Source organism: Rhineura floridana, chromosome 14 (genome assembly GCF_030035675.1).
Source record: "Rhineura floridana isolate rRhiFlo1 chromosome 14, rRhiFlo1.hap2, whole genome shotgun sequence".
Lineage (NCBI taxonomy): Eukaryota > Metazoa > Chordata > Lepidosauria > Squamata > Rhineuridae > Rhineura > Rhineura floridana.
This window is the reverse complement of record NC_084493.1, coordinates 7540998-7613086: the sequence shown is the minus strand read 5'-3', so window position 1 is coordinate 7613086 and position 72089 is coordinate 7540998. Positions and strand designations below refer to the sequence as shown.

The 72089-nt window shown below is 42.5% G+C and overlaps 2 protein-coding genes across 2 annotated transcripts in view; both read right to left on the bottom strand.

Annotated features, from left to right (window-relative positions):
* Positions 1 to 9774, bottom strand: part of LRRC28 (leucine rich repeat containing 28) — a 60088-nt gene extending 50314 nt beyond the window's left edge. The window contains exons 1-3 of the mRNA XM_061594938.1: positions 9624 to 9774; positions 9163 to 9313; positions 7282 to 7507 (exon numbers count right to left, since the gene is read on the bottom strand). Coding sequence (XP_061450922.1) covers positions 7282 to 7449 — 168 coding nt within the window. The 5' untranslated portion in view covers positions 7450 to 7507; positions 9163 to 9313; positions 9624 to 9774. The remainder of the gene's footprint in view (positions 1 to 7281; positions 7508 to 9162; positions 9314 to 9623) is intronic.
* A 22694-nt stretch (positions 9775 to 32468) lies between these two features.
* SYNM (synemin) lies at positions 32469 to 58429 on the bottom strand. The gene is made up of 4 exons (XM_061594770.1): positions 57117 to 58429; positions 47066 to 47190; positions 41073 to 41146; positions 32469 to 40467 (listed from the first exon to the last, which is right to left on the bottom strand). The coding sequence occupies exons 1-4, from the start codon at positions 57894 to 57896 to the stop codon at positions 36581 to 36583; spliced, it is 4866 nt and encodes a 1621-aa protein (XP_061450754.1). The 5' UTR covers positions 57897 to 58429; the 3' UTR covers positions 32469 to 36580.
* Positions 58430 to 72089: the final 13660 nt, after the last annotated feature.

Here is a 72089-nt window from a genome sequence, read left to right as displayed (position 1 = left end):
GAAGACCTGAAGATATCAACTCACAGAGGGCACAGCTAGCTTCCAAATTGGAGCTGGGGGCTCTAGAAAAACAGTGCACCCCAAGGTGCCAAAATATTAACAGGTGTAATTAGCACCTTCCAAATTCAATATGCATGGATAGTGCACAGAAACCAGCATAGCATGTGCTATTCTTTGGCACACAATACATTAGAAATGCCCACTGAACATTCAGGTTACCTTACAATAGCCAAAGGCAAATTAAATTCTACAAATCAATAGAACTTAAATCACATTGGCTACTCTAATGTTAATCCAGTTTGCTAATGTTTTGCAATTACTATAATGCATTCTCCACATAGCCAGAAGTCTTCAAAACAGAGATCTTTTAAAGCAACTTTTTACTAGAGATCATGTTACAGCAGCCATGTCATACAATTTCCACGTGAAATGCATGATGTTAGTTTTGTCTTACAAAACCCTGCAGAGATCCTATTTCACAAACAGATTGCCACCATATTACTGGCAGTCAGATATTTCCTGTACTGTGGTGCTGGAGCTTGATTCCAGGGTATGATTTTGAAAACCTTGAAGCTCACATTTGCTGAGGAACGAGAGCAAATCCAATTTGTGTGCCTCTCATCCCCCAATTTACACATAACAATGTGCACTTTTCCCCTACATAGCGGTCTTCATGTAGGAAAGAGGTCATACTTGAAGTGGCTGTACTTTATACCAATTTTAACTGTTATGTTTAAGTATGACTAGGGTAAGACAAATATAGGCAGATCATTCCAACACTCAAGATTTTGCTATCCTTCTTTTGAAGAACATTTTGCTGTTGTTTTCAAACAAAGCATATCCAGTACTTTTCATAGCCAGAAGCACTCTCATAACTATTCAGCTTGTTTTCCATGGTATGCTGCTGAAATCTTGAGCTTTGGTTTCCACCTACTGGGGAATTCATGCTAAAACACATTGATTTTTTTCCTCCAAAGCAGTTTTGTAGCATTAGTAGCATCTGATGTTCTTGTCTCCTTGTTTATTTGGTTCAAAATTTTAAAAATACATTCATAAATAAATACAAGTATATAAGAGTAGAAGGCAAAACAAAAACATGCTTAGTTACTTTGGCAACACTTGTATAAATTGTTAAGCAACTAGGTTGGAATAAATTCTAATGGCCTCTTTAAAGTCTTCATTGGCCTAACAGATATTCAGCAGCTATTTTAAAAAACCTAAAAAAATTCCATTATTCCTACAATGGTTTTAACTATCGTTACCATAAAAACAATTTGTAAAGTTCACATTATAAGCATTATGTGTAGCAAGCTGCAGTGCACCCAAATCTTTTTTAAAAAAAACTGTCAAAATTTTCCTCATGTAATTTTAGGAACAGAAAGTGGTACAAATCAGGATGCCTCAGGTTCAAATCTCATCAAATGTCCTAGGCATCCTTAGATGAGCCTGTGTCTACAATATGAGCATAATACTGTCATTGGGTTGAATCCAACAAGTTCCATTCCTGGGACAAAACTTCCACTCCATCTCCTGCATCCTACCAAATCTACTCCAGAGGGTTAAGGCAACTCCCAAACAGATCTGGGGGTGCATGACAGAGGAAAGGGAGGGTAAGTTCCATTCCGCAAGCACAATGACATCATTGGATTCAACCCATAATTTATTATTATTATTTATTAAATTTATATCCCACCCTTGATTCCACAAGAAGCCCAGGGCACCAAACAAAAACACTAAGAGCCCTCTTAAAACATCTTAAAAACAAAAGAGTTTTAAAAAATGTTAACACAAAACATCGTATGAACATCTTTTTAAAAGCTTTCTTAAACACCTTAAAAAGCAATTCCAACAAAGACACAGACTGGGATAAGGTCTCTAAAAAGGCTTGTTGAAAGAGGAAGGACTTCAGTAGGCACCTTATAGATAACAAAGATGGTGTCTGTCTAATATGTAAGGGGAGGGAATTCCATACGGTAGGTGCCACAACACTAAAGGTCTGCTTCCTATGTTGTGTGGAACAGACCTCCTGATAAGATGGTATCTGCAGGAGGCCGTGACTGACTGGGTACATAAGGGGTAAGACAATCTTTAAGGTATCCTGGTCAAAACTGCATAGGCTTTGTATATCAAAACTAGAACCTTGAACTTGGCCTGGTAGCTAATGGGCAGCCAGTGCAATTCTTTCAGCAGCAGGGTAAAATGTTGGTGATATCCTGCCCCACTGAACAGTAGCGTCACCGCAATTTGCATCACTGCAGCTTCCACACCAACCTCAAGAGGAGCTCCACATAAAGCACATTACAGTAATCTGACCTGGAGGTTACCAGTGTATGGACAACAGTGGTCAGGCTATCCTGTCCAAAAACGGATTCAGCTGTTTTACCAGCTGAAGCTGGCAACAGGCACTCTAGCCACTGAGGTCACCTGGGCCTCTAGAGACAAAGATGGGCCCAGCAGCATCCCCACACTGCTGTAAGAATTAAAAAATAATGTATGTGATACACTTTGAAAATTCTGAAGCCAGTGTTAAAGAACTAAAACTAAAGGCACAACCATATAGGCTCTGGATACTGCGGATCTCCCTTTTTGCCCAAGGAGAGGGAGGTCCACAGGCAGAGAAAGAGGTGCACTCTTGCAAATTTCCCCACTGTGGGCACAGAAACTTTCATTACCCTCATCATATAGGTGCTTCAATGGAAGTAAACGCAGAAAGGGATTGTTCCAGTGGCAGAACAATGAAGGCTTTAGATCCACGAGATCCAAAGCCTTGCTGTTCCCACAATATACCCCCAGAAACAGGGGGAAAGTACCCCAGCCCTGGCAATGGTGTACTTATTTTCTCTCGTGTTGGAACTAATAGGAGAGAAAATCTGTGAAGAAAAAAAGCACCACCATCACCCTTTCCAAAGCAGGGCTTTGATTTGGCAGTTCCTCTGCCTCAGTCTCCCCCAACCCCAGATTTGGGCAGTTTTGATCTGCCCAAAACTTATACATATGCTTTTAGAGACGTTTTACTACTCCAAGCCAAGTTCTGATTTATTTCAGAGTAAAATGTTCCAAATGAATCCAAGTGCATTGTATCTCAAAAACAGAATTTAAATCTACTTGGCTGGATCAGTTTTTCTTTGAACATTTCCCATGTTATATTTCTAGCTCCAATACTTTCCATGGGATAGGACAATCAAACCAAACCAAATCAAATCAATCAAACATACCAGGGCTGGCGCCAGGCATGCCGGGGCCCTTGGGAATCAGCCTGCCCTGGGCCCTGGCACACACGCACGCACACGTGCGCCCCACCTACCTGTTTCTCCTGTCTTTTGTGGCTACATGCGCTGCGCGTGCATGGCTACCATTAACCAAGATGGTGGCCCCTAAGGGGCTGAAGCCTCCACCGCAATCTTGGTTGATGGCATGCATGGTGCTACGCACATGCATCCCTGTCATCAACCAAGCAGGGGCATCAGCACCTTAGGGAAACCTCAGCTGCCATCTTGGTTAATGGCAGCCCTGTGCATGCAGCACACGCAGCCGCCAAAAACAGGAAAGGTGGAGCCAGTGAACAGGCAGGCAGCTTGCAAGCTCCCTCCCTGGGATCCGTGGCAGCTGCCCTGCTGCGGATTGCAGAAGAGGAGCGCTACTCTTCCCTCACCCCATCGAGGCGCCCCTCAGGGGCCCCTATGACCCTAGGGGCCCTTGGCCAGAGCCCAATCTGGCTGCCCTTTGGCACCAGCCCTGAAACACACATACACTTATTGATTTGGCTAAAGAAAACTCTGTGTGCTTCTCTGAATAAGTTTTTGTTGGAAAAATGTACCCTGTCATACTGGCTAGTATTGAGAAGCACCATCAACATTGGAGTGAGTTGTTATTTTGGGTTGTATCCAGTGCTAGCCCTACTAAGAGCAGACCCATTGAAGTTAATGAACATGACCAGCTTAGGTTCATTAATTTCAATGGGTCTACTCTCAGTAGGACTTAGTTGATACAATACTATGTGTCAGCTCTTCACTGAGACAGCAGTGTCAGTGGGGGTGCAGGCAGGGCTGGAGAGTCCTTGGTAATTGCCAGGCCGTAAGTCCTCAGCCGGCAGCTTGGCTATAAATCTGCCAGGCTAGCAAGGAGGAAGCAAGATAAGGGCAGAGGCCGTTCAAAGCTTACGTGCCAAGCCAGAAATCCAGAAGAGACGTCAGTGAAGGTCCGGGTCTAGTTTGCCGAGAGATCAGTCCAAGTCAAGGTTCAGGGGATAGGAAGACACACAGTGGTCACGCCTGACGTTGTAGTCAGCAACAAGCTGAACCCAAGGTTTGACTTTTAAGGAGCAGGTTTGTCAGCAGGTGTGAGCCATCAGCGTTTTGGCCTTAAGTGGACGGGCCTGCCCCTCTTCTGCCTGACCTTCTGTTGTCTACATTCTGCAGGTGAGGGGGGAGTATCCTGTTCACTGTCTGCATCTGGCTGAAGGGCTTCAGCTGTGTCTGGGGTGCTCTGCAGCTGAGGGGGAGAAGGAGCTGGGTTCTCAGGAGTTTCCTCCATTTCTCCTTCTGGGTCTGCTGCTGTTACTCCCGAGTCATCCTTGTCTGATGAGTCCTCTGACGGGGCCATGACACTATGTCCCAAGCATGCTTTATGTGTATATAGGACAAAAAGGTTGGGGATATTTACTGTTACTGCATATTGTTACTGCGTATGTGAAAATGTCCTAGAAGTACACTATAGATCTGCACTGAAAAGTGCACACAGTAGGATTTTGCCCCACTGCTGGCCAAGAAGATTAAGAGCAGATTAGTAAAAATCATGACAACGCACAAAAGTAGCTGTCCCAGATTTACTGGATCAGACTCAACTAAATCTGCTACACAATATGAAATAAATTGCTCTTTTAGCATCCCCTCATCCCACTGTAATCAGAGCTTAAACAATAACTTTAGTTTTTCACATCTGTCATGCTGTTGTCCATAAAAGCTTATGCCATAATAAATGTCTTAGGCTGCAATCCAATACATATTCACCTGAGAGTAAATCCCATTGAACCCAATGGAGCTTACTTCTGAGTAGACATGTATTGGATTGCAGCCTTAGTCTTTTAGATGCCACTTGGTGCAACAGACTAATACAGATACCTCGTTAGAAGTATTTGTGCCCACAAAAGCTCTCAAGTGAATTTGTGAAAGGGGGAAATAACACAACTACACATAAACTCTCGGCAGATTGTGCAAATAAAATTTAACTTGTTTGTCATATTCACTTGCTCGTTCAGTGGAATTTTAGTCTATCAACTGACTCAGCACTATCCACAAATTCTGAGATACAGGCTATCACAGAGGTTCTGCCCCCGACCTGGACCACTTGAAAATTGGTGATGGTCTTGACAGACCAATTAATGGTTTTTCTGCCTGTTGTAGCAATCGTGGTGCAGTGCTAGATGCTGTAGGATTTTAATTGTATTATTGCTTCTATTATTTCATATTATTTTTATTGTATTACAATCTGAATTCCAATTCCAATACAATATGAGAAATAAAAGAAGCAATAACAATTCAATTAAAAAATCAGTATGAATATTTAATGTGGACACCACCTGAATGAAGCCAGCAGACCACTAGTAGTCCATAGAACACAGTTTGGGAACCCCCAGTCTATAAGGTGAAGCCTTTGCCAGTTTCTAATGACATATCCTTTGCTCCATACATATATAAGACTCTGAATCAGGATAGAAGGAACAGACTGTGGTCAAGTGTTGCTGTCTGTTTTGTCTCCATTAGGGAAATTATTTGTGGCGGGGGAGCATCTAACCCAAATCTTATCCTGCACCCTTGGCTCTACCGAGCCCAAAGACTACAATAATCCTTCAAGGAACCTTATGAAGTCCAATAATTTAAAATGTGGTGTTGGAGAGCTTTGCGCATATCATGAACTGTGAAAGACAAATAATTGGGTGTTAGAACAAATTAAACCAGAACTATCACTAGAAGCTAAAATGATGAAACTGAAGTTATCATACTTTGGACACATAATGAGAAGACATGATCCACTAGAAAAGACAGTAATGCTGGGAAAAACAGAAGGGAGTAGAAAAAGAGGAAGACCAAACAAGAGATGGATTGATTCCATAATGGAAGCCAGAGACCTGAACTGACAAGATATGAACAGGGTGGTTTATAACAGATGCTATTGAAGGTTGCCGATTCATAAGGTTGCCATAAGTCGTAACTGACTTGAAGGCACAACACACACAAAACTACTGCTCAAGGCCTACAGTCCTGATCCTCTGAGGAAGCTTCTGTGGAGTGGTCCCAGTTTCACTATGCCCATACAAGACATACTTCAGAGAACCTTTAATTGCCAGCAGCTAAGCTTGTGGCCTGCTTCACTGCCGTTCATTTCCAAAAAGGATAACTGCTTTGCTGGGGACACTTTCCTTTACCACCTAGTATTCATTGTATAATTTATACTATCAGAGCTACATATACATCTCACTTAATGCAAAATATCCTAAATGACACTTGCCTAACTGACAGTTTGATGACATGTACAGAAGAGGTGGTGCAGATTGGGTGGCAGGGGAAAAAAAGGGAAGTGTACCTATGTCTTTAGAGACAATGACCCAGTTTAGACAATCGAACCTTGATTATTAAACAAAGTAAACAGAGGTATGCACAAGCCTTTTCCCTGCACATGCAGCCCCTTCAGTCCTGATTTATTCCAAGGCAATAACCATAGTTTCTCAATTTGGATGTTGCAGGAAACTATGGTTAATTAGAAAGTTCCTGGTTTAATTGCAACTCACATGAAGGGAGGACTGAAAGGGCTACATGTGTAAGAAAAAGGGTCACATGCATCTCAGCGTATTAAGCCAAGATCTGATCATCTTAACACAGTCACTGTAAGCTATAGAAATCCAGAAAGACAATATAGTGGAACCCTCAATAGTCTGCCAACTGGTGTCTGGATATACCACTTCTGACTGGGGCTCACACAACTGAACAATTCTCCTGTAAAACCATTACTTACACATAGGAAACTAGCATGTAACAGAAAAGAGGTTTAGCGTACTCCTCTCCCAAACAGGCTAGTTTTTTGTGTGAAGGATTTCTTTGAGAACACATTAAGTCATAACTCCTATCTACTGGCTGACATAGTACAGCCCACATGGGCTGATCACTTCAGTAAGAACAAGGCAGAGGCAGTTGCTAAAACACTTTCTTAACCTCGCTTCAGGACATAAACTCTACCCATTAAATTACAGGCATTTTGCTAGCTGTATGATACAAAAAGTCGTACCAAGGTGGTCAATGAATTCCTTTTCATGTAGAGTCTCTCCAAATACTGAAGACCTTCATCCTTCAGCAATTCTAAAGGAAAATGATGCAGATTACGGTAATTTAAGAATAAGTTCTTGTGTCTTTCTAGCTTTGCCTCCAATATAGTTTTACAGAGTTCTGATGCCATGCAGATACTGTCCCAGCCACCATGTTATAACTCTACACGTTGCGGAAGTTGATCATTTCTAAAAGGGAAAGCAAGACAAGTAGTGTTTCAACAAGGCTTGTAATTTGGTTTTTCAGAAGCACTATTTTTCTAACATACTTGTTTACTTTAAACATTTCTACATCACCTGTTTTACAAGAGGCAGGTAACAAAAGTAAAAACCAAATAGATGACATCCAGACAACTAAAAGATCTCAAAACCACAGCCATGTAAATCTGCCTGTAGATAGATATCTAACCAGTTAGCAAGTAGCACTTTCCAATTGAACAATATTTAGTACTTGATATTAAGATGGCTCTTTTGCCTAGGAAAATAATGCATGGCTGGAAAGAAAGTTTTTGAATATTTTTTAAGACTGTATTAGAGGCTTCATTCCAAAGATGTGTGTACGTAAACACACATTTATTTTGTCTCACTGTTGCCTCTGAACAAGCAAGTTGTGCAGGTTTTCAAGACAATACAATAAGCCTATTTATTAGCAGCAAAAGCAGGGTAAGTGTACACATCATGAACAGTAATCCCCTCATTCAAACTGCATTCAACTCTTTAAAGAGATATATGGGCTGTCTCCAGACTGTATTAAATTGTCCAAGCACACAAAGCTACTAGAAGCAGAATCATGGCGCAATTAAAAAAAATTGTTAAGGCTTTAGACTTACCCATGCATACATTTATGTACACAAATGCCTGTCAACCGTGGCTTACATTTCACACATCTAATGGCCATAACTCAGTAACAGAGCATCTGCCTTGCATGCAAAAAGTCCCAGGTTCAATCCCTGGCATCTCCAGGTGGGGCTGGTGGGAGAGAATCCCTGGCTGAAACCCTGCAGAGCCACTCACTACCGGTCAGCATAAACACTGAGTTAGACAGACCAATGGTCTACCTCAGTATAATGCAGCTTCCTAAGAAGCTGACTCCAGCCCACAAAAGCTGAAGCCATAATGAAATGCATTAGGCTGCAATCCAATACACATTTACCTGAGAGTAAGTCCCATTGAACCCAATGGAGCTTACTTCTGAGTAAGCACATACTGGATTGCAAAAAGGAAGTGCTCTATGCTTTTCAGAGAATATATCTCCTTTCTCAGGAGCTAAAAACACAAACATTCAAATAGACCAAATTAATGCCTTGGAAACAACACAGTGGTCATTAAAAAGAGCATAGCCTTTTACAAATCACATTAAAGGTTAAAAGTGGACCTTTAAAGAAATATATTTTATAGTAGGGTTGCCAGGTTCTTGGCCTGAGACTGATCCTATATCTTTAGGAGAAGAGAAAGTCAGCCAAGTGCAGGTGTTCTTGCAAGGCTGTAATGAGTAAAACCACAAGGTGGATTTCTTTCTTCCCCCTACACAACTTTTAAAGATACAGAAGACCTCTTGGTTGCCAGGCCCAGCCTCTAAGAGGTCTTCTGTATCTTTAAAAGTTGTACAGGGGGAAGAAAGAATTCCACCTTGTGGTTTTTCTCATTACAGCCTTGCAAGAACACCTGCACTTGGCTGACTTTCTCTTCTCCTAAAGATACAGGATCAGTCTCAGGCCAAGAACCTGGCAACCCTATTTTATAGTATTATAAGTGGATACACCCATAATTACTAACATGAAGCTCAAATATTAGTGGGTTAGGGTCAGGGTGAGGATGAGGGTTGCAATCCAACACACACTTACCTAGGAGTAAGTCCCACTAAACCTAATGGTAAACACTGGATTGCAACTTTAGTCTTTTAAGGTGCCGCGAGACCTCTTGACGTTTTTGATGTGACGGATGCGGCCCCTCCGGACATCCTAGGGTAGGTTTCCCATTTGTTTTTGCAAAAATCTGAAATGGAAACCCCAGCATGGTAAACACAATAACGACAACGACTGGGAATTAATGGAAGGGAGGAATGGGAAAAGAAGGCTTATATTCTAATTACGGTTCAACCACCAACAGGGAGGGGGTCGTTATTGGGGGGAAGAGGGAGCGAAAGCCCATAATTTCTCTCACGCGTCTCTATGGCAACAGCGCCTCTGTCCGAACAGTGGGAGGCGGAGAAGGGGCACGCCATTACCGGTCTCCTCTCCTCCGCTCCCCGCACCGAAGAATACCGCTGGGAAAGGGAAGGGCAGAAACGGGGCGTCGCACTCACCGCCACTTCCAAAGCTGAGGAAATAAGTAGAGGAGGAAGAAGATCCGCACTCCGCGCTACACAGGCATGAGAAAAAGGGGCGGGGCGAAAGCACCAGCAAACATCAACATCCGGTTAACGAGAGGGCGCTAACTGGAAGTCGCGCGAGAGTTCAGCTCACCCGCGCGCCGCTCTCGTCCTCCCATTCTAGGTTGACAATCCACGCACGCGCGGAGGGAGGAAGCGACGATATTGTGAGAGTGCGTTTGAAGAAGAGAGCGCATGCGTGTCCCCGCCACCTCCACTTTCTTTGGCCATTAATTCAGCCTACCCTGTCTTAACATCTCTCGCGAACTCCTTGTGGAACCAACGTGTCACCTCATTGCTGAAAGAATTGCACTGACTGCCCATTAGCTACCAGGCCTAGGTCAAGGTTCTAGTTTTGGTGTAGAAAGCCCTATACAGCTCAGAATCAGGATATCTGAAAGATCATCTTACCTGTTATATGCCCAGTCGATCACTACAATCTGCAGGTGAGGGCCTCCTGCAGATACCATCTTGTCAGGAGGTTCGTTCTGCACAACATAAAAAGCAGATCTTTAGTGTTTAGGCACCTACCCTTTGGAATTTCCTCTCCTTAAATATTAGACAGGCGCCATCTCTGTTTTCTTTTCAGCTCCTACTGAAGACCTTCCTCTTTCAGCAAGCCTTTTGTGTAGAGACCTTATCCCAGTATACATCTGTGTTGGAATTGCTTTTAAAATGTTTTTAAAGCTTTTTTTAAAATGATGTTTTGTTTTAATATGCTTTTAAAGATGTTTTATTTTAATGTCTGTTTTTATTATGTTTTAGAGTGGTTTTAGTGGTTTTTGTTTGCCGCCCTGGGCTTCCATGGGAAGCAGGGTGGGATATAAATTTAGTATATTAATAAAAAATAATTATTTGTTGACTTTAAAGAATACAAGATACAAGAATTAATTAAAACTGGTACACCCTTCCTTCCAATTCCTCGCCTGTCCTTGAGTGTCTAGATTTCTTGTTATCTGGGTTAAGGTCAATATAAATTCCATGTGTGTTTAGATGTTCACATAGCGTGGCATAAACATCCTATATTTATGTTAACAGGTCCACCCATAATTGTTCAGGTGTTGCTGGTAGGGATGGGGGGTGGGGAATTCAATTTAATTTGCATTTAAAGCTGAATTTATCAAATTCGCATTTTCCAAGACAACATGAAAACCAAAACAGAGCCATCCTTTGAAATTTGCACTTACTTGAATTTTGTCCTGCAGTTCTCTAACCAACCGATGTTTGCAGAAAATGCATATATTAAGGGGAAATGTGCTTAAAATGAATATATTAGTGAAAATAACATACAAAAATGCATTATAAGGATAAATTGCTTGAAAAAATGTGTTAGTCAAAACCGAATGCAAAAATATGTTTATTAGGAGATATTCGCACTAAAACTCGACTAAAAATTGCATTTTGCTGCAGAAATGTGGAGAATGAATTTGAAGATTAGAAAAATGAAACAGAGAAATGAAATTGTCAGATTTTTCTATCCCTCACTGCTGGTGGGATATTATTATTTATTAGTCTTATTAGTTTGTTACTGAAATCTGTAAGAACTTAAAATTAACAGCAAACATGAATACAATCTGCCATTAAAAATTCATATAAAACATTAACAGGGAAGGTAAGTCTTCACCTGGTGCTGAAAAGATGTCAGCAAAGGCACCAGGTGGACCTTTTACAATTTAATAATAATGTGTGTGTTATGTGCCTTCAAGTTGATTACGACTTATGGTGACCCTATGAGCCGTAATCGACTTGAAGGCACAAATACAGCAAATAAAATCAGTAAACAAGCAGCAATAGCCTGTTCAAGCAGACAGTAGAATCAAACTGCTCTAAGCGAACGAGAAAAGAAAAAAGCTTATATTAGCAGTTCTTAAAAGCCTGGGAAAATAAATGCTTTTGCCTGATGCCTAAATGGTAGTAGTGATGCCTCTAGGCAAGTCCTCCTCGGAGAGGGCATTTTAGAAGCCAGGAGCTTTGAAGGTTAAAACCAGTGCTTTGAATTGGCCTCAGTAACTTATTCTCCATGATATGCTAGTTTTCTGCATGTAAGTAGGAATGAACGTAGTAAGCTGTATGAGTGAGACTACTGGTACATGTAGCTCAGTATTGCCAATACTGACTAGCAGGGCTGTGGAGTCAACCTTCAACTCTGACTCCTTCATAAATGGCAAATGTATATTAACTAGTAATAACAAATTTACTGTAGTAAAATGGTAGCACAAGGCATTTCATCACCACCACGTGAATCATCAGGCTAGATTGATAGAACATAAAATATATTTATTTGATTAAAATTTCTGAACAAGAAAACCTTCCTAAATTCCTATGAAAGTTTTTATTTTGAAGTTGGAGTCGGTACATTTCTACAGACTCCGACTCCATCCAAAATTGCTTCCAACTCCACAGCCCTGCTGACTAGCAGCAGTTCTCCAGGGTTTCATGCAGGGGCCTCTCTCAGTCCTACCTGGAGATGCAGGGGTTGAACTTTGGACCTTCTGTGTGCAAAGTAGATGCCCTACCACTGAGCTATGGCCCTTCTCCATTGCTATTTTTATGTGGACTCTTTCCTGTACCAGATCTGAAGCAGCTCATGAACCTTTAAGGTAGGTCTCACACATGACGAATTTCCTATAAGGCTATTGCACCAGTCTTAGAAAGTACTTTGTGCCCTGTTGTGTGAGATGAACAAAATGTATTCTCACTGCAGTAAAGACATGAGTTTCTGCAGAGGTGTGTGTCTATACAACATTTTCGTTCTATTTTACAGCGTTTAGAAACTACAGTATTAAGCAGTGCACAAATTAAAATATTGATGCAAGGCTGTTTTTGTGAGTAGACTTACTGTGTCAGTGCAAGAGGGGATGTGGTCATTGGAAGGAAGATGGGTCGCTATCCAGGCCACACTGCTTCACCTAGATATCTGAAGGCTTTTGAACTGAATGGCACACATTTCTTCCAGTGCACAATATTGTCGGTATGTTGCAGTTTTGATTAATGATGTTGCCCCAGCACAAGAGCACTTACACATGATCACATCCTGACTCTGGAGAAAAATCATTCAAGCTTTTAACCTCTGTCGTTTCCTGAAGTGAAATAGTGCTTTGCTGAAGTCCGCAGTAATCACTCTCATGCATGTTGTTCCCTAACACCTTGATGAAGACTCTCTTCTGGGGAGAAAGCCAGTCCTTTCAGGAAATTATGTAGATTCCTGACCTGGGACCAGTGAATGGAAACCAAAACAAGGATTGTTGTAAGGTGACACTCGAAATTGTTTAATGGAAAGTTAAATCCTTGGTATAGTAACAAAAAATTACACATATGCATATAATTATTACAGGGAAATCTGAAAGGTAAAGAGCTTTTTAATAGTTTCTATAGAAGGAGAGGTATCCAAGTCACATCTGTCTACCATCAATTTTTTAAATTTATCATTGTTTCTTAATGCAGTCACCAGTCATGGTACTTACTGAAATGGTTGCTATGGAGTTCTGAAATACTTTCTCTTCAGTTTCTATCAGTCAAGAAAATAAGTATAGAGCAGACACAGATTTTAGATTCTCACCTCCAAATATTTTTGTTGCAAGACCACTCTACTCCATTCTGTTGGCTTCTCAATGATCTGATGAGACTGAAGTTAGGGCATAACTACATGTGGTTTATTATCAAGATCACAGTATGTGGAGGAAGGGAGGTTTAAGACTCTCCAGCTGAATTTTTGTGAAATTAGTATAAGGGTAAAATTGCCCATTTGCACCGATGGGAGATTTTTCCCCCCTAATGGTAATTGCCACACCAGGTTGGGAGATGGAATGGAATGGAAGGTTTATACCTTTCCATACGCTTGATAACAATTGATGTGCCTCCCTATGTGCCTGGTATTTAATTGTAAAAAAACATGCACCATGACTGAGAATCTTGTCAGTAACACCACATCTAAAGCTCAGATTGGTCTCCAGGCAGCAGAATTGATAACACTTACTGGGAGCAAGAAGAGAGAGGCGGTGGGAAGGTCAGCTGTGCAGGTGCATTAGCAAAGCCCACTGGCACTCCCACTGATGTGCATGCACAGCACTGGTCTCCCTGCTGTCTTGCCCCACTCCTCAGAGAGCTCCAAAGACTCTGCTGCTAGGAGGCCAGGTACACAGGTCCTATTGTGTACATAGACTGTACATTTGTTCAGTATTACATGAGAATATGTGTGTGCAGCTTGATTATTTGTGTATATAAGGGCAGGGTGTACACTAATTGAATTTAATGTGAACACCCCTGAAGTTAGGCTCTTAAGGCCACAGTCCTAACCCCACATTACCTGGGAGCAAGCCTCATTGTATTCAGTGGGACTAGACATGCTTAGGATTGCAGCCAAGTTTCCAGTAGAGTAGTGAGAAATCTAATCTTGCAAATACTAAGTGGATGAGAGGTTATTTCTGTCTAGTTACTCTAGTACATGGAATGAATGTGCAAGGAGACAAAGGTGTTAATAGCCTAGATCAAGGGGAGGGTTTTCAGACACATATCTAGTAACCACAGCCACCCTTGAGGACAGCAGGATCTAGAATCAAAAGCAAAATGTTGAGGATGAGCATGAACAATTCCAGATTGTAGAACAATTCCTGTTCTACAAGCAACATGTACTTGGTCTCAGTGAAGGTTAATGTCATCTCAGAAAGGATATTATAGAGTTGGAAAAGGTTCAGAAGAGGGCAACCAGAATGATCAAGGGGATGGAGCGACTCCCTTACGAGGAAAGGTTGCAGCATTTGGGGCTTTTTAGTTTAGAGAAGAGGTGGGTCAGAGGAGACATGATAGAAGTGTATAAAATTATGCATGGCCTTGAGAAAGTGGATAGAGAAAAGTTCTTCTCCCTCTCTCATAATACTAGAACTCGTGGACATTCAAAGAAGCTGAATGTTGGAAGATTCAGGACAGACAAAAGGAAGTACTTCTTTACTCAGCGCATAGTTAAACTATGGAATTTGCTCCCACAAGATGCAGTAATGGCCACCAGCTTGGACGGCTTTAAAAGAAGATTAGACAAATTCATGGAGGACAGGGCTATCAATGGCTACTAGCCATGATGGCTGTGCTCTGCCACCCTAGTCAGAGGCAGCATGCTTCTGAAAACCAGTTGCCGGAAGCCTCAGGAGGGGAGAGTGTTCTTGCACTCGGGTCCTGCTTGCGGCTTCCCCCGGGCACCTGGTTGGCCACTGTGAGAACAGGATGCTGGACTAGATGGGCCACTGGCCTGATCCAGCAGGCTCTTCTTATGTTCTTATGTTCTCTTCTTATGTTTCCCTGTAGCCAATCTTGTTTGTTTGTTTGTTTGTTTTATTCAATAAATAAATGTAAATTAAAGTTCATTAAAATTAAATAAATTTTGTTATTTATTAAATTTATATCCCTCCCTTTCTCCCAGAACGTGGTTCTAAAGAATGCCTTTATTTTGTGTGTGTCTTTGTTCTCTCTCTCCTTCCCCAAAATAAATTGTAATCAATACAAATAGAATGGTTCAAAACCCCAGAACAATTGCTTTCTTTCATCTAGAGATATGATATAAGCAATCTTGCTTACTCTTAACACATGGTTTAATTATGAAAATATCCGATTGCTTCTTCCATAAGTTTTATTATTCTATTTAGGAAGTATCTGTATTTTAAAAGGGCTCCTTTGAAATGGAACACATGCTTACATATGATTACTGAAACAGTCTTTATAGGATTGCTTCCAAAAAAATCTACGGCACTTTCAAAATCTGGAGTTACACTTCTATATGCTGTTATGTAAAGCGACAGGGTAAAGAGCAAATGGAGAAGAAATTAGATTCACTAGCTGCTTAATTTACATAATACTTTCATCTTTTTCCAAAATACATTGATAAAAAATAGAAATGAGCTAATACCATGTATTTTTCTGCAGTGCAATGTGGAGTTTTCCATTATCTCATCCACTATGAGCTTAAAATCAGCTCATATTAGTTTCCCTTGCTTTTTCTTTTAAGGCATTCGGCAATTCAAAACTTTCATAATAAGGAAGTTTTTACTTCACAACTCTTAATTTCTTTTCCCAAGCCTTTTAAAGTGGAGTTTACATGGTTCCAAATAATGCCTTTCTCTTTTTTTGTGAGTGTTTGTTCTCTCCCTCCTTCCACAAAATAAATTGTAGATCAATAGAATGGTTCAAAACCCCAGAACAATTTCTTCCTTTCAGCTAGATATAAAATACCCACTTCCACTATTATTCCATTTGAAACAGTCATGGCTTCCACCAAAGAATCCTGGGAAGGGTAGTTTGTGAAGGATGCTGAGAGTTGTTAGGAGATCCCCTATTCCCCTCACAAAGACAGAGTTCCTGGGGGAGAGGGATTGATTTTTAAACCACTTGTGGAATTGCAGCTATCTGAGGAGAATAAGGGTCTCCTAACATTTGTCAATACCCTTCACAAACCACCCTTCCCAGGATTCTTTGGGGGAAGCCATGACTGTTTCGATTGGTATAATAGTGGAATAAAAGTATAGTGTGAAATGTGGCCATAGAAGCCCCATATAAATGGAGCAAGTGCCTCTTTGTTTTAGCTGTGTGAAGTCTAGATTATCTTGTTAATACAATCTTGATACAGTAGTGCTTAACTGAGCATTAAGAACAGTGAACCATCATTGTTGTTTACACTGACTTCTGAGTTTTAAAGTCAATATGTGTGTTTTTGAACAGTACTCTACAATGAAGAGCAGATGGCGCTCTTGCATATCTAATGGCCAACATTCAGTCTGAAGACCCAGAACACCACAGCCCAATGAACCTTCTGCCACAAGGAGAAGTGATTAAGCTCTCCTGCACGTGTGCTCATTAATAGCAGTCAAGGAGACTCCTGAATTGAGTATCTACTCTGCTGCTTTCTTGCCCTTTTGAAGAAAACATGCATTTTGAAGAAAACATACCTGTCTATCAGTGGAGGCCTGTAGCTGGGTTAGCTAATAAGCTCCTATTCCAAGAAAGTCTAATCTTGACATTTCCATCTCCCTCACATGGGCCCCGTGACATATGCATTTTTTTTCAAAGTGTGAGAGAGGAGCTGGAACTAGGTTGTCTTATTGCAAATAATATCTGATTCTTTAATCAGGATAGTATTTTTCTCAGAGCAAGTCTCATGTTTGCTTATTTTCACCATTCCTAAACAGTGGAACATTGAGACCAAAGACGTGCAGAATGGATGCACCCACTAACAGAGGACTATTGTGGACTGCTGAATGATAATTCATAGCAATTTTCTACTCCCTACTGGAGTGACCTTTTATCTACTATACTGAGATGTCCTAGGGTTGCTGTTTTCTGCCTGGTCATAAGGTGTACAAGCATGATCTTATGAAATCTAAAAGTATTTGTCGACATAGAACACCTATTTAGAGACTATTGTTCCAAATTCACATGTAGCTAACTTGACTTTTGCAATGTGCATACCTATCAAAAGGACTAAGTAATGTAAAATGCCTTTTTTGCATTTAATTAGTGCTACACATAATGAAAATAACCTAAAATTGGGATGGCCAGCTAAATTGTATATTTTAAAATGTTTTTATATTGGGTTATAGCCCATGTTAATCTTACTCAGAGTAGACCTAATGGAATTATTGGACATGGCTAACTTGGGTACATTAATTTCAATGGGTCTACTCTGAATAGGATTTAGTTGGCTCCAACCCATTAGCTGGGGGTGGGAACTGTAAGCCATTTTGTGGAGAATGTCTCAAAAGTGGATTATAAATCCATTAAATAAAAAAATGTGGTCTATGGACTTTATTAAAGAGCCTGTCGATGACACTCAGACAACTATCTGGAGAATGCAGTGGCACCCAATAACATAAAATTGTCCAATCCTGAACATGAGGAGAAAGAACCACCTTAGAAAAGAATAGCAACCAAAGGTTTAAAAATTAGTAAGACCAAACCACAGGATCTTAACTACAAACAGAAAAGAGTATTTCTGCAAAAGTCCTTATTGCTTACAGTGCAATGGGTCCATACCCTGACTGTCCTTTACAAGCAGATCAATTGCACACACATGAAAAGTGAGTGTGATAATATTTCCAAAGAGGAATATGCTTGGCCTTTCTGTGATTTATAATATACCATAGTTGATGCACTTCGAGGTTACATACCTGGATTTGTCCAACTACATTCCTTCTGATGTTTCCACAGTTCCAAAGTTCTTAAATGACACTGGAAAACTTATTCATAAATGATTTTTTAGTCATTCCTTCACTGAAAATTTGTTACTTTCAGTTTTACAGAATAATTTTTTAAAACAATGCTAATTCCGTACAAATCCATAACAGACTCAGCTGAAAAACAGGAATTCAGAGTTCAGTTTTTCTGTATGGGTTATGCATGTGTTATGCCTGTAGTCCTATGCGTGCAGGCCTTTCCTGAGAGTAAACCCCACTAGATTCCACTTAATAATACAAATAAACTTGCATAGGGTCCACCTCCAACTGCTTCCAACTGCACTTTTGTTGCAGTATGAAAATAACCCTAGCTTGGCACGCCTCAAAGGACAACCACTGTCAAACTTTATACTAACACTTCTCCCCAGCACAGAACAAACATCCAAGACATTTCCCTTTTGTTTACAGAGTACATAAATGATATTCAGATGGAATCTGTTTGGGAGCAAAGTGTACTTCAGTATAAACCTTTAAAGGCTAAATTGTTAAACAGAGGTGGAGATGGGCAGCCTTGTTAGGAATTGTCTCACTCTCTGCAGTCCATTTCAAGGTGGTATGTTTTTAAAAGTATTCGGACGACTCTGCAAGTTACACGACAGATATTGGAAAGACTTTCATTTAGCTACCATTTCCTACCACAGTCAGCTGCAACTGCAGCAGAGCTTTGGAGGTAAGCAATGGTTTAAAAGTGTTCTTCAGAAGGTTCTCCTGTATCTACAATTATTTCCAGCCCCAGTATGTCCAGCTGTGATTCTAATCTTCAAATTTATCAGATCCAAGACGCACCATTAATCCTCCAACCCACACCATGGGTCATGCCCAGATGCAAAGAAGGACCACAGGGCTCTGCACTTTTGATGTGGTTTACAAGAAAGGCTTCCTCTAGGTGCAGCTTGACATTCAGGGGGAGCAAAGATATTTGCGAGATATCTATTACAGGCAGAGAAATCCTCATCCAACTTTGCAGGTGGCACTTTTGTGCTGTTGTTTGTTTTAAGATGTACAACAAAAAGAAAGTGATGGTGCTAACCTGCTAAGGTCAGAGATTGGCCCACTTGTGGGTCCTGACCTACTAGTTGAAGACAAGCAGTCTAAGAAAAAACTGTAAAGTGAAATACAGGTATAGATGTGAAGAGATTGGCACATATTTTTCATATGTAGTAGGAATCCAAAGTGATAGCAACATTCTGGTGAAAGTTTTTTAAGGAATGTGAACCATTAATTGGACAAACAATATGAATGGAAGAATGGACTGCCTTCAAGTCAATCCCAATTTATGGCAACCCTATGAATAGGGTTTTCATGGTAAGCGGTATTCAGAGGCGGTTTACCATTTCCTTCCTCTGAGGCTGGGAGGCAGTGACTGGCCCAAGGTCACCCAGTGAGCTTCATGGTTGTGTGGGGATTCAAACCCTGGTCTCCCAGGTTGTAGTCCAGCACTCTAACCACTACACCACACTGGCTCTCTGGACAAACAATATAGCAAGACACTAATTTAGCTCTGCTATCTATTTTTTGAGGGACACAAATTGCACAAATAACTATTAACATTTTTACTGGAGGCAGCATGTTTGCCATAGCACGAAACCTGAAAACCAGAACTGAATCGTCTATTGAGCTATGACCATCAACAAATCTGGAACATACCCTTATTGGGAAAACTGACCAAACAAATACGGCAACAAAAAGTCAAAAAGAGACAGACAATTTTTATGCAATACGGTATGAGTTTATTTGATTTTCCATGTAAACAAAAGTGACACTCAGATTGGTCCCCCCATCCATACATGGAAATCTCTGGAGGGATACTTTGAGACAATTCTTACACTGTTTTGCTTTGAATGTATGTTCTCCAATGCAGCAATGTGACAATATGCACCTAATTATACAGGGTTCTTTGCTTGTTATAGAAAAATAATAATAAAATTATTTTTAAAAACCTTTGTAAAGTTGAACTGAAGGTTTGTGGATTTCCATCCCGCCATTTCCAGTTTTCTACTTAGTTCCTGTGAAGCAAAACATTTATACAAACTGTATTCTCATATTATTTATCTACAGAATGGTAAGTCAGGTATAAAAACAGGTGGAGAAGCACTCTTAGTTGGGGCACTTGCTACATCTATATGAGGTCCCAGCTGTGATATCTAGTTTGGGAAAGAAAGACACCTGTCCAAAGCCTTGAAAAGCTAGATTTGAGATGTATTGATTGGACTGTGTTGTAGGTCTGATTCAGTCCAACATAAATCTTTATATAAAATTCTTGCATATAAGATATTGAAATGACACTTTCATTTTTAGCGGCCCCAATCCAGAAAGTCATGTGAAAGAAGATGTGAAGCATACAACTAATACTACCCTGACACACGAATAGATAGAGGAGAAAATGAGTTGTACAAGGCTACTTTGTGAGCTCCACTGCAGATTAATAATTCAAACCTAGGCATCCTTCACATATTTTCCATTATAATACCTTAGGTCTTTGGGGAGAACATCTACAGAAATAATGTGAAGGGCAGGTCCTTGGAGATATCACACATGCAACAAACATACAGGTTTGATAGGTCTCTGCTGTGCTTGGGCCATGGCAGCTAGTGAAACATGTATGACTGTGCCATGCTGTCCTATTTTGAGGACTGGATTGCCAGTTTGTTATTAAATGGGATGTTCTGTGTGCATGCACTTTGGGAAATGTGCTCATTGTCCTTGCCTGGATCTACTAGATACTAAATTAACCTGTGACCTTTAGAGAAGCTCTAGGTAGGACAACAGATGCAAGCTCCTTAAATGGAACGGCCCCAATGGCCAGGCCTAAACATAGTGCTGGTTCCACACCAATCCACAAGCTAAAGATGATAACTAAATGGACTAGTTTAATCAACTATTTATTTAAATAATATATCTCCCTCCTTTCCCCATAAAAACAATCAAGGTTACATTAAGCTGTGGGATGCAGAATGAAAGAGATCCTGGTGAACTGCAGGATCTGAAGGTACCATCTCTGCTTCTGCATACCTGGGCCACTTGCACACCATACCTTTCCCCACTATCATTCCACTTTAAACAGTCATGGATTCCCCAAAGAATCCTGGGAAGGGTAGTTTGTGAAGGGTGCTGAGAATTGTTAGAAGACTTCGATTCTCCTCACAGAGCTTGAATTTCCAGAGTGGTTTAATAGTCAGTTCCCAGAGAACTCTGGAAATGTAACTTGGTGAGAGGCATTGGGGTCTCCTAGCAACTCTCACCACTCTTCACAAACTACACTTCCCAGAATTCTTTGGGGGAAGCCAAGACTGTTTAAAGTGGAACAATAATGGAATAAATGTAGGGTGTGCATGCGGTCCTGCTGTAGGAATGGAGTACCAAGAGCCAGTATGGCATAGTGCTTAGAATGTCAGACTTAAGACTGAGGAGATCCAGTCTCTTGGCCAGTAACTCTCAGGTTAACCTACCTCACAAAGTTGTGAGGATGAAGGGGTGCCATTTATGTCATCCTGAACCCTTTGGAGAAAAGGAAGGATACAAATGTAATTAGTAATGATAGTAGGTCACAGAGTTGCATATGACAAACCAACAATTCAGTTAAAATTGGTACTGTGCCATGGCGTAGTGGTTAGAGTGTCGGACTGTCTGCGTTTCTTTTCTGGCCATTATTATTATTTGTTTCATGTCATGGTTATTACTGAAAATAATTTTGTCGTATAGAGGAGGAGGGTGCTAAAAAAAATGATCAGCTCCAAGTGTCAAATATGCTAGGTATGCCACTGTTGTATAGTTTGCTGAGTTGTGGGCCAGAATCTTGGCTCATTACAGGATAAATATTGGCTGTTCTCTAAGAAGGAACAGAGCTTGGAAAAGTTACTTTTTTGAACTACAACTCCCATCAGTCCCAGCCAGCATGGCCATTGGATTGGGCTGATGGGAATTGTAGTTTTAAAAAGTAACTTTTCCAAGCTCTGAAGGAATCACTTCCATTCCTCTGCTTAAAAACAAATTTGGACTATTGTAAATGGCTTAAGCAGCTGGCAGTTTCAGGCCTCTGTTCTGAATTTTTTGGATCCTGCTCTTTTTACAGAAAAAGTCTGTATAAATGCTGAAGGAGTCATTAGCCACAAAACCTTTGGTGTTTAGAGACTTCATCCCTGAAGAGGCAGAGAAATACTGACTCCAGGCAGTGGGAGAGAAAACTGACAGAGAGGGACATAATTAGCATTCAAGACATTTAAGAAGTTAAAATGCTCTGTACGCCTAACAACAGAGCCAATAGAAGACATTTTTCATATAAGTAAGTTATACCCTAACAGAGTTTGCTTTGCTGAGCCGGAGCTGTTTTGTAAAATGATACGAACGAATAAACCAACAGAGCAGCACAACTGATCTGCAGAAAGCTACTGAACTCCCAAGGTTATACAAATGAGATCATTTAAGCACACCGTTACTGAAATTCCCTTTTCTTTCCACTTCTTCATTTCAAATAGGCCATTCTCTGATTGCTTCCAGACAAGCTATTTATTGAGCAATTGTCCTGATTTGTTTTCACATTTGCGGGGAAGTCAGATGACATTGGCTATTTATTGAGCATTCATTCTTTGTTTGCAGAGAAGTTACATAACATTGCATCAAGCAGTCATCATCCCACAGTGCATTTCCCCCTCGCTTTCTTTATCGTTGAGGGGAGAAGTGGGTTTGTTGCACAAGAGTGCCAAATAAACTTTAATTCTGCCACCTGACTTTGCTGGTATGTGGTTGAATCCCACTTGAAAATAGTGTCAGTCTGGAAGTGCCCTCCGCACCTCCTGTTTTCGTTACATATATAGAATCATAGAATAGTAGAGTTGGAAGGGGCCTATAAGGCCATCAAGTCCAACCCCCTGCTCAATGCAGGAATCCAAATCAAAGCATTCCCTACAGGTGGCTGTCCAGCTGCCTCTTGAATGCCTCCAGTGTCATAGAGCCCACTACCTCTCTAGGTAATGTAGGTAATATGTAAACAACTAGCTGGCTTAGTCTGTTGCATCTCATCCCAAATCCTGTCCCTGTTTAGACGATTAGTTCCACATTTCTTCATGTCAGAGTTAGTACTTCCTTCAAAAAAACACTAAGTTCAACCACAGCATCCCTCATCTTTGTACAAACATCATAGCGACCCTTGGGCTTAGTCATTTCCCCACTATTCACTGGTGGCTGTTGGGGCAGGAGACAGGGAGCCCAACAGTAGGCGGAGCCAGAGCCAATGACAGGCGGAGGTAACTAATTCTAGTTCTGCCCCCATCCTCCTCCATGCTGAGTTCTACAAGGGGCAACACTAAGAATGAAGAGGAGGGAGCTGGCAGCCAGGATCACCCCCAAGGTGGGCTGTATGAAAGATGGGAGGAGGGGGGCTGGCTGGGGGCAGTTAGTAGGGCAGTGCCCCATTTGCCCTAACAGACTAGCCTCTGCTGCCACTATTCCTCTCCCACCGCAGGATATACTTACCTAAAACCTTTTTAAAAATCCACATTTGCAGAAATCTGATACATCCATTGTTTCTTTTTGGCGGCTGTTGGTGGTTCACTGTTTCTGAGCTGTGTTCAGTTTTCAGCTTCTTTGCCAGTTTATGGAGATGTTGCAAGGTCGTTTGCTGTTTGATGCACTCATCGCTTGGTAGGGCACACATGCAGCTGTTCCAAGCTTCTTCTTTTTTTTTCACCCATTCAACCACCAAGAAGCACTCAGATTCTGGGATAAGGAAGTGCATAGCTACAGGAAACACTCAAAGAGGAACGCCAGTACTTCAGTGGACAATAACCTGGAGCAATGGGCACCCAGTCAACTTTTTTTGATCCCCTCCTCCTTTGCTATGTCTTTCATATAACAGGGCTGCATATTACAAAAACGTATTGCAAAAGGTGCCATTTTTGAGACAGTATGATCTAAAGGCATGTGAAACAATCGCGTTGCTGAAGCTGAGCAGAGCTGGATCCGGCCCAAGCCTAGATGGAAGGCTTCCTGGAAACTCTATGTACCCTGCCTCAAGCTTCTTGGAGAAATGCCATGATAAAAATGTATTGAATATATTGAAGAATAATTTACAATTCAGGCAACAAAGGCTTCCACTCGTTGCTAGGAATAAAGGCCGGCGATGATATTTTCTTTCTCATACTCTATTACACATCAGAACTAAAACAGTCTAAAAAATCAACAAGTGGAACCCTTTAAGAACATAAGAAGAGTCCTGTCGGTTCTGACCAAACGCCCATCTGGTCCAGTATTCTGTTCTCACGGTAGCCCAGGTGTGGGGGACCTTTGGCCCTCCAGATGTTGTTGAACTACAACTCCCATCATCCCTGCCCATTGGCCTTGTTTGCTGGGGCTGATGGGAGTTGTAGCTCAGCAAAATTCCTAAAGCCAGTCAGATGGCTGTTATTTATTCATTTAATTCATTTACATCCCACCCTTCCTCCCAAAGGAGCCCAGGGCGGCAAACACACAAATGACAAAACGACGAAAACATCTGAAAACAATTCCAGTGCGGATGCAGATTGAGAAAGATCTCTACTTAAAAGGCTTGTGGGAAGAGGAAGGTCTTCAGTAGGAGCCCACTAGCAGGATGTATAAGAGGCACTACATAGCCATCATTGATAGCCTTATCTCCCATGAATTTTGTCTAAGCCCATTTTAAAGCCATCCAAATTGGTGGCCATCATATCTTGTGGCAGCGAATTCCATAGTCTACAGGCTGTGTGAAGAAGTATTTCCAACACTGAGCTTCAGTGGATGACTTCTGGGTTCTAACATTGAGACAGAAAGAAAGACACTCTGTGCCCATTCTTCCCCCACACCAGACATAGCTTTATATACCTCTATCATTCATGTCCCCCAATCATTAAAACTGGCCAGAATGAAAACTGAAGCTTGAGTTTGCTCATCTCTAATCGAAGTTTGCAGCTTTTATCTGCAAGCTGGGTTTTCAAAAACCTATTGACACTCCCATACCTATATATTAGCTTTATGCTACACTGGTGCAGAAGGGTCACTCGCCTGGAATTTTCTGAAGATTTGCCTTCAGCTATTACTATTAGGTAAATCAGAAATGGTTTGCTGGGTTCCTTTCTAAATTACTTCTCATGACAAAAGAGAATGTGGCAGCTCTCTCAAGGCAGTTTGCCCAAAGCAGAGTAAACTCTCTTGCCTATGAAGCCTTTTTAAGTATTACAGCTGTCCCTGGAACTCCCTGTCAAAGTTTGTTGTTCTGCAGCTAGCGTGCCTATTTTTATATTCCCCTCTTGGGCTCACAGACTGAAAAACTCTGCAACATACTGAACTCTGTGGGGATGAGTGGCATTTTCATTTTCATGGTAAGACACACACACACACACATGGTGTACAGCAAATAGGAGAACTCAGATCAAATTGCAAGGAAGTCATTATAAGTTTTCAAACTAACTAAATCCCCCTCCTCTCTGGTTTCCTTCATATCACTTTTTTTCAAAAGACCCTGGAGTGGAAGGAAAGGGAATTGCTTTATTACATCTGATCATTTTTATTGCCGGACATTAGTGTTATGCTGTCCACTGACCATTGCTTTGGTCAGTAGATTGCTGATTAATAGCCCAGAATGGGTAGTTGATGTTTCCTTAATGGGAGATAAGGGTTAGGAGGTAGTTGGGGGTCTATGTTTGCAAAGAGAGAAAGCCATCAGAACTTGGGGAAGATTGCTCGCTCACACGTGCACACACACAGTTAAGGGGAATGGGTAGGTGTAAGTATGAGAGAAATATTTGAGAGATATTTTTGCACGAGAAAGAGGCAAAGACTGCAAACACACTAGTTACCAGATCAAAGTGTTCCCATTAGCCACACCTGGAAGGGGAATGGGTTGATCTGCCAATCAGCTGTGAAATCTCTTAGAAGTGAATTAAAAAAAATGCATTCAAGTTGCTCCCACCAGGTTTTATATTAAAAAGGGGCAGGGCCTGAGTAGCATCATGTGCCCGTTTTCAGAGGAGAGAGGTGGAGACACGCTGGAACTGGCAGAACAGTGAGTATGTTTCCACCCAAAGTGAGCAAGCTGTGGATTGACTGACAGCACCCTTAGTACAGGTGCTCTCTTTGGGGATCTGATATGGCAGGCATTGCCAGTATGGTGCCCATGGGCACAATGGCACCCTTGAGGTCTTCCCCTGGTGCCCACAAAGCCTCATAGCCCCACCCGCACTCACTACCCCCTGGCTCATGAGGTGGTGAGGGTGGTAACTTTTTATCCTGTGAAAAGAACATAGAACTCTTTCCCCACTTCACCTCCATGTGCTTTTCAAGGCATCCAACTAAATTCTGTTTAGAGGGAAACCAACTTAAGTTAGTGGGCCTGAGAAATTCACATCCCTTAATTTCAGTGTGCCTGCTTTGAGTATGACTTGACATTGGAGACAACCCTCAAATGTTTATTTTTACTCAGATCCCCCAGGGAAGCAAAGTGTGTGTGCATATACTATGCATGTATAGATTCATGTACTTTCTCTCCTTCTGCCTCTCTTGGGTGGGGTGGCCTGATCCAGGGTCAGGGGAGAGACCGGGGTGTGTGGCTTTTCAAGTCCATTGTTGTGGCGCCATCACTTCCATATACATTAATACCAGCTTCACACTCACCTATAAGGAGTGCTGCTTTTCAAAAGCTCAGGAAGGCCTGAGGCTAAAATGGAAGCATTTTTAAAAAATTAATATTATTCACAGGCACCCCTGGTTAGCACTGTTAAACATTTCTTGGAGGAATTTACAAGCAGCCCTAGATTGGAAAGCCACTCTATATTATCTTCATTACACATGAAGCTGTTGGAACATTTCTGAAGATAGGTTTGACTGAGTGAAGGAGGAGGAGGGTCTGTTGCACATGCCTATTGAATATCTCACTTTTTAAAGTTGGACTCCTATGCACTTGAGAATTAACGCTGGAGGAAGCCACATTCTTCCTGTACTACATTGCTTTGTAGAAAGGTGATATGCTAAGACTTATTTATGTGGAGTTTATTTTTACAATATGCCTCCTTAATATTAAACTAGCAAAATGCCAGCATGAGACAGGAGTGCTAGTAGAGCAAGGGGCCTATTTATTTATTTATTTACATATTTACATACCGCTGTTTCATTTTGAAAAACATCAAAGTGGTTTGTAACAAATAAAAAACGTAAAAATAGAGTAAAAACAAGGTCAGCTATTGCAAAGAGGCATCTTCTTAACTGCCGGTGTAAGCCTGGTGGAACAAAAAGGTTTTCACCATTCCTGCAGATGATCTCAGTGATCAAGCAGGGATATAAGAGTTCAGGTGGTCCCTAAGGTACCCTGAGCCCAAATTGTTCAGTGCTTTGTAAATTAACAGAAGGATCTTGAACAGTTCTCCAGGGTGGCAGGGGGCATAGACCCATTACTTTTTTGGGAGCAGGGTCCCAGCCAGGTCCCTATGAATAAGCCAATTAGCATGAAAAGGGAGCATGTTAGCCACTGAGAAGAATCCTTGTTCTTCCATGCTGATTGGAGCCAATCAGATTGAAAGGAGGTGAGTCAGCCACTGAGAAGGCTCTTCTCAGTAGCTGACACACACAACCTCCCCTTTCATGCTGATTGGCTCCTAGGGACATACGTTGTAATGGAGTGTGGCCTCTAAGGATGACAGGAGAGCAAAGGAGATGAAGGAAAGGGGCCATGGCTGTGAGGGGGTGTGGTGTAACTATCACAAAGGCACTTCTGAATTTACCACTACACTACTGATCTTGAACCTGGCTCAGTAGTGGATGGGCAACCAGTGCAGATGTTTTAATAGTGGTGTCACATATTGTTGGCCGCTTGCCCATCAGCAATCTGGCTGCCGCAGTTTGCACTAACTGGAGCTTCCGAACCAGGGCCAAGGGGAGCCTCACATAGAGCGCATTGCAGTAATCTAGCCTCGAGGTTGCTCATGCCATGGACTACAGTGGTCAGGCTATCCCTGTCCAGGAATGGCCATAGCTGTCAAACCAGACAGAGCTGCCAGGAGGCACTCCTAGTCACAGAGGATACTTGACCCTGTAGTGACAAAGATGAATCAAGGAGAATCCCTATGCTGTGCGCCTTCAGAGGGAGTGCAACCCCATCCAGGGGCAGGTAACTTGCTTATCTCCCAGACAAAGGAATCATCTTCCCAAAGAACCTCCATCTTCCCAGGAATCAAGCAGTTTATTGGCCCTCATCTGATCCGCTATACATTACAGTTAAGGCTGTCTCTAGGTTTGAGAAGGCCCTTGGAAAAAGTGCCCTGTAGTGGGTCCTCAGTTGTGGCAGATGACTATTTTAGGGCAAGTAGCATTACTAGAGGTCAGTGTGAGAAATTAAAATGGCCACCTCTAGAGGGGTGGTGGTGCCATTTTAGTTTCCCATAATACCCTAGAGTTATGCTACATTGGACACCCTGAGCCACTGTCAGAAATTAAAATGGCCATCCACCACTACCTTGTAAACTTGCGCTGGTAAGGTGCTGAGACCCCATTCCCTGGCCAAGGGTGCTATGTGCCATCCATTACACTATGTCACAGCAAGGGGCATTGTTACTTCGCCACCCTATTAGTCCATCTCAGTGGAAAGCTGGATCACCTACAATGAACTGATCTGTTGTTCTCAGTGCCTTTATCTTCCCTTTATCATCATATCGTGAATTGCAACCATTCACTTACATGAGAGAAAAGTAAAAGGCGTGGCATATTGAAGAGCACCACAGGCGCAAACCTATCCCTTGTCCTGCTGATTAACCAGCGCTTATGCCTCAACAGACTCAGCCAGTACAGTCATTTACTTTGTCTCATTGAACTTCATGAAATCCCCCAAGAGTTGCCGACTCCTAAACTGAATAATCCCACCCCTTCATCTCCATACATAGGGTTTGTCTCAGCACAGCAGTTCCCACAGTAGTTCTGTTTACCTAGGGAGGTGGTGGGCTCTCCAACACTGGAGGCATTCAAGAGGCAACTGGACAGCCACCTGTCGGGTATGCTTTAAGTTGGATTCCTGCATTGAGCAGGGGGTTGGACTTAATGACCATATAGGCCCCTTCCAACTCTACTGTTCTATGATTCTATAACTCATATTTTAATAGCCATGACTTTCTAATGTGACAGGTGCCCTTTTTGTGAACAAAATTCCATGAAGTCAAGCGTGATTCTTTAAATCAGTTTTAGCAGAGCCAACTACAGATATTTTCAACTGTTTCACAGCCTTCTGTGGATCGCTTGAATGGAGCTTGAGGCCCACAGTTTTTATTACTTCTGGAATAAAAGACGCAGGTCCTTCCTGATCGTCTCTACAGAGCCGTTTTTGACATTCTGCGCAAGGTTGCAGCCAGTGAGGTCAGTCCTTTAGTGCCATTACGTGTCCTCCCACTGACAAGTAGGAAGGCAAAACTTTTCTAAAAGAACTACCTGCAGTCATTACAGGGCTTTCAAAGATACTGGCCAGACAGAATCCATGAATGATAAAATACTTCTTTCTCTTTTGCCACACATGTAATACCATTAAAAGCACAATTAACAGCAGAAGAGAACTGATGATGTGTGTTATCCAAGAGATTTTTTCATCTCTTTCTACTTCTCTCTACAGCAGTGCTCTTGTTATTTTAAGATATGTACCCCTTAGCAAGTTTGGTAGACAGCGCATGTCACAAAAATGCCTCCTGGAAAATACATGTGAGTCAATGTTGAGAAGATCCCACAGTCACTAGGCTATGCAGCAGCACACTAATGCAAGATCAGCTTCTGCCCTTCTCCAGAAGTGACCCTTGCACATCTCTGGCCACCTCACCCCTGCAGGCTTCACGATGCAGAGTTGAAGGTTCTGCAGAGCATGACTTTGTTACCAAAAAAAGGTTCTTGGAAGTCTGAGCATAGCTCTCCCTTTCCCTCCCATCTCACAGAAACTGGCGACACAATAGAATCGGACTCAGTTCACTTCGCCTCGCTATTTAAAAACAAGAAGCTGGCAGAGATAATTAACTGGCTTACTCAGCAAACTGCGTGGGCTCCTTAAAAGGGAAAGGAAGACAAGATGGCCAGTGACCTTCTGTTATCTCTTCTTCTGCTACATTAGACTTTGGACTGGCAGTTTTAAACCACAATCCATGTACAAGAGTGGGGCCACAGCGATAGCTTAGTGGATGGCACAGCACATGCTTTGCATGCATAAAGTCTCCGATGCTGTCCCAAGCAGCTGCTGTTAAAAAGGTCTCAGGTCCCTCAGCAGGACTGGGAAAGGCCCCTTCCCAAGGCCCCAAGAGCGACAATTAGTCAATGAAGAGCCTTCCTTCCTATCTTTACACTTCTGCATTTGAAATACATGTCCAGCCCTTTGGGACAGGGATGGAGAACCTGCAGCTCTCCAGATGTTGCTGAACTCTTAACTCCCATCAGCCCCTGCCAGTATGGTCCTGGGTAACAGCAGTTGTAGTCCAGTAACATCAGGAGGGGCACAGGTTCTCCATCCCTGTTTTGGGAAGATGCATTTGCTTTTATTGGGATCGAAGGCCACATCCCAGTGGTGGCAGGCAGGGCCAAAGCAAAAGGTGGGTGGGACACCCCTTCATCCATCCATCATCGCGCTCCCTTGCTCTCTCATACAGAACTCTCCCCACCCCTATTCATACACAAACAACTAATAGAATCATCACCATCCCAGGGGCTCCTTAAGACCTGTGTGTGCTCCTGAGGGAAGGCAGAAAAGGAACAGCCCAGGCCAGGAAAAGGGTGCCATCTATTTCTGAAGTCAGCGTGGGAATATTTTGTACCATTTGTTTGTTGAATATTTTAAATTTGTACATGTAAGGACCCACCCTCTCACTCCCCTAGATTTGGGGAGGCCACAGGTTGTCCACTTGTGTACTTTGGCAGTGGTTCCCAAACTTCTTTTGAAGATTGCTAAGGGTCATGATGGATCACTTAATTTTTTTGGGGGGGGGGTCCATTGTAGCAATTGTGGTTTGTGCTGTGCTAGCTGCTGTCTGATTTTTAATGCATTTTAGTTGTTTCAATTATTTCTTATATATTGCATTTTATTGCACTACAATTTGAATTCCATAAACTCACATTGTAACACTATAAAATACAACATATGAGTAGAGGAAGCAATAAAAATACAATCAAAAACTCAATATGATGATTTAATGAGATGGATGTGTTGTCTTCAGCCACAAATCCACAGACACACCATGGACCACCTGGATGAAGCCCGTGAACCACTGATGGTCTGCAGACTGCCGCTTGGAAAACCTTGTACTATGGGAACAGAGAACAGATTTCCCACAGTGGGAAGATGGAAGTAGTGTAGTGGCAAATTCAGAAGTGCAGGGTCCTTTCATGATAGTCACAGCCATGCCCCTTCCTCTTTTTTTGATGCTGGATTGAGAATGATATTCTTGTTAATGCCTTCTTCCACAACAACAGATGTCCGTCGGAGCCAATAAGCACAAAAGAGGAGAGTGTTTGCTACTAAAGAGAGTCTTCTAAGTGGCTGACTCACTTCCTTTCACTCTGATTGACTCCAATCAGTAGGCAACAACAAGGAAGCATGTTAGAGGACTCTTCTCTGTGGCTATCACCCCCCCCTTTCCGTTATCTCATAGGATATTGGAGACATTGGCACCCTGCTCCCAAAAATGTAAGGGGTCTAAGATCCCCTGAGACCCTGGATGATTACACCACTGGAAGATGGGAACAGTTCTCTTTTCAAACATAACGTAACAATCAGGAAAACAGGAAATATACAGCCCACATCTACTTCATGTGTCATTATTTGTGGTACCATCAGAAAAGCTCCAGATCCTCTGTATGAAAAATATTTTCTTAATTTGCCAGCTTTCCATTTTCCTTAAGTGGAGCATATGACCAAACACTAAGCCAAATGAAAAATAAACAGGTATGAGTAACGATAGGAAAATATCAGAACAGTACACCGGTAGCTGATGCTGAAGCACCTTGGACAGTGCCTTGACAGTTTGGAGTAAAAACTGGAGCGGATTCCATTGTCCCACTGACATGGAGCCACCAGCCACCACCGGAGCATCATATAAAATGTTTTTGTTTTTGTATTCTGAGCATAAATGTAAAGTTGAGAGCCAATACGGTGTAGCGGTTAGAGCATCAGACCAGAACTGGTGAAACACAGGTTCAGGTGAGCTCTCAGCCATGGAGCTTGGGCCAGTCACCATCTCTCTTCTTGGCTGACCTCACAGGGTTGTTAGGAAGACATGAGGAAGGGAGAGAGAAAAACCATGTCTTCCCATCCTCTGCTTCTTGGAGGAAGGGTGGGAATTTAGAAAAATGCCATTAATAAACACTGAATGCATTCTGGCCACAATCCAGCAGAGGTAAGCAAACTTAGGCACACTGATTTCAACAAGCCCAGACATACCCGACTGTGCTGAATTATGGCCTTTAAGCACTTGCAGAATTGTGCCCCACTGGTCCAAACAGAGAGGCCTGTTTGATCCATAATTGATCTTTTTACCAAGTTCATTTTTTAAACAACAAAAGAAAACATGCCAATGTGTATAAAGAGAGAGAAACCTCCACATGAATTTTCAAAGTTTAATACTTAACAGAAAAAGTGCAAAGTCACAATAGTTTTAAACCATCACAGAAACACGCCCTGCCTTATAACTAACCAAGATAAAAATGGCCTACAAAAATCCCACCTGACATTAATCCACCCAATTTCAACATGTCTGCAGCATCTGAAAACACCTACCATAGCAGTCTTTAGCTTATAGCAGCCTTCTGCACCTGGTGCCCTTTTGAACTACAACTCCCATCAGCCCCGGGCACCAGGCTGACCTAGAGAGTGACAGCTCTCACACACTGGAACGCCAATTCCTTCTTCATTGCACGGATATTGAATACTTTTGGCCCCAATCCAGCTACAGTTTAAGCCAATGGAAAAGTTGGTTGCAAATCATTCAACTCCTATTGCTTTCAATGGAATTTAGCCTTGAATAAGCTGGATCAGGGCCTGGGTTATTTTAGCAATGTGTGTTAAAAGCATTGGGAGAAAGCCTCACTTGAAATGGAATTTGCTTCCAAAGTGCGCTTAAGATTCCAGCATTAAGAAGGAGAAAAGTGCCCTACTTCTGAGGTAAACTATCTCAAGCATACATTTAATTGAATAACATTATCTTCCTCCAAACTCCCCACTGTTCATATTCAATTAAAGGAAAAAAATGTTTGAATAAGCTCTGCCTGTGAGTAGAACCATTGCCTGAAGCAATGTTATTAATCTTTCTAGCGCCATGCTATTAAAACACAACTATTAAATAGGACAAACTAGCATATGTATGACAGGGTAGTCAGTTGTTTTCTCTCTGAACGACATCAGAACACACACACACAAACATCATGTAAGTACCAGCTTTTGCTAACTGCAAGCAGGTTCTGTTACAGGTGTAAAAACCTATAATGAAATATGCATAACATTCTAAATCTCTTAAGTGCATGTCCAACCTTAAATATCCGGTTGTCAAATTCCTCTGGCAGAAGCCACAGTTTATGGACAGAGCACATATTTTGCATGCAGAAAGGTTCAATCCTTAGCATCTCTGAGTAGACCACAGATGGGTAACCCATGTCCAACTTGGTATACGGCCCCCAATGCTTCTTATAGCTGCCCCTCTTTTTCCATTCTATCAAGAGTTCTTTCCTTCCTTTTCATTTCCTCCTTAGTTTCCCATGACCTTTTTAAAGATTTCCCCCACTCTGGTTCTATTTAGTTTCAGAACAATTGCAAAAGGCCATCTTTTCTTTTATAAAAACAAACTGATGTCTTTTTTCAATTCCCCCTTCCCCTAGCTGGATAACTTGGGAGAAAAGAAGACACTCACTCCGCCCCATAGCTATGTGTGCGAGAGGGAGGGAGGATGTTTAACACACTAAAGTCAGAAAGGAATCACTTTCACTTCCTTGTTATACTTACTATACAAGTAGTTGTATTTGAGACAGAGTAACCCCATCAAACCCAGCGGGGCTTCCTTCTGAATCGGATTGGGGATTCTAATCTGAGGTATCCATGGTGAAAACTGAAGCTGGGCAGTCTTTATTCTGGATTAGTTTATCCAGAACACTTTTGTTTCTAGCTCCACCCATTATCAACTCTAGCTCCACCCACTGCTGGCAAGCAGCCACTGACAGATGATCCCCGAGAGAATCTGGCCTTCAGTTGAAAAAAGGTGGCCCATCCCCAGCATGGACAATCCTGAGCTAGATGGGCCAATGGACTTCACTTGATACAAGACAACTGTGAGACTGTATTCACACCACACATTTATTCCACTATTATTCCACTTTAAACAGCCATGGCTTCCCCCAAAGAATCCTGGGATGTGTAGTTTGTGAATGGTACTAAGAGTAGTTAGGAAACCCCCTATTCCCCTCATAGAGCTACAGTTCTCAGAGGGACTGACTGACTGTTAAATTATTTGGGAAATGGTAGCTCTGTGAGGGGAATAGAGGGTCTCTCTAACACCTCTCAGCACCTTTCACAAACTACACTTCCCAGGATTCTTTGGGGGAAGCCATGGCTGTTTAAAGTGGAATAAATGCATGGTGTGAATCTGGCCCATTCAAAAGCCACCTTTTCATTAGCCTGGATGGATTTAAAAGGAGATGAGGCAAATCCAGGGAGGTGGGGTCTATCAGTGGCTTTGGAGAGGTTCACAAAACAGAACCTTGGGGAAGCGCCACAGCTCAGTGGCAGAGCATCTGCTTTGTGTGCAGAAGGTCCCAGGTTCAATCCCCAGCGGCTTCTCCAGGTAGGGCTAGAAGAGACTCTTGCCTGAAACCCGAGAGAGCCTCTGCAAGCCAGTGAGAACAATCCTGACCTAGATGGACCAATGGTCTGTGTCAGTATAAGACGGCTTCCTATGTTCCTAACCTTCAAGTTGAGAATCTGCAGACTGCTGAATCCCAACTGCTGGGGGGCGGGGGAAGTGCCCACGTGAAGCCCGCAAGCTTACACTCTGAGTGGATCTCAAGTCTTCTTGCATATTGTGATTAGCAATGTGGATACAAAAATATTCACATTTGGGCTGCATGCTCTTGTAATTCTTCATGCATGTTTGCCAGCACCAAATGTAAGCTGCTCTGAGCTTTTTTTTTTATTTTTGTTTTTGAAAGTGCTGAAGCATGCTAGCTCCACCCTTATCATAACGACGTGGCTTACAGCAAGACCTTTTATCACAAGCGGATGGTGAATATGCGAAACCGTGCAACCCCAGAGCCCCGTTTCAGCAAACGGGAGCGATGCAGGGACTCGCTTTAAACAGGGTGGCCATTTTTTTATTGGCCCTGTTCCTGCAACTTCAGCCGCAGCCTGACGAAACTAATTTAACAGCTGAAGCTTTTTCCCTGCACTTGAACTCCATTTCTGTGGAAATGCATAAAGGTGACAGCTTTAATCCTAATAAAACTGGTGCTGTTAGTAAAATATGCTCACTATAGTCTCTGTTTTGACAGTGGTGGTGTGTGCGAGAGAAAAATAAAATGAGGTATTAACCTGCATCAACTCACCACATTTTCATGCCTCTTCTCTTGCATTCATTTGGTCTGGTGAGAAGGACCATAACTCAGAGGTGGAGAATATGCCCTGAATGCAAAAGGTTCTGTCCTTGGCATTCTCCAGCTACAACTGGAAAGACTCCTGTCTGTAACTAGGAGGTCAGTCAGTGCATACAACACTGCGCTATGTAGCCCAGTGGTCTGACTTAACCTAAAGCAACTTCCTATGTTCTTAATTGGTCACTTCCTCCTGAAAGGTAGATTTGACAGAAGAGTGATTACCTGGGTTGCAGGGCAACACTGTCTACTTATTTTTGCTATATATTTTTAAAACTGGTTTTGTGTAATGTGCAGCCTTAATGAGTTGTTTCAAGAAGTATACCTTGCCTGCACGCCTTAGGCTATAAACACATTTACTCCAGATAAGCCTCAAGTGACTTAAAATTGGATTACTCTTCAGCAGGTGTGTAAGGATCACTCTTTTGGTTCTCTTGGTTTCTTATTTTTCCATTCTTAAATTCAGTTCTCCACATTTCTGCCACAATTTGTGAATTTTTTAAAAAAGAAATTCTCATGAAAATTCATCAGCATGTTAGTGTGAATTTCTCCTAACAAACAAAATGCAAAATTTGAGTAAGTGCAAATTTTGAAGGATGGCCATGTTTCGATTCTCATATTGTTTTGGAAAGTGCGGATCTGATACATTTGCCTTGAAATGCGAACTGAAATGAACGCCTCTCCCATCCTTACTCTTGAGTAAATGGTTTTTGATGGCCATAGTACCATCATCGCTTTCTACACTTAAATAAGACTGGTGATTTTCCTATATACTCAAATACTCTCTCAAACTGAGAAGGGGAAACATTTCGCTTGGTTTCTTTTTTAAAAAGGACAATCTTTCAGACCAAATACCATTAGTCAAAAGAGCAGTAGTGTCATAATTTAACAAGCGAACACATGTGCATTCAAGAGATCCTGCTAAAAAATACGACTGTATAAGAAAATGCAGATTTAAAACCAATCAGTTCATTGTTAATGGCTAAGTTATAGCCTTCCACCCCCCCTTTTTTTTTAAAGTCAGCTATATGTAAATGGCAACCAAGCTCCTAGATTTATAAAAAATGTTGAAAATTTTGTTTCTCAGAACCAAGGTCCATCCTCCTCCTCTTCCCCATCATTCTCATTCAGATAAAGAAGGGCAATCTTCTTCTCATCAGAAACCACCGACCTTTGGTCTACCATCCTTTGCAGTTGAACAGTTTGATCAAACGTTGACTCCTCTGAACTTTGTCCACTTTCCTTCTGACCATCCTTCATAGTGCCCTCCAGCTGATAGGCAGCTGCTGTTTTCCTGTCCGGTACAAGAATTGTAGCATCTTGTCCTCCCCCTGCCACGTTGGTTACATCCATCTGAAAGGTAAAAGATGCTTCCTTGGGTCCTATCTTTATATGCCCAACAGGTTTGCTGCTTTCTGTGGGCCCATCTGTCGGGGAACGGTCTGCAGTGCCGACCCTCACTGTTTCAGAAACGGGGCCGTGGAATATAATCTGTTCAGCATGGGTTTCGGAAGGGCTTAGTCTGATGTGCCGTGTTGATCTACTGATCTCCATGGGGCCTCCTTCTTCCAAAATGTCTTCCCCTGAAGAACTGATGCCTGAAGATTCTGAAACAGAGCCCTGGTAAACAAAATGCTCGCTGCTCAGAACCTCCTTCTGCCCTAATTTTATGTGTGTTACTAACCCTTCAGAAGAAAAAGTCTGTCCTGGTTCACTGAACTCTAGGGGCTGTCCGGAAGTCGGCACTGTAAAAACAATTTCCTCAGTTTTTACAAATTCCTTTGGACTTAACTTGATGTGCCTGACAGTGGTATTAGCATCAATCACTCCTTCCTTGAAAAGCCTGTCTGGAGCATGACCAGATTCAGTTGCCTTGAGGAGAGATTCATCAGATATAGTTTGGTCAGATATTTGGGCATCTTTCTGCCCTAGCCAAATATGCCTTATTGTATCTTCAGTCAGAGTTTGGTCTCCAGTGCTACTAAGCTCCACAAATCCTGAAAGGGGCCCTTCATACACAACATGCTCAGTATGTACTTCTTTGGGATCTATTCGAATGTGCCTTATCGATCTGCTGGTTTGTGCTGTCCCTTTCATCTGAGAAAGAGCCTCATTGCTATCATCTGAACCTGGCCCTGCAAAAACAGTTTCTTCAGTAATTTGGTTTGAACCCAAAGTGATGTTCTTAGAGGACCTAATTTCAGTTGAAAACTGTGCCTGAGTAGGACTTTCAGGACCACTCACTTCCACAGTTTTATGAACAGGCCCTCTATAAGTAATTTTTTCTGTGGACTGAATTTTTTCAGGGCCAAGTTTGAGTTCCTTCATGAATTGATTTATATCTGCTGATGCTCCAGTCTCAAAGCCACCTGAACCAAACTCCAGAGTTTCAGAAATAGGGCCTTCATATAGGACCTGTTCCGTTCTGCGAATTTCTGTTGGGCCAACCACAATTTGCCGAATATGTCTGTTAATGTCGAATGGCCCTTGTGAAGAACATTCTTCTCCACTGCTATTAATTTCCATACTTTTGAAAACTGGCCCTTGGTGGATAACTTGCTCATTGGTATGATATTCCACACCATCTCTGCTGCTTACTTTGTTAGAGCTAGTAACCTCTCCTATAGTCCAAGGTGTGGAAGAAAAATCTACTCCAACGTTATTTCGACCACCACTGCAGCTTTCTGGCTCTTGCTTCATGTATTCATCGAAATCATCTTCACTTGGGGACTCTGTTGGCAACTTTGTCTCAGTGGCAACACTTTCACCAAGAAGTTCTGCACTTAGCTGGTCAGGGTCGAGCATCTGGGACAGATTGACTTCTGCAACTATAGTAACCAACCCCCCCTTTTCAGTGTTCAGCACTTTTTTAATATCCACTTCCAGGTTACTAGCATCAGACTGGCCCTCTTTTGTAAATGCAGAGAGCTCCTGTTTCACACTTTCTGGAAGCGTATCTCCAAGCTTTTCTAGCGTCTCCTTCAACTGAAGTTTAGGGTCCTTTGACTCCTGAGAAAAGAGATTTTTTATTGATTCCTGAAATTCATGTGGGATTTTAATCTCTTTCTCAATAACAATGGATTCGGCCCGTGCCACCTCCTCCTTTGGCACGTCCTCCTTTGAAATATAAGAAGTTGTCCCTCCCCCCATCACCTGGTAAATCAGTTCCGGTTTATCTTCGTTTATCCTTGTTTGAGATCCCTGCAGAAATTCATCTTGCCAGGAATACTTAACTGTCGATTCTTCTTCAATATGGATTTGACCATATATGGAGCCTTCATCTTCCTTGTGACCCAAGGGGTGTTCGTCTGGAGTAGACACAAAGTACTTTTCTTCATCAACTACATCATCCCCCTCAGATACTTCTTCCACATGAGACACGACCACACTGGGTTGTTTCTGCTTAAGATCTTTGACAGCACTTGTGGCAGCAATATCTTCATCACCATAGTACAGATGTCCTGCCATACCAGGCAATGTATCTTCTACTTCCTCTACTTCAAAGGGTGTTGAAAACTCTGTTCTTTCATCAGCTGTAGATTCTATTGGCTCCTCTACTATCTCAAGTTGAACTGCCCTTTTTCCTTTGTCCTCCTTTCCTTTCACTATATTTTCTGTTCCACCTTCAGCTGGAATTCCCTTTCCATCCTTCAGGAATTTTTCAGCATCTTTCTTTAAGACAGTTCCCAGGTCAAACTCATCAGAAACATATAGGTCATCTTGAATGGCAGAACCTATGATGTCCTCAGTCTTCACGTTGCCATCCTCAGAAACTTCTCTCTTTTCAAAGGAGGTGGCTCGGGTATCAAGGGGAGGCCTTGCATCAGAAGGTTTCTGCACAAAATCTTTAAGTATATCAGAAACAATGGTTTCTGCAATACTTTCTGTAAGTAAGGTAGAGCTTTCTTTTTCATCTTGATTAGATTCTCTGGCAAGTTTAAAGGTGGCGTCATCCTTCGATTTTCCAACAGAAGGTTTCAAGTCTTGTAATGTTATTTCTGTGCTGTTGTCTTTCAATATTTGGCCATGCGTATGCCCTTCAGACTGAACCTTAGCAGCTTCTTTGCTTTGTGTTCCAATACTCACATTTTTCTCCCTTTGAAAGGAATGACTTTCCTTCATCTTTATATCTGCTGGGAGATTCTTTCCTGGTGTTTCCACCCTAATCCTTTCTTCCCATCTTACATAACTTCCGTCCTTGGGTGTTCTATCTCCCCAAAGCCTGCTTTCCTCTTGGTTATCCTTAATGGTAAATTCTTCCACTCTGTGCTTGTGATCAGCCATGCCTTGCTTAACGTCAGTCTTCTTTTCAATGTTAACATTTCTTTCGACTCTGATGGATTTCTCATCGGTCTTCTCAGCGGCAAGATCTACCCATTCTTTGGCCAGCCTTTCATTTTTCTCTCTTCCTTCGGGTTTTCCCTCTCTCATTAGCTTGCTGTCTTTGGCTTGTTCACTCACTCTTGTACGAGTTCCTTCTATGGTTCTCTCATAGTTAGAAGTAGAGCTTAGCCCATAAGGTGGAAATGTAGTAGGAATATTTGGACTCGGTGTGCCTTCCTGGATCATTGTCGATTCTTTCAAAAAAGACACAGTGCTCCCGATTTTCTGTCTTTCTGGCAATGTTCTTTGTTGAGCATTACTCCCTTGGCTAATAAGATATGGTGGAGCAAACGTTCGGGTCCCTCTCTGTCCCGTCACAGTTCTTTCATGAGTCATGTCCTTTTTGATGGCTGCTGAAGGGCTGTAATCCAACCTGAAGGCATCTCTTCTTAATGTTTTCCCAGGAGAAGCTGTCTGCGTTCTGCCAGTTCTTGTTTGAGATGAATAAACTGCAGAGCTGCTAATATTTGTTACAGGGGATTTATATCTTGTGTCAACATTTTGGATTGCAGGAAAAGTTCTCTTTCCTTTCTCCTGTTGATAAGCTGAGTGGCGTTTGCTGTACTCATAAAGCATGTTCCGGACACCTGGCAGTAGATAAAACAAATGAGTATTATGGCTCTTAACACAGTATACTTAAGCAATGTTCAAACACAGCAACACACAATAGGCAAACAATCATAGCATAGCATTAACACATCCAAGAAAAATGAAGGCTGCTTTTCAGTCAAACCCATTCACTCCTGCTTCTCTTCTCAAAATATAGATTACAAATGTAGACCACTAAGAACAGAAAAAGAGCCTGGCTGCTGGATCGGGCCTGTGGCCCATCTGGCCCAGCATCCTGTTCTCACAGTAGCCAACCAGATACCTCTTCTGGGATGCCCACAAGAAGGATCTGAGCACAACAGCATTCTCCTCTCCTGAGGTTTCCAGCAACTGGTATTCAGAAGCATACTGACTCTGACTGTGAGCACAGCCATCATAGCTAGAGGACACCGATAGCCTTGCCCTCCACCTATCTGTCTAATCCTTTCTCTATCCACTTTCTCCACATAACTGTATAAATCTCCATACAACTGGGAGCAAAAGTTCCCACTCTGTTGAAACAAGGACATGTGGAATTACTAGTAATGACGCTGACATGACGTCTTTCTCTCTAAATGCATGCATGCATGTTAGCAGTTCATACCTTGTGGTAATTTTCTTCCATGGTCTTCATCCCACATAAGGATCCATTGACTGCTTTCTCCTTCTAGTAAAGCTCTGTAATGCACAAAAGCAAGTGTTGTTAGAAAAAACAAAAGGATTGGTATTTCATAGGGATCATGATCCCATGCAGACATGTAATGTTCCTGACGTTGTTCTAATCGTTGTTAGAAGACCAGAAGAGTCCTATGGACTCACTTCCTCCTTTTCCCTCTTCCTCTCTCTCACACAGATTTCATACCTCTCTTTCCTTTCAGAGTTAGGCTTGGTGAGCTTAACCTGGTTTTGCAAATCAGCTTCTCTAACCATGGTTTCAAACTCCAAGCAACCCACAGTTAGGTAATCAGGAACATTCCACCTGAACCATTTCATATCCTACTGTTTTTGGCATTGTAAAGGGGATGGATGCTGTATTTCTACTGTCACTAGAAGAACTTTGAACTTCAGCTGTGTATTGCATTTACAATCTTTCATATTCCCTGGGATTCTAATACATCCGTGTCTGGGAACATGTAGGGAATCTTACAAATGGAACGTATTTAAATCCCTTGTTTTTTAAAAAAGTAAGGTTGAATATTCAGTATTTACAATAAAGACTGCTGTTATCAGGACATTATGGTGGCTTTTTTCAAACAATATTCTCGCATTTGCTAACGCACAGGACAGTCATGTTTTGGAACAGTGGTGAAAGTCTGTCATGCCACTTTTTAACTGCCCTCATGGTGAATCAAAAAGGGTAGTTAACTAAGTTAAGGGGCAATAAATCCACCCCAAAGTGATTGTGTGAATGCCCTCGGAAGTTATTCTCCTGTGAGCCAAAACTAAAACATGTAGTAATGTGGAAATTCTTCAGTGGCTGATTTTAAATGCAGAGTTCATTTAAGCTATCCCTTTAATACTCTGCTGAAATGCATTTTTGGTTTAACTCTGCCAAATGTTCTGAACAGATAACAGAGGATAGCTATCTAAACTCCCTAAATGTTCATCTGGAAGAGTCTGATAGCTGAAGTGTCTAGCTCTTGGATAGCATTTTGTAATTTCTTTTAAAAAACCATAGAGCTAAAAAAAATCATGAAGCAACTGCATCAGCAGCCACCCCAGTACATCCAATTATTTTTCTTCTAGGTTACATAAATAGGTAGCAGCTACACAGATTCAAGTGGAAGACAGTGGAGAGGTCAAACGTAGCTGAGTGGGTAAACAGCAAATGAAAAGTTATTTACATTGAAACTGATATCCCTGGTAAGACATCAAGAAAGATCTTTAAATATAAATAAGATAAGGAGATCTTTAGTTGTTAGAAACAGCTTGCAGTCTTTGGGACTGCACACTTCAGTCAAAATGTTTCTTTGATGATACTTGTCTTTTTAAGACAGAGCAGATAAATGGATGTAATCTTCTGTTTGGATATAATTATGAAGTTGTTTTATATAATGATAACATTATATAGCCAGTGTGGCGTAGTGGCTAGAGTGTTGGACTGGGACCTGGGAGACCTGAGTTCAAATCCCCACTCAGCCATAAAGCTTACAGGGTGAGCTTGGGCCAGTCACAGTCTCTCAGCTTAACCTACCTCACAAGGTTGTTGTGAGGATGAAATGGAGAGGGAAGAGAAGCATACACGCCACCTAGAGCTCTTTGGAGGAAAGGTGGTGTATAAATGTAATAAACAAATATACTTGTTACAGAATCGTTTCCTTTAAAAAAGAAATGTATTAAAATGTATTAAAACACATACACTCTTAATAATGATGCCTGGTGTTAATCTGGAGTGTAGATGTGCCCAGCCTGATACTCTCTTTTTAACAAATATTTTCTCCTATTTCTTTATTTCTCTTTATTTCTTTACATGCCTCAGCCATGTAAAATATTATAACATGAACTACAAAATGTAAACCCAGAGCAAGTTTTGACCATTTATTCTGAGCCTAGAACTTTGTCTCCTTTGATACCTTTGGAGATTTTTTTTAAAGGCCCATGGTTCAGTGGTAGACCATCTGCTTTGCATGGAGAAGATGCCAGGTCCAATCGCTGGCATGCCCAGGTAGGATTGGGAACGTTCCATCTGAAACCCTAGAGCTGGTACCAGTCAGGGTAGACAATCTTGAGCTAGGTCACTCGGTATGAGGCAGCCTCCTATGTTCAAAATACACAAGAGAGCCCTGGTAGCAGTTCCCAGGCATCATCTACAGGCTTTTGGATAAGCACATTTTGCAAATCAAAATTAAAGTTTTTCGTTCCACCCTGTGATTATTTTTTAAAAAAACAGAGAAGAGTTCGTAACGTCTTCTCCCAGGATGCAGAAACTTTAATTTGAAGTCCTCTGCAAGAAAAATATACAGCGCTCCAGAAAAGATGAAATTATCTTCTCCAGCCCGTTTACAGGATGAAGTTCCCTGGAAGTGTTAACTATGATGATGGAAATTAGGAATGCGGGAAGTTTGACTAAGGGTTTTTGGCTGCTGATAAAACAACAGTTTGCTCAGTTGCTAGAGCAACGAATGAAGTCACTAAAAATAAGTTCCAAGCAATGCACTGTGCACTGTATATGGCAAAGGGCAGCAGTTCACAGCAGCGAGCTGGAACTCAAATGGAACTTAGAAGCCATTTTTTAAGAGGAGGAAAAGGGATAGGCTGCTACCCCTTTGTTTCTAATCTAGTCCAATGTAGTAATTTTTGCCACCCATTTTTCTCCATGTAGTCATCATAAGGAGAAACTGACAAGTAAACCAGCTGCGCAGAGGCAGGTTTTGAAGTAATGTCTTCAGTTATGGCAGAACTTTTCAGAGGTGGTGAAATTGCTGCAAAGCTTACCTTCATAATTGTCAGTTCACATAAAGACATCTTCATATTACTGCCAGCCCACACAGAGAAAGATATTAAGTATGTCTGTGTGAACAACAGGCTCTTCGATCCAAAACAGGCAGCTACACAAAGTCATTTCAGCCCTGCAGAAACTGGGCAGCTAATGGGAACAACTCCCTAGTCCTCATGACTGATGAAAAGCAGAAACATCAGCATATCAGTTGTGTTTGTTTGGGGAAAGTTGAGGGAGACTGAAGAACCAGGACCAGTTTTCAGTAGCCAAAAGGTAGACTTTCAGGTAGACCTCATGTCTTACAAACAATTCATTTTTTCATTGTATTATTAATAATAATGGAAATAATACTCAAATTAAGTGTGGACATTCTTAAGTTGGTTTCAGTCCATTTGCAAGGACTTATCTCACTATCAAGGCCTTTTTAGAATCATCCAGTAAGGGACAAGCCATAGCTCAGTGGTAGAGTATCTGCTTTGCATTCAGGAGGTTCCAGGATCAATCCCCGACATCTCCAGGTAAGGCTGTAGACAATACTGAGCTAGATTGACCAACAATCTGACTCATTATAAAGCCGCTTCCTGTGTTCCTATGCTATGACACTGAATTTAAAAGAGAAGAACAAAGCCAGTACTGTAACTTCAAGATTTTACAAAAAATAATGTTTTCAAAAAATTACTGGTAGTAGGACTCTTCCTTTGACTTAAAACATGGAAGGATTTTATTCTGGCTTTAAAGGTTTTTTTTTTAATTTTCATCTGTGTTCACAGAGACTTCGTGATGGGTACCAGCAGAGAGAGAAGAGCAAAGAAGAAAATGGCAAGCTATCAGTTACCGCTGCAAAATTTAAGAGCAGGGCTGGAATCTTAACTAGATGATAAATTAACTTTTGGAAACTTCTTTCTCATTAGAGAGAGGAGAAAAATTTCACACAATATCAACCATTCCAAAACTGATAGGCAAGACCAACCCTGAATGGAAATCTCATTAGTTAATGTTCTTGTGGCTTTTATAAGTTAAAAAAAATTGAGCTGCAGCACGATGTGTTGATTTATTATATAAAGAACAAGCGGACATGCAGGCAGCCCCTTAAATATCATTTAATCAATCCTTGCCAAAGGCAGGTAGAAATAGTATATTAATTTACAGATGAATTTTTCATCTCAGCGTGTCTTGTCCAAAAACTAAGTCTACATCAACTTGGATAAGAACACATATCATAAATGTGATTTGTTATTTCCCATCTGCCATCACTTCTCCCATTCCATCTGTGATGGCTGTGATGGAGACTCCATGACCTCAACATCAAATACCCTCCTTTCCTCAATTGTTCCGTTTACTATCTAGTCTGGTGAAGATTTCTGGAGAACTCAAAATCTAGGAGGGTAGGGATGGAAGGATCTGTCGGTATTCCATTTTCCCCCCTTCTGCAGCAATTTGTGATTTTTTAAAAAAAAATTCTCATTTTAGTGCAAATTTCTCCTAATAAACACATTTTTGTAAGTGGTTTTGACTAATATACACATTTTTGTATGTTATTTTCACTGATATATTCATTTTTATGCACACTTTCCCCTAGTATATGCTTTTTTTGTAAGCGTTTGGTTGGCAAACTGCATCGCAAAATTCAAATAAGTGCAAATTTTGAAAAATTGTTGTGTTTAGGTTCTCATATTGTTTTGAAAAGTGCAAAAGTTGATAGGTTCACTTTTAAATGCGAACTGAGTTGAATTTCTCCCCTATCCATAGCTAGGCACTATTTTCTGATATTTTGGCTGGCCTAATAAAGGCATTGTCCCAATATGGATTTTGGAATTTTCCAATCAGTGAGATTACCAAGTTATAGATCAACACATCTGTGAATTGCTTCAACCGTTCTTCCTAATGCAATCTTTATTATCATGCAATTTATTTATATTGCAGGTATCCTATCTAATCAAATGACACAATCTATTTAGGTTAATCTAAAAGCACCTAAACAAGCAATTTTATAAGTATAATCAGTGGGGGATTTTGGGAGGTGCTGTTCACTGGTATAGAGTACCATCACTGTTTCCCAAAAAAGCACTGGGTATACTTCCTTATGATGGCTTAACATCAGGAATAGAAAATATTTATTTGCCTTTTATTTTTAAAGATGTTGTACTAGAATACAGGAGAAGTCACTTATGACTACAAATGTGCAGAAACTGTCCAGGAAATTTCACTAGTCCTATTAAAACATTTGTGCTTCACAGGAGTTTCCCACAAGCAGGAGCCTTCAAGTTTGAAATTTTACCACAGTCATGACACCACCACTGAGAAGGCCCTGCCTCTCAGACCCACCTGCTTAGATTCATGTATGGGTGGCATAGAGAGCAGGGCCTCTGTGGTTGATCTTAAAGACTGGGCAGGCAGTTTTGATGTAACCTGGTCCTAAGCCATTTAAAGATCAATAAAAGTACTTTACAATGAGCCTGGAAACAAATGGGTAGCCAATGCCAATGGAATATGAATAGAGTTACACGCTCCAATCTTTTGAGCACCAGATAACAATCTGGCAGTGGCATTTTGTACCAACTGAAGTTTCCAAACTGTTTTCAAAGGCAGCCCCACATAGAGAGCATTGCAGTGATCTGGTCTGGAAGTGACCAGGGCATGAACAGCTGACACAAGGTCCATCTTCTCTAGGAAAGGCCAAAGCTGATTAAGGGCATTTCTCATCGCCGCCACCTATGTATCCATGGAAAGTGACATGTCCAGAAATATTCTCAAACTGCACACCTGCTGTTAAAAGGACAGTACAACCAAACAGGCTGAATATCCATTCCTCACCCAGTTTGCTGAAGTCTCTTACTAACAGTTCCTTTTTCTTACTGGGATTAAGTTTCAGTTTGTTCACACACGTATACACAGCATTCCTGAACTGATTTCAAGCACCAGTTCATTACCTCCAACTTAAGAAAGTGTGGACAAACACCCACACTCCTATCATCAGACATTTCACTACCCATCTGCATTTTTGTTTTGTTTTTCTCAACATTTCTCAGATGGTTCATGCAAGCTAACATCCAAACTTGCCCCCAGTTTTTTGCTTTATGTGACATTAGGTTGTAGTTCTCCTTATAGCTCAAAGGAAATATCAAGTGCCTCTTAAGGGCCACGCTTACAATCCTTACCTGTAAGTTGCAATTTCAAGGCTGAGCCCTGCTTTCACCTGCAAGAGCTCGTGATAGTCTTTTAGGTATTCTGCGATAGATACGGTTAGGAATTGCTTTTCTTCTTCAAGCGCTCCAATTATCGTCTAAAGCAAAACACAAAGACTGTCAGATAAACTGTTAACGTGACTGAGCTCAAGGGTCAGGCTAGCTAAAACTCTTGTAACGGAAGCACTTGTAGGAGTCAAAGACTAACTGGAAAAAGATGAACGGGCATTTTGTCCGATTGAAGAGTTCCAGCGAAGAAGACTCACCCTTGACACCTCCCCTGAAGATTACTGCCAGCAAGGAAACACTTGTTTTCTGGAAGCATCACTGAGTGAAGTTAGGTTATAACAGCACAAGACTTACTGGTGTGACTGTTCTTGGCTCTTCCTTACCACTAAGAAGTGACTTTTAATAACGCTGTCGGGCATGAATACCGCCATTGCCATGGATTAGCTATTACAGACCTCTCTGTGCTTTGAGAGCATGGGTGTAGTTGTCCAGGGTCCCAGGGGATCTTAGATCCCTTCTTTTTGGGGGCAGGGTCCCAGCAGAGTCCCTATGTCTTCAGTGTCCTTTCCTGTTGATTGGAGCCAATCAGAGTGAAAGGAGGCAAGTCACCCCCCCCCCCCGAGAAGACTTCTCGGTTGCCTACATACTCTCCTTAGCATGGCAACAAAAAAGGGAAACTCAGCAAAAGGAACCTCCTTACCTTACAACACCTTAGTACATTTGCTCATGTATGTGCACTAAAAATAGTAGAGGTAGCTGAAAGGCAACACATGCAGATCTGCATTGATAGTTGCAATGCATCACTGAGGGAAAGTACTCCAAACAAAGTAAGGGATTGAAAGCTCATTTTATTGTATAATATTAGAAGGTGGAGTGCCTGTGAGGGTGTGTGGTGGGACTACCATGAAGGGACCCTGCACTTCTGAATTTGCCACTACACAACTGTTTTAGAGTCCTGCTCATTTCCCCCTGAACACCCACTCATTGCTGGTTTGTTCATTATTTCAACTCCACTTATAGTTTGCCTTCTGGTAAATGACTTTTCTCCCCCAACGTAACGCTCCTATATTTTCATTCTATTTCATGCACTCAAGCCCAATATTGTCTTCTCTAGCCTTCTGCAATCTGGTGTCCTCCAGATGTTTTAGTCTACAATTCCCATCAGCCTCAGCCAGCATAGTCAAAAATATCTGGATGGCACCAGGTTGGGGAAAGCTGGTGAAACAGAATATTTGGAAGTGACCTGGATAGATGATGATGATGATGATGATGATTTATTTATTTATTTATTTATTTAATTTATTAGTTGCCCATCTGGCTGGTTGTCCAGTCACTCTGGGCGACGTACAAGATAAAACAATACATTAAAACATTAACATTTAAAACCATAACAGTAAGAAACCTAACCCACCCCAAAAGCCTGCCTGAAGAGCCAGATCTTCAAGGCCCGGCGGAAGCTTATCATAGAAGGGGCATGGCGGAGATCATTTGGGAGAGAGTTCCACAGGGTGGGGGCCACTATTGAAAAAGCCCTCTCTCTAGTCCTCACCAGTCTAGCTGTTTTAACCAGTGGGATCGAGAGAAGGTCTTCTGAGGCTGATCTTGTTGAGCGGCATCCCTGATGATGCTGGAGGCGCTCCTTCAGATAGACTGGGCTAAAACCGTATAGGGTTTTAAAGGTCAAAACCAACACCTTGAATTAAGCCTGGTAAACAACCGGTAGCCAGTGCAACTCCTTCAGCACTGGAGTGATGTGATCTTGCCGGCGGCTGCCTTTAATCAGACGAGCCGCCGCATTCTGTACCAGTTGCAGCTTCCGGACCATTTTCAAGGGTAACCCCACGTAGAGCGCATTACAGTAGTCTAGGTGAGAGGTGACCAGGGCATGTACTACCGGTGGGACGAGATGGTTGGGAAGGTAGGGGCGCAGTCTCCGTATCAGATGGAGTTGATACAGCGCCGCCCGGCTCACAGCCGAGACTTGAGCCTCCATGGTCAGCTGGGAGTCAAGAATGACCCCCAGGCTGCGGACCTGGTCTTTCAGGGGCAAACGTACCCCGTTGAGCACCAGGTCCACATCTCCCAGCCTTCCCTTGTCTCCCACAAACAGTACCTCGGTTTTGTCAGGGTTCAGCTTCAGCTTATTCCTTCCCATCCAGCCACTCACCGACTCCAGGCACTTGGACAGGGTTTCTACAGCCAACCTCGGTGAAGATTTAAATGAGAGACAGAGATGCGTGTCATCCGCATACTGATGACATTGCAGCCCAAATCTCCTGATGATTGCCCCCAGCGGCTTTATATAGATGTTGAACAGCATCGGGGAGAGGATGGAACCCTGTGGCACCCCACAAGTGAGAGACCAAGGATCCGAAACCTCATCCTCCAATGCCACTCTTTGGTACCTACCAGAGAGGAAGGAATGGAACCACTGCAATACAGTACCCCCCATGCCTAACCTCTTCAGGCGGTCCAGGAGGATAACGTGGTCAACGGTATCGAAAGCCGCTGAGAGATCAAGAAAGACAAGGAAGGTGCATTCGCCCCTATCCCACGCCCTCCTGATATCATCTACCAAGGCGACCAAGGCTGTTTCAGTCCCATGTCCAGGCCTGAAGCCCGATTGAAATGGATCCAGATAATCCGCTTCCTCCAAGTGCGCTTGCAACTGTTTTGCCACCACCCGCTCAATCGCCTTGCCTAAGAATGGCAAATTTGAGACTGGGCGAAAGTTGTTCAGATCTTGGGGATCCAAGGAGGGCTTCTTTAAGACTGGTTTTATTACTGCCTCCTTGAGCGATGATGGCATTACTCCCTCTTCGAGATATGTATTTACCACCATCTTGATCCCCCCACCCAGTCTATCTTTGCAGCTCATAATGAGCCACAATGGGCAAGGATCGAGTAAGCAAGTGGTTGGCTTTAAGGTTGAAAGCACCTTGTCCACTTCATCAGATGGAAGAAGCTGGAACCGATCCCACACCACCAGAGCACCACTGGTCACCTCTGGCTCGCTCACTGTGTCCACAGCGCACGGAATAGCACTCTTAATACGATCAATTTTCTCCGCAAAGTGTTTAGCAAACTCGTCACAGGAGGCCTTAGCATGCTCCATTGGTTCCGGAGCAACTGGACCGACCAGGCTCCGGACCACTTGGAACAGTCTCCTGGGACAGCACTCTGCAGATGCAATAGAGGCAGCATAAAAATCTTTTTTTGCTGCCCTTATTGCCACATGATAGGCTGCCGCAGCCGCTCTAACATGTGTCCGATCGTCGTCAGAGCGAGATTTCCGCCACCGGCGCTCTAGCCGTCTCACCTCCCGCCTCAGAGTTCGCAACCGTGGGGTGAACCATGGTGCCTTCTGAGTTCTATTCAGGGGGAGAGGGCGTTTCAGAGCCACCCGGTCTAATGCCCTGGCGATTGCGGCATTCCACCCCTCCACCAGGGTCTCAGCCGAGTGGCTGTGTGCATGCTCCAGAGAATCCCCAAGTGCATTCAGGAATCCATCAGGATCCATCAGACGCCTGGGGCGGACCATTTTAATAGGTCCTCCACCCCCACGGAGGGTTTGTGGCACCGAAAGGTCCAACCTCACCAAGTAGATAGGATTAGATAGGAGTGAGCTGCCACTTGGCTCAATTCAGACATCTTGTCAAACAAACCATGGTTAAGGCAGCTTAACTACTGGTTGCTATGATGTCTCAATTGACAAATCATGGTTTCCCCAGCCAGCAAACCAGAATCAAAAAACAGTCTTCGAAGTGGGTTTGCAAGCCATAGTTTACACCAACTATGGTTTAGTCAATATATACAATTAAAAGTTTATTACACCCAAAGCATTTTGGCATAAATCTTTCTTTATTTTTATTTGACAAAATTCATATACCACTTGATTGTAATAAAACCTCATTGTGGTTTACAGGAAATATTAAAATTATCAGTAAAGGATCTATTTTGAATAACAGTTCTCAACCCAGTCCACAAACTGCTCAGACCAGGTTGAGAAGATGTGTTATTCAGGAGTTGCTGCTGCACAAGGAATTTATTCCAAAATGCATTGGATTAGATCCCCAGTTGGTTTACTTAATTAATTTTACAGTCACTCAGAAGTAAAAGACACACACAGCTTAGTGCAGGGAAAATGCTCATCTCCTGCTGTTTGGTTTGAAGGGAATTAATGCTGTAAGTCACTGTGATAGATCTGTGTTAAAATGCTAATTTCACGAGATGCTGTGCCCATCTCCTTTGGAACACAAAGGGGGGATCTGGGAACCAGGCCTAGAATGGTCCAGTTGACTCCAGGGGAGAAAATAAAGCAACATTAACATTACAGTCTCTTTTGTGTTATCTCCAAAAGAATAAAAATAAAAATACAGGGCACTCTTCCTACCACTTTCTCAGCTTGTGAACCTATCACTGAATCCAAATTGTAGCCTAGAGATATTTCTATAGGTTCTATATAAATAAAGAAAGTTTGTTGAAGACAGTTTGAAAAGGAGATCACTCCATACGGTGTGTCACCGCTGGTAAACAGGTCTGCAGGGTTTTGTTACTTCAGAAATCTCCAACACCTGTTTAACCAGAAAAACAGTAGGACAAATATGCATATATACCACGAGAAGGGAAACTTCTCTCTAACCACTTTCAACTCTTACTTGTTTCCAGCCATATACAGGCTGTCCTGATGGCATGCCAAGTGTCACAGGGACCGACCGACCGACCGACCGACCGACCATCCATCCATCCAGAGAAAACAATCCATATTATTCTCTCTCTGCAGTGCAAGTGCTCTAATTTCTCATTGTTGCCATTTGGTTGGGCTATAAATCTACCATTATTATTAATTCCAGTGGGGGCTAATAGGCACCTATACATTTAAAGCAGCATCATACCACTTTTAACAGCCGCAGCTTCTCCAAAGAATCCTGGGAACTGTAGTTTGTAAAAGGTTCTGTGGTCCCATCTGCACTATACACTTAAAGCAGAGTCATACCACTTTAAACAGTCATGACTTCACCCAAAGAATCCTAGGAACTGTAGTTTGTGAAGGGTGCTGAGAACTGCTAGGAGACCCCTTATTTTCCTCACGGAGCTACAACCCCCAGAGTTCGCGGGGAGAGGGACCGATTGTTAAACCACTCTGGGAACTGTAGCTCTGTGAAGGGAATGGGGGGGGCAGTCTCCTATCAATTCTCAGCACCCTTGACAAACTACAGTTCCCAAGATTCTTTGGGGAAAGCCATGAGTGTTGAAAGTGATATCATACTGCTTTAAGTGTATAATGCAGATGAGGCTACAGTTATGAGATGGTTTATTTACTTATTATTGCATTTATATCCCACTTTTCCTCCAAGGTGGTGCACAAACACGTCTCTCCGTCTCTCCATGTTATCCACACAACAAGCACTCTCCCCTCCTGCGGTTTCCAGCAACTGGTATTTGAAAAGAACACTATAGGAGGAGAGAGTAGAGCAGGAGGAGAAACCCAAACAGCCCTCTGTGGAATGAGCATCCTCAGTAGCCACGTTATGCTGAACCACGCTTAACCACTGAGTTACTGTCATGCTTTACACGTTGAAAGTTTGGTTCTGTTAACAGTTTGCAATCTCAGCAGAACGTTCACAGGAGTGGCATTCTAAAAAATCCAGGGCCCCAAAATCCTGCCCCATCACAATGCATAGAGTCCCCATTGTCTCCAACAGCCTTGCTCACAACACAGCAGCCAGTTAACGAGATAAGTAGACAACAGGAATCTACCGCGGTATGAATAAAACGGCTATTTAGGAACGAAGGAAATGGCTGCCCACAGGAAACAGAGGGAAAGATCTGCAAGCTGGATAAATGAACATCATTAACTTTCACAGTCTGCCATGCTACATATACTGATCTAACTATATATATAAAAAAGGGGCCTCAAGACTTTTTGCCACCCTGAGTAGGGTGGGCTACTCAGATGCTGCAAAGCATTCTTCATCTCTTGAGAGCTAGTGTGGTCTAATGGCTCGAGGGTTGGACTCTGGGAGACCAGGGTTCGAATCCCAACTCAGCCATGAAGCCCACTGGATGACCATGGGTTTGTTAAAGGTGCTGGGAACTATAGCTCTGTGGGGAGGTAAACTACAGTTCCCAGGATTCTTTGGGGGAAGCAATGTCCTTTATGACCAAAGGGAAGAGACTATAGAGATTTGTAACATTATCTATGGTGTGGAGTAAGTGGCTAGAGAAGAACTTTTTCTTCCTCTCTAATAATACTAGGACTCAGGGTTGTTCAATGAAGCTGAATGATTAAAGATTCAAGACAGATGAAAAGTAATTCTTCATGCAGCGCATAGTTAAACTATGGAATTGTAAAAATTTCCACCTTGGGATGGCACTTTCATGCTCCCACAAGATGCAGTGATGGCCACCAGCCTTGGATGGCTTTAAAGGTAATTTAGACAAATTGTCTCTCAGCCTAACCTACCTCACAGGGTTGTTGTGAGGATACAAGGGAGAGGGAAGACCCATATACACCACTTTGAGTTCCTTGGAGGAAAGGTGGCATCATCAATGTAGTAAATTGACAGGGCTCCTGCTGGGAGGAAGGGAGGGATATAAATCAAATAATTAATAAACAAACAAACTCTGCAGCGAGCCAGTATGGCACCAGAACAGACTGGCATGCTACTTTGGAGAAGCCCCTTGAAAAGTGTTGCCTTTATAAAGAGCAATTTGCAGACAGTGCCATACAAGCTTTATCATAAAAAGAGCCCTGATAGACCAGGCCAATGGCCCATCTAGTCCAGCATCCTGTTCTCACAGCGGACAACCAGATACCCATGGGAAGCCAGCAAGCAGGACCTGAGTGCAAGATCACTCTCCCCTCCTGCAGTTTCCTGCAACTGGTGTTCAGAAACATCCTGCCTCCGACCGTGGAGGCAGAGCATGACCATAAAGGCTAGTAGCCATTGGTAGCCTTATCCGCCATGAATTTGTCTAATCCTCTTTAAAAGCCACCCAAATTGGAGGCCATCACTGCCTCTTGAGAGCAAATGCTATAGTTTAACTGTGTGTTGTGCGAAGGAGGACTTTTTGTGTGTGTGCCCTGAATCTTCCAACATTCAGCTTCAGTTGATACCCATGAGTTCTACAGAGGGAGAAAAACTTTCCTCTGTCCACTTTCTCCACGCCATGCCTAATTTTACACGCTTCTATCATGGCGCCGCTGACTCACCATTTCTATAAACGGAAGAAGGACCACACCTGCCACCCCACATTTCCATTCAATGGTGGAGATGTCATTCAGACCCATCTCACCGTGCGGCAGGCAACCGGCCCTCCCGGTTCCATCGTGCCACTCCCCATATTTTCATTGTAGCCAAAAGTCCCATGGGGAAGAGCGTGGCAGACTGCCTGTAGATGAAATTTAGCCAGAGCTTGGAAAAGTTACTTTTTTGAACTACAACTCCCATCAGCCCAATCCAGTGACCATGCTGGCTGGGGCTGATGGGAATTGTAGTTTTAAAAAGTAACTTTTCCAAGCTCTGAATTTAGCCCTGCTATTCTGAGCATCCTTCTCAGGGCCGTGGGGTGTGAAAAGGAGAGGGGCTCAGCCCCAATCTTATTTCCCCCCTCCAGAGGGAACATGGAGTCCTGTGCTTGGACTCTGGGAGCCGAAAGGGAACTGTGTTTGGACCCTCTGCATCTTTTACTGGACAAGGTGGAGTAAAGCAGCAACATTCCCCAGCAAAACCCAATTCCCACCGCCTCTAGACTGTGTGTAGTGAGGGGAGGGCGACAGGTGCAGCCGCCCAGAGTGTAGCAAGGGCTGAGGAAAGCTAAAAGGCAGCTATCCGATTGCAAGTGTCACTTTCCCTCAAAACCTGAAGAGAGGTTGAGGGTGGGGGGAGATTTTCTGCCTAGAAATATCTCCTCCCAACTGTGGTTGCTCCAACCCCCACAGGCCTCATAAATTGTTTAAGCGCACCTGAAGCCGTGCACGGTTGCTAAAGCTAAGCATGCGTGCAGCCAGTCCATGAGAATGTGAGACCACAGGGAGCCCCAGGCAAGAAGAGAGCACAAAGGAACATGAGAAGCTGCCCGATACCAAGTCAGATCGTTAGTCCATGGAGCTCAGTAGTGTCTACACTGACTGGCAGCTCCAGGATTTCAGACAGGGTTCCCTCCTCCCAGCTCTACCTGGGAACCCGGACCTGCCCGCCCCCCGTGTACCACAGAAGCCAGTAACTAGGTGAAAAACCAATGGAAGACCGCAGCCTTTGCAGACTAATCATGGGAGAGTTACTGTCAAGTCTGGTGAACTTTGGGTTGTATCCAACAAAGCTTTACTCAGAGTCATAGACATGGGTCTATGTCACTCATGTCTCATGATTTCAGTGGGTCGGCTCTGAGTAGGACTAACCCTGGAGACAACCTAGAACTCCTGCATGAATAGTAAGCCAAACAGATTTTGTTCACTGTGCATGCGGAAGGGACCGTCTCCGAACTTGGCAAGACCTCTTCCTTATCCCCTCCACAACAGCTGTGCAAGAGGCAGAGGCGCAGCTAGCAAAAGCTGTTTCCATCATAGGCTGGTAGTGCTGGCATGGTACAAGGGACAAAGTGTAAGACCCTGATTCAGCTAGAGGAGGGTGGACAACCCCCCCCCCCCATTGAGGGCTAAATTCCCTCCGGGTCAACCTTCCAGGGCCCATATGCCAGAGGGAGGTGGATCCAGAGCAAATGAAGGGGGGAGTCAGAGACAAAAGTGTTCTGGATTAACTAATGTGGAATAAAGCCAATCCAACATCAGTTTTCACCATGGCTATCCTATCTTTAGAATTCCTCATCCTATCCAGGTTTGCTCAGAAATAACCCCGCTAGGTTTGATGAGGCTCTCAAATAATTATACCGGCTTTTTCTTTTTTAGCACAACAGATCAGTACAGCTATTGTTCTGGAAAGCAAGTGCAAGTACTTCCTTTCTGACTTTCACATGCAATACACGCACGCACGTGCACACGCACACACATGGCAGAAGTGTACTCATTTGTTCACCAACAATGGAGGGGGGAATTTACTTTCCCCAAGCCGTTCATCCAGGAAATGTTTTTTTAAAAAATCATTTTCCCCCCAAATAAAATACTGCCAATTGTTCAGAAACTGTACAGAAAGAAGGACAAGCAGTTGTTAAAGCCAGGAAATATAAGGTGCACAAAGGAACTCTGATGGGATAGTAGAATGGAGTAGCTTCATCAGGCATCAGGGGCCACATAAAATGAGGCCGGGGCCGCTAGTTCCCTACTTTTGACTTAAACCATTTATCGATGCAATCCAATACTTGTCTACTCAGAAATAAGCTTCACTGGGTTCAATGGGACTTACTCCCAGGTACTAAGGCTGCAATCCAATACATACTTACCTGTAGAGTTTACTTCTGAGAAGACATGTATTGGACTGCAGTCAAAACCTCTCTGTGCCCTCTTTCTCTCCTGCAGTTTGGAAAACAGCACCAGCCTACCTAACCGAAATTATTGTAAGGCTGGAGAACTAAATTACCGCAAAGCACTTTGAACCTTCCGATGCATTCGATGGATACTGAACTCATGACATAATTGCCTCTCCTCAAATAAAGGTGCAGGAGTTCTGCCAAGAAAGAAATCAAGTTGGCAACCCAACCCCGGGCAGATGAAAAGTAGTAAATAACTGACCCTTCATCAGAGGCTAAGCAGAGCCCCGCTGGAATAAGTGAAGGGAGTGCTGGATCCACCTATCTACCCAGGATTTGCTCATTTAAGAAAATGTATCTCTCTCTTAATTGGGGAAAAAAAAAACCCAACAGCTCTACACGGTTTCCATAGCATCTTGTTTCTTGCAGTGGCCAGCCAGCTGCTTCTGGGCATTAATCCCCAGCATCTTGGCACTCAGGTACACTGCCACTGTCCATGGAGGTTCCATGGCTGATAGGTGGCTGGCAATCCGATCCTCCACCTCCCCCCCCCCTCCAGCTCTCAGCCCCGCTGCCGACAGCCCACCTGATACTCGGCCAGCTCGGCGCCCTGGTGCTCTTGCTGCGCCAGGCGTTCCTGGTCCAGGCGCTCGGCCAGCGCGCCCAGCTCCCGGCAGCGGCGGTGCAACTCCTCGAGCTGCCGGCGGCTCTGCTCGTTCTGGGTGCGCAGCTTCTGGACGTTCTCCCGCCCGAGGCGCTCTTCCAGCTCCTGCAGGGCGCGCAGCTCGGTCTCGTAGCGCTCGAGGCTCGGCCCGCAGCTCCAGCTCAGCACCAGCGCGGCGCTATCCTCCAGCTCCCGTCGGCTGATCCTCGTCGAAGTCCTGGTGGGCGCCGGCGGCGGCAAGGCCCGCAGCTTCGACGGGCGCCGGCTCCGCTCCTCGCGCAGCCGCCCGTGCTCGACCCGCAGCTGCTCCAGCAGCGCCTCCAGCGCGGCGCAGTCTGCCCGCAGCCGCTCCAGTTGCTGCCGCTGCTCGGCTAGCTCGGGCTCCAGGCGGCGGCGGCGCAGCTCCACGGACTGGGCGCCCAACCTCTCCAAGCGCGCCAGCTCTTGGCGCAGCGCGTCGCGCTCCAGCTCGGCCTCACCCTTGGCCTGGCTCAGCTCGGCCACCACCAGGCGCAGCTCGGCCACCTCGTCCTCCCGCTCTTGCAGGCGGCAGACCTGTCGCTCCCGCCCGCGCAGCGCCGCCAGCTCCCGCTCCAAGCGCCGGTTCTCCTCTTCCAAAGCCCGCACCCCCGACACGTAGAACCACAGGCGGGAGTTGAGCTCCCGCAGCTCGCTCTCCTCGTCCCACTCCGCCCGCTGCATGGCCGCCTCTCGCAAATCAGCCGCGGTTCGACGGCTGGCTGGCTGGCTGGCTGGCTCCTCGTCGCAGCCCTACAGAGGGGTACCGCTTCTGTCCAAGGCGCGCTGCTTCTTTGGGCGGCGACAGCTGCTTTGCTGTTTTGGCCAAAGACGGGCAGGCAGACTGTTTTGGAGGGTAGGGAGAGCGCACAGCCGGAGGTAGCAAAAGAGCGGCCCCTGCTGGCCCTATTCTCCAGTCCCCAAAAACCTGCTCTGCCCGGCCCTAAACACACTAGTCGCCAGATCAAAGTGTTTCCATTGGCCACACTTGGAGGGGGAACGGGTTGATCTGCACAATCTCTTTGAAGCTGAATTGGGGACAGAAACACACGCACTGTTCTGCCGGTTCCAGTCTCTTCCTCTCTCTTTTGAAAGCAGGGGCACAGGATGCTACTCAAACCCTGCCCCTTTTTACTGTAAAACCTAGTGGGCGCAGCCTGAGCGGCGGTTTTTAAAATTCAGCTTCAAAGCGATATTGCAACTGACCTGCAGATCAACAATTGCCTGTCCAGGTGTAGCTAATGGAAGTGCTTTGATCTGGTGACTAGAGTGTTGGCAGCCTGGATTTTTAAAACACACGCTTGAGCTGCTCCCACCAGGTTTTATAGTAAAAAGGGGCAGGGTTTGAATAGCATTATGTGTCCCTGAGTTCAGAAGAGAGGTCAGGAAACACTAGAACCGACAGAACAGTGTGTTGTGAAAATTCACTAATAGGCAAATAAACCCTTTGCGGTTTAAGAACCTACCTATAGCTACAGATATTTCTATCAAACTTTAAAAAGCAGGGAAATTGGGCAGCTCTAGTGAATGCACCGGGGGAGCAGGAGACCTGACCTCCTCTCTGAGATATTATACTACCCCCAGGGGTGTAGTCATCCAGGGACGTGGGGGGTCGTAGACCAGTTACATTGTTGGGAGCAGGGTCCCAGCCAGGTCCCTATGTATGAGCCAATCCGCATGAAAAGAGTCCTTGTCCTTTCATGTTGATTGCAGGAAATCAGAATGAAAGGTGTCATGAGCCATGCTAGCTGGGGGTGGACTGATGCCCAGAAGGGGGCAGAAGGAAGACTTGGACTAGGACATTCCAGCCAGGGAAGGACCCAGCAGAGGGAGAGATGTCAAAGCAGCCCCCACTGTGGACATTGATGGGACAGCCGGAGAATGGCATGGGGGGGTGTCTTTTCAATTTAACATGGTAGAATGTGAAAAATCCATGCTCTCATGGTTGTGTAATAACATCCAACACGCATTACAGTGGAGGCTCATTATAACGCATCTCACTGTACTGTGGATTTGGATATACTGCAGGTATGACAATGTCCCTTGAATAAAATACTGTATACAGTACAGCGGCTTTCATTATAATGCAAAATCCCCTGTGTAACACAGGTGCCCTCTTTGTCTCCCGCCCCCATGTTATAATGCGCTTTCACTGTATATTACAGAAAATTCCTTTGCAAAAATGTCTACGTTAGGCAAAACTGCATACAAACGTGAATGTTTTGAGAAAATCACACCCAGATGCAGATGAATTTTGATGAGGACTTCTTTAAAAACAACAACACACACATTGAGGTGGAAATATGGAGATCTGAACTGAAGACTGGGAAAACGAGAAACTGAGAGAAAACCAAAATGGACAGATTTGTCCATTCCTAAAGGGAAGAGTCCATCTTGGTTTTCTCCTCAGGCAACAAAATGTCTTCAGCTGGCCCTGGACTTAATGGTTTTATCCCCACCCCCCACCCCACTCTTTACACAGCAGCGTGTATTCCTTTACCTGCTTTCAAATATGGTTAATGTGCCTTGTGGTGCTCCGAGAGGCCCCTTGCTCATTCTGCTGAGTGGGGCCCTGGCCTTCTAGAGAGTACCACTGCCTGCATGTACAGAAATGGCTCAAGACATTTTGATTCCTGAGGTAGGACATACATTTGTGCTCAGTGGTAGGCCTCTTTGGAGCAGACCCATTGAAATCGGCGGACATGATTAGTGTAGGTACGTCAGTATCATTGGGTCTACTCTGAGCATAGCTGAATACAACCCATTGTCATAAATATAAAATATTTGCTTTGAGCCAGCCTGGATGTTAGGCAGAGTGAGGCGGCTCCCTCAGGCAAGGGATGTTCAGCTAAGTCCTACTTTATGGGACTTATTAAAATACATTAAAACAAAACATCTTTAAAAACATTGAAATTAGTAATCCTATTAGTCATGTCTGTTAACTTCAGTGGGTCTACTCTGGGTAAGATTAGCACTTACCACTCCTAGAGTTTGGGGATTAGCAGCAGGGTGTTGGAAGGCCAAGGAACCAGCCCTGCACCCCCAGTTGCCCTCAGGTACTTTCCTGAGGGAAAAATACTATATACTCAGGTACAGAAACTATACGTAGGTGCTATACCTACTGCCCTCAGGTACAGACAGTGAACACCACTGGCTGGTCACCAGTGTTGAGGTAAGTGCCAGTCCAGTCAGCTTCTGTTTGTGGAATGGGAGTGGGATGGAGAAGTGCCATCTTGTTCTTTGCCTAAAGGCAGGCTCCATCCCAAATGACAGGCCTCCCCCTGTCTAATGGGAACATGTCTCCGCTGCCATAGTAACCAAAGGCTTGACAACCCACTGGAAACGTGATCCGAGAGGGGCTCCATTGACAGAAAAGCCCTGTTGGTCTTACAGAGTTTTCTTTGAAGGTCATGTTCCATGGGCCAAACATTGTCTCCCACCGTGTATGGGACTCGTGGAACTCAAGGCCTGCCTCACAGTATTTTATTTCATTTCTATCCCACTTTTATTATGTTATTTATTTATTTATTATTTGATTTATATCCCGCCCTTCCTCCCAGCAGGAGACCAGGGCGGCAAACAAAAGCACTAAAACACTTTAAAACATCACAAAAACAGACTTTAAGATACATTAAAACAAAACATCTTTAAAAACATTTTCAAAAAGCTTTCAAGGCATCTTTAATAATAAAAAAGGTTGAAAATATATTGCTTTTTCCAGAGCTTTTCCAGGGTTTTGTTTTAAAGTTGCTTGCAAATTCTGTGCCCACCTCTAGATGGTGCATTTTATTCATTGTACTTTTAGAATTAGGGCTTTTATTGTGTCACCACCTAGAAGTCTGAGACTCCAGAAGTTGTTTGGGGAAGGGACATTTAAGACAGACAGAGCATGATAGATTTTTGAAATTCTTTTCATTTGTAGTAAAGAGAGGCTTAACTTCAACATTGTGCAAAAGAATTAATAGCAATTAGTTTATAGATCCATATTTTCAGTTAGGTCTTTAGGTTTGGACATGAATTACATTTTTTCCATTTGATTCCTGTATATAGATTCTATACAGCAGTGTCCAACTGTTTTTTCATACTTGTCAAAATTATGGCAAATGTGTTAACATTTTCGCCACATGACAAAACATTAACTGTGTTATTGAGGGTAGAAAAATACACAATAATTTGATAGACTTAATGAGCAGGATCGTCACTAGGGGGTGCGGGGGGTGCGGACCGCACCGGGTGACACCATCAGAGGGGGGTGACTCTCAGCTTTAATTTAAAAAATTTTTTAAAAAAATTAAGTTTCTAGGTGGTCCGGTTCTCGAGATATACATAAAAATGTCAGCCGCCCCCTAGTGGCATCACACGGGGGGTGCGGAGTGCACCAGGTGACACCATCAGAGGGGGGTGAGTCTCAGCTTTAATTAAAAATTTTTTTTTTAAAAAATTAAGTTTCTAGGTGGTTCTCGAGATATACATAAAAACATCAGCCGCCCCCTTTAAATCTTTTTTTAAACTACTGTATAGCACTTCGTAGCTTTAACCCCGCCCGTTCAGGATTGCAGCCAATCAGTGAAGTGTTTGTTTGACCTGTGGCAGTGTCTAGTAAACCTCATTGCAAGGCCAGAAAATGGTGGTTTCCCCCCCCCCCCGTTTATCTGAAAATCTCATAAGTATATACGTTTCAGTTTTTTCCCTTCTTGTGTGTAGGAGTCAGATCCTGGGCAGTGTTTTCAAAACCTTCCCAATACTTGCTTTTGTGGGGGTAAAAGCATTGCTAATCCCATATGTCCAGAGTAAATCCCATTGAATTCAATAGGATTTACTTTTGAGTAGACATGGTTATGAATGTGCTGAAAATCAATGGGACTTTGGAGTGAATGTAAAAAAGAATTGTGTTTGTGTTCTCTTTCTGTCCCGCCCTCCTCCAGTCCTATTTTAAAGCAAGTAGGCAGGGCTTACTTAGGTATTACAGTTTTTATTCTGTAGGAAACGAATACTGATTTTTTTAAAACTAATACTGATTTTTCTGCAATGACCATGGTTTGACAATAAACTATTATATGGTGGGGCCCTGTCTCTCTCCAGCTACAAAAACAGCAACTGCTGAAGGGGCCAGAGACCATCTACCTGTGTGAGTTTCTGCAAGACCTGCTCCCTGCATTTCTGGCTAATTTCCACCTGGCCTGGAGGGGTGGGGCCCTGTTCCTCTCCAGCTACAAAAGCAGCAACTGCTGAAGGGGCCAAAGACCATCTACCTGTGTGAGTTTCTGCAAGACCTGCTCCCTGCATTTCTGGCTAATTTCCACCTGGCCTGGAAGGGTGGGGCCCTGTCTCTCTCCAGCTACAAAAACAGCAACTGCTGAAGGGGCCAGAGACCGTGTGTGTGTGTGTGTGTGTGTGTGTGTGTGTGTGTGTGTGCGTGTGTGTGCGCGCGCGTGCGTGCGCGTGCGTGTGTGTGCGCGTGTGTGTGTGTGCGTGTGCGCGCGTGTGTGCGCGTGCGTGCGTGCGCGCGGGGGTGTGCGCGCGGGTTTGCGCGCGAGTGTGCGCGCGAGTGTGCGCGCGAGAGTGTGCGCGTGAGTGTGTGTGCGCGTGAGTGTGTGTGCGCGCGCGCGCGCGCGTGTGAACCTGCTGCTCGGGATGTCTATAGACTACTGGAGTTAGTTGTTTTTTAGTTGTTTTTGGGGTCAAGATTTAATTTTGGAGATTCATTTTTGCTGTTATTTGGACTACAGCATATTTTTGTTAGACAGTGTTGTGAAGTGTGTGGGGATTGCTTAATTGTATATTTATTGAGATGTTTTCATTAGTTTGTTGTTTATTATTATTGTTTGGCTACTTATATACTGTGTATATTTATATTTCTTTGTTGTATTATTTCTCTGTTGTACACCGCCCAGAGAGCTATGCTAGTCGGGCGGTATAGAAATTTAACAAATAAATAAATAAATAAATAATATTTATACATCTGCAGTGTGTGTGTGTGTAGTCTTTCCAACAATCCTGTGAGGTAGGGTTGGAAACCAAGGCAGCTCACAACAAGAAATAAAGCCATTTAAAATCCAATAACCATAAAGCAAGAATAAACAGTTGGAAAACAGCCTAAAGAGGCATGATTCTGAATTTTGGTTTGGGTGAATGAAGTTTATTTATTATTTGATTTATATCCCGCCCTTCCTCCCAGTAGGAGCCCAGGGCGGCAAACAAAAGCACTAAAAGCACTTTAAAACATCATAAAAACAGACTTTAAAATATATTAAAACATCTTTGAAAATATTTTTAAAAGCTTTTGAAAAAAGAAAAGGCTTAAAAACATATTAAAAAGCAATTCCAACACAGACTCAGACTGGGATAAGGTCTCAACTTAAAAGAACAAGTTCCTTATCACTTGAGGCTGTAGTTCTCTGCACACTTCCCAGTTTGAGTAAGCCCCATTGAATACATTGGGACTTGCTTCTGAGTAAACAAACATCGGATTGCACTATAAATATATTTACAGATTGTGTAATTCATAAACATATTTGACAGTCATGTTTATATAAATATTTCTTCATACTGTGTCCCAATAAGTATTTGATTTCACACTATGGTTGTAGATGCTTTTTTCCTCTACATTTTAAGTGTGCCCTTCTTCCTGGGGGTGGTCATGGTTCTCCATTGTTTTCATCCTGAGGGGAGGATAGGCTGAGAGATGGTGAGTAGCACATTTAAGGTCTCTTCACCTCCCCCCCCTTTTTTATTTGTATTTATTTTATATTTCTCCAATATCTTCCCCTGGCTGTTTTTATGTATTTTAAATATTTTTAGATTAAGTAAATAGGAAATCATAATTGTGAACCTCCCTAAAAGCAATTTACCTATCCTTATGTTTTGGCAAAGTGATGGTGTGGAGGCATGCTGGTAGAACAAGAGACCATGTTTGAGGCATGTTATAAGGTGTTTGAGGACTTTGTCACACATTACTTTTGAGACCTGTAGATTCATGTCGGAAAGAACATGTGCACGTATTGAATGGTGGCTTGGGTGCTGTTTTTTCAGTCTACGCTGTATGCGTAGGGAAGTGATATATCATCTGGCAGCTAGCTTCATAACGTGAGAATGAAAAACATTTGGATCGCCATTCACTTGTTTACTTTTCTCGCTATTGAGACCACTTCATATATTACTTTTTCATACACAGAAATTTAATCTTTGTATAGGAAAAAGTATTTTGTAAAATGTGAAGGACAGTGGCTGCCCAGTCAGTATAACCACTGTACAAGATCTACTTAGCCACTGTAATTACCTTTTTGTTTTGAGTGCCCTTTTGTCTGGGTCTTGGTTCAGGTGTGTATCCAACTTTGATGTGCCTATGGAAGGGGTGTGCAAGTAGCGCCCCCCCCCAAGTGTGGAGGCTTGGACAAACATTGTGTTATGGAAAACCAAAGTCTGTGTGAAAGTACATATTTGGGAATGCCATCAGTGTAATCCTAAACACACTTAATAAATAATATCGAACTTGCACTTTACAAAATATATTACGGTCATGTCCATAAGCACCAGGAGGGTAGTCGCCCAGGGGATCTTAGTCCCTCTGCTTTTTTGGAAGCAGGGCCCCTATGTCTCCAAGCATCCTACAGTCAGCATGAAAAGGGAGTGTGTTAGTCACTGAGAAGAGTCTTCTAATATGCTTCCTTACCTTTTATGCAGATTGGAGCCAATCAGAGTGAAAGGAGGTGAGTAAGCCACTGAGAAGACTCTTCTCAGTTGCTAACGCTCTCCACTTTCATGCTGATTGGCTCCTAGAGATGTTTGTTGTTGTGAGAGAATGCATTAACAAAGATCTCATTCTTAATCCAGGAGCAAAAAAGGTGTATGTGGCTGTAACTATCATGAAGGGACTCTGCACTTCTGAATTTTCTACTAAACAACTGATAAATACCTATGTAACTTTGTGTCTGGAGACTTATTATTAAGAATCACTTTCCATAATTGTAAGGAGGTGTGTCCACACGCAAGCATCCCAGGCCCCTAAATGAGGGGAGAGAGCAGCATAGGGACATAAGCAGGTGTCTTATTCCAGGGGTTCCCAAACCTTTCTTCTACGTAGACCACTTGAAAATTGCTGAGAGTCTGAAAGTATCTGAAAATTTACTATGGGCATATGCAAGATAATTAACTCCCATTAGTAATAAGAGCAAGAATTTGAGCTATGCATATGATAAAGGTGTAATTTTAATTTTGCTAGTTGTTTATGTCACTGCTATTGCCATTACATTCAGTGATATATGAGAATTACGATTTATGAGTAACATTAGTACAAAAAACATTACTAAGGATTCTGTATGGTCTGATACGGGAGGAGGTCCATGGGGGTGACACCATGAGTTACCGCACCGGGTGACACCAACCCTAGTGACGCCACTGTTAATGAGAAATCTGGCATATCTTTTCATTAAGTAGTTCAGGGAAATCAGCCGTAAAATCAGTTAGACTACATCTCAACTCTGCCTCCAAATTTTCGTCCGATATCCGCAACATATATTTTGATTTCACCATTTTAACCACAGAAAATGTTGATTCGCAGAGTCACGTTGAACCAAAAATTGAAAACAGTTTTGGAATAACTGTATTTAGATCTGTGAACTCATTTTGGTTTTAAATATGATTCCACATCATAACAATTGAATCATCTTTCTAATGTGGAGTGCTGTGAAGTAAAATCGCATACACCTTGAAAAGGTCCCTCTCCAAAGAAAGAAGCCTCACAAGTTCTTGAGATAGTTGAGAATTGTAGATAGACAAGGAAATGGATCTTGCATGAATTCTAAATCAATTCTGTACTTTTCAAAATCAGAAAAGTGATTAGGACATAAGGATGAATCTGCGACTGGTAAGGGCAGAGGGTGGACTCTCTTTGGACTAGTACATGTGTAAAAGGATTTTATTAAAATTTTTATTATTTTTTTAATTAACAAATAGATGGTAGAAGTAAAGCAGCAATTTGCCACAGGTCAGTAGCCATTATTTCACCACATGTGGCGGGTGGCAACTGTGTTGGACACCAAGGCTGGAGAGAGACAGAGAGTATCTCTGTGTGTGTGTAATATATATGTATACTTGTGTGTGTGTGTAATATATAAGTATACTCAGAGCTTGGAAAAGTTACTTTTTTGAACTACATCTCCCATCAGCCCCAGCCAGCACCATGCTGGCTGGGGCTGATGGGAGTTGTAGTTCAAAAAAGTAACTTTTCCAAGCTCTGATTAGTTTTTAACACAAGTATTATCAAAAGTATTTACACAGATAATTTTTATATAAAAAGTATGATAAATTGTTCCTTAGATTCTTTCCAGCAGTATATGTAGCTCAATATTTTCTTGTGTCTTATTACATCAGTATATAATGACATTGCTCCATTTTTCAATCTCTCATTCTTATGGTATTAATCAATTTTACCACATGAGCCATTTCCCATGCTCTTATTATCCAGTCTTCTAAAATAGGGATAAACTACTCTCCCCCCCATTATAGCATATTGCTATCGAAGCAGCTTTTAACAGATGCATAATCAATTCCACATCTGCTGGTGAAACAAAATCCTTAACATATCTATTTGGTTCTGCCAGGAGTTTGTAGCCTGTTATACATTTAATTTAAAATTAATATTTGAAATATTATTTTTGAAAATACCAGCATTACCAAAAATGTGAAGCATGTTAGCACTGGGTGCTCCATCACTCTATCATGAATTAACTGTTCCACTGTATACACAAGTAAATCATACAAGTTTTAAATACCATTGAAATGTTAATTTCTAAAAACTTTCTTTTAAATTTCCATACAAATTCTCTTGTGAGGTGTCTTGCCATATCCATTTCCATACTTTTTCTGGAATGTTTGTCTTGGTGCTTTCTCCCAGTTGTGTTGATATGGGTTTTAGATGTGTCTATAATAGGGATGGGCGAGAAATTTGATGCAGATTTGATGCCAATTCTATCAAATTTGCACTTTCCGAAACAATACGAGTCCCGAAGCGCAACCATCCTTCAAAATTCACATTCAGATTTTGTGATGCAGTTTGCCAAACAATGTTCATAAAAATGCATATGTTAGGGGACAGTGTGCATAAAAAATGAATGCCCGAGTGAAAATAATATGCAAAATTGGATTAGACAACGAGAAAACTGGCAAAAAATGTGTACCTTTGTCAGAACAGCATATGACAATGTGTTTATTAGGAGAAATTCACACTAAAATGCTGGAGAATTTTCATGATTTTTTTTTTAATTTCAAATTGATGCAGAAATGTGGAGAACTGAATTTAAGATTGGAAACAGAAGAACCTGAGAGAATCAAAACTGACCGTTCTTTTCATTCCAGTCTGTACTTATTATCATCTACTATATATTTTGGGAAATTGTTTGCTCTGCATTTAGACAACTCTTAAGATATAACCAAATTTTGTGTGATGGTTCCTGAGAGCAGGCTTTCATCTGTGTGGATGCTATTGGGCACAATTTGAATCAAGAACCATTCAAAAAGGCACTGATTTTAAACAAATTCTGTATGTTTGTTCTTTGTTCCTCAGACCAAGGAACAGGTTTGCATTGATGTTTGGATACAATTGGGCACCATTTTGAATCAAGATGGTAGCCTGAACCTTTCATACTGCACTGATTTTAACCACTATTTTTTTTTGTTTCTAAGAATTCCCAAGTAACACCAGACACAAGGCTGCTAGTGTGTGCTATGTATTTTATTCAGAGGTTATTGCTTATTTTCTTTTATCATTAAGTGTTCAAATTCTGTTATACTTCTTAAAGGACAACAATATGCCTAACATGAAAAAACTGAAACATCATCATCTCATTTCATTACTTATTTGTTCATAAGACTTAAAAATGTTTTAAACTGTCTTCGTTCAGTCAACTTAGCATTGGTTCATACTTGTTGATCACCTAATAGTGTTTGATCTTCTATTTCCTGATTGTAGCAAATAGCTACAAGCAGAGACTGCCTGGATTTAAAATTAGCTTATGTGTCCTCCAGACATTAAATAACTGTAGTGCATGGGTTTGTTTTGATTAGTTAATTGTCAGACCCATTTTCGTGCCTTAATTCATCTTTACGTTTTGTTGGGAGATTGTGTTGCTCCATGATGAATGCTTTATCTGTGTGGAAACACGCATGCAAAAGGTTCCAGATTCAACATCTGGCATCTCCAGGTAGAGCTGGAAAAGGGAAGACTCTAGTGTGAAACTCTGGAGAACTGCTGGCAGTGAGTGGACAGTAGACAATACTGAGCTAGATAGACTATTTATTTTTGTTCTGTTTATGAATCGCTTCCTATAAAATATCTCAAAGCGATTTACCCATAAAAATGTAAACAATTAAAGCAATGCCATAAGTAAAAGCAAGTAAAATGATTTCCTATATAAAAGCAATTCAAACAATGTATTGATAATATTTCTTGTAAACGGCTTAGAGGTTTTATTGTAATCAAGCAGTATACAAATATTGTTAAATGAATACATTTCATATATAAAAACAGTTTCAGATCCAATATAGTAAACTATAGTTTACTACTCAGAGAGCTACAATTCCCAGGACCCTTAACAAAGTACAGTTCCCACTATGCAGCCTAATAGTCTGACACAGTATAAGAAAGCTCGCTATGTTCCTTTTCCTCTTCCATCCATATTCTGAACATCCTTATAATTCCAGACACATTTTTAAAAGAAATCAAGAATCCATCTGTTTATCAGTCAACAGAAAACCAGAATGTTTAAAATTATGGGGGAAATGATCAGGGTTACCAAGCAAATTGTGCAGGCTAGCTATGGAATCAATGCTTCAAAACATAACCTCAGGCACTGGGAGGGCTGTAGAAAGTGGAGTTCCCCCAAGGATCGGTATTGGGACCTGTGCTTTTTAACTTGTTCATAAATGATCTAGAATTAGGGGTGAGCAGTGAGATGGCCAAATTTGATGATGATACTAAATTGTTCAGCATTGTTAAGACAAAAGGGATTGCAAAGAGCTCTGAAAGGACCTCTCCAAACTAAATGAATGGGCAGTAAAATGGCAAATGCAACTCAATGGAAACAAGTGTAAAGTTATGCATGTTGGAGCAAAAAATTCTTAATTTCACATATACACTCAAGGGGTCTGAACTGGCGGTGACTGACCAGGAACGAGACTTTGGGGTCGTCATGGATAGCTCAATGAAGATGTCAACCCAGTGTGCAGCAGTTGTGAAAAAGGGCAAATTTTGTGCTAGGGATCATTAGGAAAGGCACTGAAAATAAAACTGCTGATCTTTTTGTACACCGCCCAGAGAGCCTCCAGGCTTAGGGCGGTATATAAATTAAATAAATAAATAAATAAAAAATATCATAATGCTGTTATACAAATCTATGATGCAGCCGCATTTGGAATACTGTGTACAGTTCTGGTCGCCTCACCTCAAAAAGGATATTGTAGAGTTGGAAAAGGTTCAGAAAAGGGCAACCAAGAACTCATGGACATTCAATGCAGCTGAATGTTGGAAGATTCAGGACAGACAAAAGAAACCACTTCTTCACACAGCACATTATTAAAACTATGGAATTCATTCCCACAAGAGGCAGCGATGGCCACCAATTTGGATGGCTTTCAAAGAGGATTAGACAAATACAAGGAGGTTAAGGCTATCTCTTTAAAGAAAAAATATTATTTATAAGGCTATCATTGGCTACTAACTCTGATGGCTATATTCTGTCTCCACTGTCAGAAGCAGTATGCCTTTGAATCCCAGTTGCTGGGAGTCGCAGGTGGGGAGATTACTGTTGCGCTCAGGTCCTGCTTGTGGTCTTCCCATTAGGACATCTGGTTGTCCACTTTGAGAACAGGATGCTGGACTAGATGGGCCATTGGCCTGATCCAGTTGGCTCCTCTTATTTTTTTAATTTACTTTGAGCGCAAGGGGATAGCAGCTGAAGAGCAGTGCGTAATCACACTATGGAATCTGCCCCTAGAATATGTAGTGATGGCCACCTACATAGGTGACTTTAAGAGAGGATTCAGCAAATTCATGGAGGATAAAGCTATAAATGGCTACTAGCCACAGTGGCTATACTCTGCCTCCTCAGAGGCAGTATGCTTCTCAATACCAGTTTCTGGAAACCACAGGAGGCAAGAATGCTGTTGCACTCAGGTTCTGCTTGCGGACTTCCCATAAGCATCTGATGGGCCCCTGTGAGAACAGGATGTTGGACTAGATGGGCCATTGGCCTGATCCAGCAACCAAGCTCTTCTTATGTTCTTCAGTTCAGTTTGCAAAAGACAAGGACAATTTCCATTAAAAGGGTCTGCCAAAGCCAGATTGAAATATGGTTGTCCCAGGTGTATAGAATGCTTCCAGCTGTAAACAGTCTTGTTATGCAGACTTAAATATCTTGCTTGTTTGAACAGGGCAGCTTTAAACAGTCTACATGGATGCCATGTGGAAGGTTTCTCTGTGGTGCGTAGAATTTCACAGTCCTATACCAGGTTCTTGACAGAAGGGTTTACCCCAATGCTCAGCCTTTCAAGTGGGCCTCTCAGGGAGTTGCAAAAAGCTTGTATATAGCTTTCGAGTATTTTCCCAACCCACCCCTCACTCCCAGTTCTGAAATTTGAGAGAGCTGTAAAGATCAAGGCATTTAAAAAAAGGCTATAGCCTAGCCTTCCCTAACCTGGTGCCCTCTAGATGATTTGGACTACAGGACCCATCTATCCCAGCCAACACATTTATGTTGAAGGTGCAGAGTATAAATTATGTATATAAATGAATGTTATGGGTTCGAAGACTGACTTGTTCACATACTTCACAACTGGCCCTTGGTGGTCATGCCATCTCACCGTGTTGATGAGATATTGGACCAGCCGCAGTTCACCAGAATTCCAGTGAACGGATCTAGAAGCACCTATTTCTGTAGCTAAGAAATTTGGACAGATTCATGGAGGACAGGTCTGTCAATGTCAAGGATGTGGGGTGGGAAAATTGGATTCAGTTTGCATTTAAAGGCAATTCTATTGAACTGACACTTTCTGAACCAATATGAGCACCAAAACACAGCCATCTTTTGAAATTCACATAGATCCATATTTCACTATGCAATTCTCCAACCAAACATTGTTTACAAAAATGCATATATGAGAGGGAAAATGTGCATAAAAATGAATGCATTGGAGAAAATAACATACAAAAATGCATTATGAGAAATTGCTTGGAAAAATGTGCATATTGGTCGGAACTGCATAAAAATGTGTTTATTAAGATAAATTCACTCTTAAATGGTGTAGAACTTTCATGGGGATTTTTTTTAAATTACTAATTTCAGTTCTCTCATTTTCTCAGTTTTCCAGACTTCAATTAAGTTCTCCACATTTCTGCAGCAATTTGTGATTTTTTTAAAAATCCTCATGAAAATCCTTTAGCATTTTAATGCAAATTTCTACTAATAGAGAAATTTTTGTATGTAGTTTTGACTAATGTACACAGTTTTGCAAGCAATTTCTCTTAACAGAATGCATTTCATGTTTTTTTTTCCAGGAATATATTTTTTAAAAAATATATTCATATTTTATAAAATACATGCATTTTTGTAAACATGTTTGCTTGAAGAACTGCATAGCAAAATTTGGATGTGAATTTCGAAGGATGGCTATGTTTTGGTCCCCATATTGTTTCGGAAAGTGCCAATTTGATAGATTTGACTTTAAATGTGAACTGAATCGAATTTCTCCCCCATGCCTGAGGACAAGCAATGCAGAAAGGCAGGGTTTAGCCAACTGCTCAGGGACAATTCCCTCAGGCAATGCACCAACAGTACTTTGCAATCTGCATGTGAAAGGCAGAAATGTCTCACACAGAAGAGG

What these genes read in the sequence shown, in the direction of transcription:
- SYNM (XM_061594770.1), bottom strand. Translation starts at nt 57,896, where the DNA reads ATGCAGCGGGCGGAGTGGGACGAGGAGAGCGAGCTGCGGGAGCTCAAC. An exon ending in CTTGAAATTGCAACTTACAG is followed by an intron (nt 41,147 to 47,065) that starts GTAAGGATTGTA and finishes TGTGCATTACAG; the next exon opens with AGCTTTACTAGAAGGAGAAA. An exon ending in TGGAAGAAAATTACCACAAG is followed by an intron (nt 40,468 to 41,072) that starts GTATGAACTGCT and finishes ATCTACTGCCAG; the next exon opens with GTGTCCGGAACATGCTTTAT.